Source organism: Heptranchias perlo, chromosome 29 (genome assembly GCF_035084215.1).
Source record: "Heptranchias perlo isolate sHepPer1 chromosome 29, sHepPer1.hap1, whole genome shotgun sequence".
NCBI classification, from domain to species: Eukaryota; Metazoa; Chordata; class Chondrichthyes; order Hexanchiformes; family Hexanchidae; genus Heptranchias; species Heptranchias perlo.
The window spans coordinates 6732251-6804339 of record NC_090353.1 but is presented as its reverse complement, the minus strand read 5'-3'; positions in this window follow the sequence as shown (position 1 = coordinate 6804339).

Here is a 72089-nt window from a genome sequence, read left to right as displayed (position 1 = left end):
AAAGTATTGGGGATTGCATGTCGCTCAGACTGTATATAAATATTGGGGCTTGCACATTCGTCAGACTGTGTGTAAATATTGGGGATTGCACATCAGTCAGACTGTGTATAAATATTGGGGATTGCACATCGGTCAGACTGTATATAAATATTCCGGATTGCAGGTCGGTCAGACTGTGTATAAATATTGGGGATTGCACAGCGGTCAGACTGTATATAAATATTGGGGATTGCAAGTCGGTCAGACTGTGTATAAATATTGGGGCTTGCACAGCAGTCAGACTGGATATAAATATTGGGGATGACACATCGGTCCGACTGTATATAAATATTATGGATTGCACATCGGTCAGACAGTACATAAATTTTGGGGATTGCACATCGGTCAGACTGTGTGTAAATATTGAGGATTGCACGTCGGTCAGATTGTAGATAAATATTGGGAATTGCACATAAGTCATACTGTGTATAAATATTGGGGATTGCACATCAGTCAGAATGTGTATAAATACTGGGGATTGCACATCGGTCAGAATGTATATAAATATTGGGGATTGCACATCAGTCATACTGTGTATAAATATTGGGGATTGCAGATTGGTCAGAGTGTATTTAAATACCTGGGATTGCACATGGGTCAGACTGCAGAAAACATTGGGGATAACACTTCGTTCAGACTTCATATAAATATTGGGAATTGCACATCGGTCAGAATGTATATAAATATTGGGGAATGCACATCAGTCAGAATGTGTATAAATATTGGGGATTGCACATCGGTCAGACAGTACATAAATTTTGGGGATTGCACATCGGTCAGACTGTGTGTACATATTGAGGCTGGAACATCAGTCAGAATGTGTGTTAATATTGGGAATTGCACATCGATCAGACTGTGTGTAAATATTGGGGATTGCACATCGGTCAGACTCGATATAAATATTGGGGATTGCACATCGGTCAGACTGCGTGTAAATATTGGGGATTGCACATCGGTCAGACTGTCTATAAATATTGGGGATTGCACATCAGTCACACTGTGTGTAAATATTGGGAATTGCACATCGGTCAGACTGTATATATATATTGGGGCTTGCACATTGGTCAGACAGTGTATAAATATTGTGCATTGCACATCAGTCAGACTGTGTATAAATATTGCGGATTGCACATCGGTCAGACTGCATATAAATATTGAGGATTGCACATCAGTCAGAATGTGTATAAATATTGGGGATTGCACATAGGTCAGACTGTATATAAATATTGGGGATTGCACATCAGTCAGACTGCATATAAATATTGGGGAATGCACATCGGTCAGACTGTGTGTAAATATTGGGGATTGCACAGCAGTCAGACTGGATATAAATATTGGGGATGACACATCGGTCCGACTGTATATACATATTGGGGATTGCACATTGGTCAGGCTGCACATAAATTTTGGGGATTGCACATCGGTCAGACTGTGTGTAAATATTGGGAATTGCATATCGGTCAGACTGTCTATAAATATTGGGGATTGCACATCAGTCAGATAGTACATAATTATTGGGGATTGCACATCGGTCAGACTGTATATAAATATTGTGGATTGCACATCGGTCAGACGCTGTATAAATATTGGGGATTGCACATCGGTCAGACTGTATATAAATATTGGGGATTGCATATCGGTCAGACTGTAGATAAATATTGGGGTTTGCACATCGGTCAGACTGGATATAAATATTGGGGAATGCACATCAGTCAGACTGTGTGTAAATATTGGGGATTGCACATCAGTCAGACTGTGTATAAATATTGGGGATTGCACATTGGTCAAGCTGTGTGCAAATATTGAGGATTGCACATCAGTCAGACTGTGTATAAATATTGGGGATTGCACATCGGTCAGACTGCGTGGAAATATTGGGGATTGCACGTCGGTCAGATTGTAGATAAATATTGGAAATTGCACATAAGTCATACTGTGTGTAAATATTGGGAATTGCAGATCGGTCAGACTCTTTATAAATATTGGGGGTTGCACATCGGTCAGACTGTATATAAATATTGGGGATTGCACATCAGTCACACTGTGTGTAAATATTGGGAATTGCACATCGGTCAGACTGTTTGTAAATATTGGGGATTGCACATCAGTCAGACGGTGCATAAATATTGGGGATTGCATGTCGGTCAGACTGTATCTTAATATTGCGGATTGCTCGTCGGTCAGACTGTGTGTAAATATTGGGGATTGCACATCGGTCAGACTGCGTATAAATATTGAGGATTGCACATCAGTCAGCATGTGTATAAATATTGGGGATTGCACATAGGTCAGACTGTATATAAATACTGGGGATTGCACATCGGTCAGACTGCATATAAATATTGGGGAATGCACATCGGTCACAATGTGTGTAAATATTGGGGATTGCACATTGGTCAGACTGTAAATAAATATTGGGGATTGCACATCAGTCAGACTATGTATCAATATTGGGGATTGCACATTGGTCAGACTGTAAATAAATATTGGGGATTGCACATCAGTCAGACGCTGTATAAATATTGGGGATTGCTCGTCGGTCAGACTGTGTGTAAATATTGGAGATTGCACATCGGTCAGGCTGTATATAAATATTAGGGATTACACATCGGTCAGACTGTGTATAAATATTGGGGATTGCACTTCGGTCAGATAGTACATAATTATTGGGGATTGCACATCAGTCAGACTGTATATAAATATTGTGGATTGCACATCGGTCAGACTGTGTATAAATATGGGGATTGCACATCGGTCAGACTGTATATAAATATTGTGGATTGCACGTCGGTCACACTGCACATAAATATTGGGGATTGCACATCGGTCAGACTGTATATAAATATTGGGGATTGCACATCGGTCAGACTGTGTACAAATATGGGGATTGCACATCGGTCAGACTGTATATAAATATTGTGGTTTGCACATCGGTCAGACTGTGTCTAAATATGGGGATCGCACATCGGTCAGACTGTGTCTAAATATTGGGGATTGCACGTCGGTCACACTGCACATAAATATTGGGGATTGCACATCGGTCAGACTGTGTATAAATATTGGGGATTGCACATCGGTCAGACTGTGTATAAATATTGGGGATTGCACATCGGTCAGACTGTGTACAAATATTGGGGATTGCACATCGGTCAGACTGTGTGTAAATATTAGGGATTGCACATCGGTCAGACTGTGTATAAATATTGGGGTTTGCACATCGGTCAGACTGTGTGTAATTATTGGGGATTGCACATCAGTCAGACGGTGCATAAATATTGGGGATTGCACGTCGGTCAGACTGTGTGTAAATATTGCGCATTGCACATCAGTCAGAATGAGTATAAATATTGGGGATTGCACATTCGTCAGACTGTGTGTAAATATTGGGGATTGCACATCAGTCAGACTGTGTATAAATATGGGGATTGCACATTCGTCAGACTGTGTGTAAATATTGGGGATTGCACATCAGTCACACTGTGTGTAAATATTGGGGATTGCACATGAGTCAGACGGTGCATAAATATTGGGGATTGCACGTCGGTCAGAATGTATATAAATATTGGGGATTGCACGTCGGTCAGAATGTATATAAATATTGGGGATTGCACATCGGTCAGACTGCATATAAATATTGGGGATTGCACATCAGTCAGACTGTATATAAATATTGGGGCTTGCACAGCAGTCAGACTGGATATAAATATTGGGGATTGCACATCGGTCAGACAGTACATAAATTTTGGGGATTGCACATCGGTCAGACTGTGTGTAAATATTGAGGATTGCACATCGGACAGAATGTATATAAATATTGGGGATTGCACGTCGGTCAGATTGTAGATAAATATTGGGAATTGCACATCAGTCATACTGTGTATAAATATTGGGGATTGCAGATCGGTCAGAGTGTATTTAAATACCTGGGATTGCACATGGGTCAGACTGCATCTCAACATTGGGGATAACACATCGGTCAGACTGTGTATAAATATTGGGGATTGCACATCGGTCAGACTGTGTATAAATATTGGGGATTGCACATCGGTCAGATAGTATATAATTATTGGGGATTGCACATCGGTCAGACTGTGTATAAATAAGGGGCTTGCACATTCATCAGACAGTGTATAAATATTGGGGATTGCACGTCAGTCACACTGTATATAAATATTGGGGATTGCACGTCGGTCAGACTGTATATAATTATTGGGGTTTGCACATCGGTCAGATTGTGTGTAAATATTGTGCATTGCACATCAGTCAGACTGTGTATAAATATTGGGGATTGCACATTGGTCAGACTGCATATAAATATTGAGGATTGCACATCAGTCAGAATGTGTATAAATATTGGGGATTGCACATTGGTCAGACTGTATATAAATATTGGGGATTGCACATCATTCAGACTGCATATAAATATTGGGGATTGCCCATCGGTCAGACTGTGTGCAAATATTGAGGATTGCACATCAGTCAGACTGTGTATAAATATTGGGGATTGCACATTGGTCAGACTGTAAATAAATATTGGGGATTGCACATCGGTCAGACTGTATATAAATATTGGAGATTGCACATTGGTCAGACTGTATATAAATATGGGGATTGCACATCGGTCAGACTGCACATAAATATTGGGGATTGCACATCGGTCAGACTGTGTATAAATATGGGGATTGCACATCGGTCAGACTGTATATAAATATTGGGGATAACACATCGGTCAGACTGCATATAAATATTGGGGATTTTACATCAGTCAGACTGTGTGTAAATATTGAGGATTGCACATCAGTCAGAATGTGTATAAATATTGGGGATTGCACATCGGTCAGACTGTATATAAATATTGGGGAATGCACATCGTTCAGACGGCATATAAGTATTGAGGATTGCACATCAGTCAGAATGTGTATAAATATTGGGAATTGCACATTGGTCAGACTGTATATAAATATTGGGGATTGCACATCGGTCAGATTGTGTGTAAATATTGAGCATTGCACATCAGTCAGACTGTATAAATATTGACGATTGCACATCAGTAAGACTGTGTGTAAATATTGGGGCTTGCACGTCAGTCAGACTGTGTATAAATATTGGGGATTGCACGTCAGTCAGACTCTATATAAATATTGGGGATTGCACGTCGGTCAGACTGTATATAATTATTGGGGTTTGCACATCGGTCAGATTGTGTGTAAATATTGTGCATTGCACATCAGTCAGACTGTGTATAAATATTGGGGATTGCACATTGGTCAGACTGCATATAAATATTGAGGATTGCACATCAGTCAGAATGTGTATAAATATTGGGGATTGCACATTGGTCAGACTGTATATAAATATTGGGGATTGCACATCATTCAGACTGCATATAAATATTGGGGATTGCCCATCGGTCAGACTGTGTGCAAATATTGAGGATTGCACATCAGTCAGACTGTGTATAAATATTGGGGATTGCACATTGGTCAGACTGTAAATAAATATTGGGGATTGCACATCGGTCAGACTGTATATAAATATTGGAGATTGCACATTGGTCAGACTGTATATAAATATGGGGATTGCACATCGGTCAGACTGCACATAAATATTGGGGATTGCACATCGGTCAGACTGTGTATAAATATGGGGATTGCACATCGGTCAGACTGTATATAAATATTGGGGATAACACATCGGTCAGACTGCATATAAATATTGGGGATTTTACATCAGTCAGACTGTGTGTAAATATTGAGGATTGCACATCAGTCAGAATGTGTATAAATATTGGGGATTGCACATCGGTCAGACTGTATATAAATATTGGGGAATGCACATCGTTCAGACGGCATATAAGTATTGAGGATTGCACATCAGTCAGAATGTGTATAAATATTGGGAATTGCACATTGGTCAGACTGTATATAAATATTGGGGATTGCACATCGGTCAGATTGTGTGTAAATATTGAGCATTGCACATCAGTCAGACTGTATAAATATTGACGATTGCACATCAGTAAGACTGTGTGTAAATATTGGGGATTGCACATCGGTCAGACTGCATATAAATATTGGGGATTGCACATCGGTCAGACTGTACCTAAATATTGGGGATTGCTCGTCGGTCAGACTGTGTGTAAATATTGGGGATTGCACACCGGTCCGACTGTATATAAATGTTGGGGATTGCACATCGGTCAGACTGTATATAAATATTGGGGGTTGCACATCATTATGACAATGTATAAATATTGGGAATTGCACATCGGTCAGACTGTACCTAAATATTGGGGATTGCACATCAGTCAGAATTTGTGTGAATTTTGGGGATTGCACATCGGTCAGACTGTACATAAATATAGGGGATTGCACATTGGTCAGATTGTGCATAAATATTCGGGATTGCACATCGGTCAGACTGTGTGTAAATATTGGGGATTGCACATCAGTCAGACTGTATATAAATATTGGGGATTGCATCTCGGTCAGACTGTGTGTAAATACTGGGGATTGCACATCAGTCAGACTTTACATAAATATTGGGGATTGCACGTGGGTCAGACTGTGTTTAAATTTTGGGGATTGCACGTCGGTCAGACTGTGTATAAATATTGGGGATTGCACGTCGGTCAGACTGTGTAAATATTGGGGATTGCACGTCGGTCAGACTGTGTAAATATTGGGGATTGCACGTCGGTCAGACTGTACAGAAATATTGCGGATTGCACATCGGTCAGACTGTGTAAATATTGGGGATTGCACGTCGGTCAGACTGTACAGAAATATTGCGGATTGCACATCGGTCAGACTGTATATAAATATTGGGGATTGCACGTAGGTCACACTGAAAATAAATATTGGGGATTGCACATCGGTCAGAGTGCATTAAATATTGGGGATAACACATCGGTCAGACTGTATATAAATATTGGGGATTGCACATCAGTCAGAATGTGTATAAATATTGGGGAATGCACATCGGTCAGACTGTGTGTAAACATTGAGGATTGCACATCAGTCAGACTTTGTATAAATATTGAGGATTGCACATCGGTCAGACTGTATATAAATATTGAGGATTGCACATCGGTCAGACTGTGCATAAATGTTGCGGATCGCATATCGGTCAGACATTATATAATTATTGGGGATTGCACATCTTTCAGACTGTGTATAAATATTGGGCGTTGCACATCAGTGTGACAATGTATAAATATTGGGGATTGCACATCGGTCAGACTGTATATGAATATTGGGGATTGCACGTCAGTCAGACTGTGTGTAAATATTGGGGATTGCACATCAGTCAGACTGTATATAAAAATTGGGGATTGCACGTCAGTCAGACTGTGTGTAAATACCGGGGATTGCACTTCAGTCAGACTGTGTTCAAATCTTGGGGATTGCACGTCGGTCAGACTGTGTGTAAATATTGGGGATTGCATGTCGGTCAAACTGTGTGTAAATATTGGGGATTGCACATCAGTCATACTGTATATAAATATTGGGGATTGCACATCGATCAGACTGTATATAAATATTGGGGATTGCACGTCAGTCAGACTGTGTGTAAATATGGGGGATTGCACGTCGGTCAGACTGTATGCAAAATATTGGGAATTGCACGTCGTTCAGACTGTGTAGAAATATTGGGGATTGCACATCAGTCAGACTGTGTGTAAATATTGATGATTGCACGTCAGTCAGACTGTGTATAAATATTGGGGATTGCACGTCGGTCAGACTGTGTAAAAATATTGCGGAATGCACGTCGGTCAGACTGTATATAAATATTGGGGATTGCATGTCGGTGAGACTGTGTAAAAATATTTGCGATTGCACGTCAGTCAGAATGTCTAGAAATATTGGGGATTGCACATCGATCAGACTGATATAATTATTTGGGATTGCACATCGGTCAGACTGATATAATTATTTGGGATTGCACATCGGTCAGACTGATATAATTATTTGGGATTGCACATCGGTCAGATTGTGTGTAAATTTTGGGGAGTGCACATCAGTCAGACAATGGATAAATTTTGGGGATTGCACATCGGTCAGACTGTATATAAATATTGGGGATTGCACGTCAGTCAGACTGTGTGTAAATATGGGGGATTGCACGTCGTTCAGACTGTGTGTAAATATTGGGGATTGCACGTCGGTCAGACTGTGTGTAAATATTGGGGATTGCGCATCAGTCAGACTGTATATAAATATTGGGGATTGCACGTCGTTCAGACTGTGTGTAAATATTGGGGATTGCACGTCGGTCAGACTGTATATAAATATTGGGGATTGCACATCGGTCAGACTGTGTGTAAATATTGGCGATTGCACATCAGTTAGACTGTGAGTAAATAATGGGGATTGCATGTCAGTCAGACAGTATATATATATTGGGGATTGCACGTCAGTTAGACTGTGAGTAAATATTGGGGATTGCACGTCAGTTAGACTGTGTGTAAATATTAGGAATTACTCTTCGGTCAGACTGTATTTAAATACTGGGGATTGCACATCGGTCAGACTGTACATAAATATTGGGGATTGGACATCGGTCAGACTGTGTATAAATATTGGGGACTGCATGTCGGTCAGACTGCATATAAATATTGCGGATTGCACGTCATTCAGACTGTGAATTAATATTGGGGGTTGCACGTCGGTCAGACTGCATATAAATATTGGGGATTGCACGTTAATCAGACTGTGTATAAATATTGGGGATTGCACATCGGTCAGACTGTGTTTAAATATTGGGAATTGCACATCGGTCAGACTGTGAGTAAATATTCGGGATTGCACATCGGTCAGACTGTGTATAAATATTGGGGATTGCACGTCGGTAAGGCTGTATATAAATATTGGGGATTGCACGTCAGTTAGACTGTGTATAAATATTGGGGATTGCACGTCAGTCAGACTGTAAAAATATAATTGGGGATTGCACGTCGGTCAGGCTGTAAATAAATATTGGAGATTGCACATCGGTCAGACTGCGTGTAAATATTAGGGATTGCATGTCAGTCAGCATGTATAGAATTATTGGGGATTGCAGATCGGTCAGATTGTGTGTAAATATTGGGGAGTGCACATCAGTAGGACAATGTATAAATTTTGGGGAATGCACATCGGTCAGACTGTATATAAATATTGGGGATTGCACGTCAGTCAGAATATGAATAAATATTGGGGGTTGCACATCAGTCAGACTGTGTAGAAATATTGGGGATTGCACGTCAGTCAGACTGTGTAGAAATATTGCGGAATGCACGTCGGTCAGACTGTGTGTAAATATTGCAGATTGCATGTCAGTCAGACTGTGAATAAATATTGGGGGTTGCACGTCGGTCAGACTGTATATAAATATTGGGGATTGCACATCGGTCAGACTGTGTGTAAATATTGGGGATTGCACGTCAGTAAGACTGTGTGTAAATATTGGGGATTGCACATCAGTCAGACTGTGTGTAAATATTGGGGATTGCACGTCGGTCAGACTGTGTTTCAATATTGGGGATTGCACGTCGTTCAGACTGTGTGTAAATATTGGGGATTGCACGTCGGTCAGACTGTATATAAATATTGGGGATTGCACATCGGTCAGACTGTGTGTAAATATTGGGGATTGCACGTCAGTCAGACTGTATATAAATATTGGGGATTGCACATCGGTCATACTGTGTGTAAATATTGGCGATTGCACGTCGATCAGTCTGTATATAAATATTGGGGATTGCACGTCAGTTAGACTGTGAGTAAATAATGGGGATTGCATGTCAGTCAGACTGTATTTCTATATTGGGGATTGCACGTCAGTTCGACTGTGAGTAAATATTGGGGATTGCACGTCAGTTAGACTGTGTGTAAATATTAGGAATTACTCTTCGGTCAGACTGTATTTAAATACTGGGGATTGCACATCGGTCAGACTGTACATAAATATTGGGGATTGGACATCGGTCAGACTGTGTATAAATATTGGGGACTGCATGTCGGTCAGACTGCATATAAATATTGCGGATTGCACGTCATTCAGACTGTGAATTAATATTGGGGGTTGCACGTCGGTCAGACTGCATATAAATATTGGGGATTGCACGTTAATCAGACTGTGTATAAATATTGGGGATTGCACATCGGTCAGACTGTGTTTAAATGTTGGGGATTGCACATCGGTCAGACTGAGAGTAAATATTCGGGATTGCACATCCGTCAGACTGTATATAAATATTGGGGATTGCACGTCGGTCAGACTGTGTATAAATATTGGGGATTGCACGTCAGTTAGACTGTGTGTAAATATTGGGGATTGCACGTCAGTCAGACTGTAAAAATATAATTGGGGATTGCACGTCAGTCAGACTGTAAAAATATAATTGGGGATTGCACATCGGTCAGACTGCGTGTAAATATTAGGGATTGCATGTCAGTCAGCATGTATAGAATTATTGGGGATTGCAGATCGGTCAGATTGTGTGTAAATATTGGGGAGTGCACATCAGTCGGACAATGTATAAATTTTGGGGAATGCACATCAGTCAGACTGTATATAAATATTGGGGATTGCACGTCAGTCAGAATGTGAATAAATATTGGGGGTTGCACGTCGGTCAGACTGCATATAAATATTGGGGATTGCACGTCAGTCAGACTGTATATATATATATTGGGGATTGCACGTCAGTTCGACTGTGAGTAAATATTGGGGATTGCACGTCAGTTAGACTGTGTGTAAATATTAGGAATTACTCTTCGGTCAGACTGTATTTAAATACTGGGGATTGCACATCGGTCAGACTGTACATAAATATTAGGGATTGGACATCGGTCAGACTGTGTATAAATATTGGGGAATGCATGTCGGTCAGACTGCATATAAATATTGCGGATTGCACGTCATTCAGACTGTGAATTAATATTGGGGGTTGCACGTCGGTCAGTCTGCATATAAATATTGGGGATTGCACGTCAGTTAGACTGTGTGTAAATATTAGGAATTACTCTTCGGTCAGACTGTATTTAAATACTGGGGATTGCACATCGGTCAGACTGTCCATAAATATTGGGGATTGGACATCGGTCAGACTGTGTATAAATATTGAGGACTGCATGTCGGTCAGACTGCATATAAATATTGCGGATTGCACGTCATTCAGACTGTGATTTAATATTGGGGGTTGCACGTCGGTCAGACTGTGTTTAAATATTGGGGATTGCACATCGGTCAGACTGTATATAAATATTGGGGATTGCACGTCGGTCAGACTGTGAGTAAATATTGGGGATTGCACGTCGGTCAGGCTGTATATAAATATTGGGGATTGCACGTCGGTCAGACTGTAAATAAATATTGGGGATTGCACATCGGTCAGACTGTATATAAATATTGGGGATTGCACGTCGGTCAGGCTGTATATAAATATTGGGGATTGCACGTCGGTCAGACTGTAAATAAATATTGGGGATTGCACATTTGTCAGACTGTGTATAAATATTGGGGATTGCACGTCGGTCAGACTGTATACAAAATATTGGGAATTCCACGTCGTTCAGACTGTGTATAAATATTTGGGATTGCACATCAGTCAGACTGTGTGTAAATATTGATGATTGCACGTCAGTCAGACTGTGTATAAATATTGGGGATTGCACGTCGGTCAGACTGTATATAAATATTGGGGATTGCACATCGGTCAGATTGTGTGTAAATATTGGGGATTGCACATCGGTCAGACTGTGTTTCAATATTGGCGATTGCACATCGGTCAGATTGTGTGTAAATATTGGGGATTGCACATCGGTCAGACTGTGTTTAAATATTGGGGATTGCACATCGGTCAGATTGTGTGTAAATATTGGGGATTGCACATCGGTCAGACTGAAAATAAATAATGCGGATTGCACGTTAATCAGACTGTGAATAAATATTGGGGGTTGCACGTCGGTCAGACTGTGTGTAAATATTGGGGATTGCACGTCGGTCAGACTGTATATAAATATTGGGGATTGCACGTCGTTCAGACTGTGTGTAAATATTGGGGATTGCACGTCGGTCAGACTGTGTGTAAATATTGGGGATTGCACGTCGTTCAGACTGTGTGTAAGTATTGGGGATTGCACGTCGGTCAGACTGTATATAAATATTGGGGATTGCACATCGGTCAGACTGTGTGTAAATACTGGGGATTGCACATCGGTCAGACTGTACATAAATATTGGGGATTGGACATCGGTCAGACTGTGTATAAATATTAGGGAATGCATTTCGGTCAGACTGCATATAAATATTGCGGATTGCACGTCATTCAGACTGTGAATTAATATTGGGGGTTGCACGTCGGTCAGTCTGTATATAAATATTGGGGATTGCACGTCAGTTAGACTGTGAGTAAATATTGGGGATTGCACGTCAGTTAGACTGTGTGTAAATATTAGGAATTACTCTTCGGTCAGACTGTATTTAAATACTGGGGATTGCACATCGGTCAGACTGTACATAAATATTGGGGATTGGACATCGGTCAGACTGTGTATAAATATTGGGGACTGCATGTCGGTCAGACTGCATATAAATATTGCGGATTGCGCGTCATTCAGACTGTGAATTAATATTGGGGGTTGCACGTCGGTCAGACTGCATATAAATATTGGGGATTGCACGTCGGTCAGACTGTATACAAAATATTGGGAATTCCACGTCGTTCAGACTGTGTATAAATATTTGGGATTGCACATCAGTCAAACTGTGTGTAAATATTGATGATTGCACGTCAGTCAGACTGTGTATAAATATTGGGGATTGCAGTCAGTCAGACTCTATATAAATATTGGGGATTGCACGTCGGTCAGACTGTGTATAAATATTGGGGATTGCACGTCAGTCAGACTGTGTATAAATATTGGGGATTGCACGTCAGTCAGACTGTGTATAAATATTGGGGATTGCACATCGGTCAGACTGTGTATAAATATTGGGGATTACACGTCGGTCAGACTGCATATACATATTGCGGATTGCACATCAGTCAGACTGTACATAAATATTGGGAATTGTACGTTGGTCAGACTGTGTATAAATATTGGGGATTGCACGTCAGTCAGACTGTGCATAAATGTTGGGGATTGCACGTCGTTCAGACTGTGTAAATATTGGGGATTGCACGTCGTCAGACTGTGTATAAATATTGGGGATTGCACATTGGTCAGATTTTATATAACTATTGGGGATTGCACATCAGTCAGGCTGTGAGTAAATATTGGGGATTGCACGTCAGTCAGACTGTGTATAAATATTGGGGATTGCACATCGGTCAGACTGTGTATAAATATTGGGGATTGCACATCGGTCAGACTGTGTATAAATATTGGGGATTGCACGTCAGTCGGACTGTGTGTAAATATTGAGGATTGCACATCGGTCAGACTGTGTATAAATATTGGGGATTACACGTCGGTAAGACTGTATATAAATATGGCGGCTTGCACGTCAGTCAGACTGTACATAAATATTGGGGATTGCACATCGGTCAGACTTTATATAAATATTGGGGCTTGCACGTCGGTCAGACTGTATATAAATATTGGGGATTGCACATCGGTCAGACTTTATATAAATATTGGGGCTTGCACGTCGGTCAGACTGTATATAAATATTGGGGATTGCACGTCAGTCAGACTCTATATAAATATTGGGGATTGCACGTCGGTCAGACTGTGTGTAAATATTGGGGATTGCATATCAGTGAGACTGTGTATAAATATTGGGGCTTGCACGTCGGTCAGACAGTGTATAAATATTGGGGATTGCACGTCAGTCAGACTCTATATAAATATTGGGGATTGCACATCGGTCAGACTGTGCATAAATACTGGGGCTTGCACGTCGGTCAGACTGTGTATAAATATTGGGGATTGCACGTCGGTCAGACTGTGTATAAATATTGGGGATTATACGTCGATCAGACTGTATGAAAATATTGGGGATTGCGCATCGGTCAGACTGTATATAAATATTGTGGCTTGCACGTCAGTCAGACTGTACATAAATATTGGGGATTGCACATCAGTCAGACTGTGTTTAAATATTGGGGATTGCACATCGGTCAGACTGTGAGTAAATATTCGGGATTGCACATCGGTCAGACTGTATATAAATAGTGGGGATTGCACGTCGGTCAGGCTGTATATAAATATTGGGGATTGCACGTCGGTCAGACTGTATATAAATATTGGGGATTGCACGTCGGTCAGGCTGTGTATAAATATTGGGGATTATACGTCGATCAGACTGTATGAAAATATTGGGGATTGCGCATCGGTCAGACTGTATATAAATATTGAGGATTGCACGTCAGTCAGACTGTGCATATATATTGGGGATTGCACATCGGTCAGACTGTATATAAATATTGGGGATTGCACGTCAGTCAGACTGTGCATAATTGTTGGGGATTGCACGTCGTTCAGACTGTGTGTAAGTATTGGGGATTGCACGTCGGTCAGACTGTATATAAATATTGGGGATTGCACATCGGTCAGACTGTGTGTAAATACTGGGGATTGCACATCGGTCAGACTGTACATAAATATTGGGGATTGGACATCGGTCAGACTGTGTATAAATATTAGGGAATGCATTTCGGTCAGACTGCATATAAATATTGCGGATTGCACGTCATTCAGACTGTGAATTAATATTGGGGGTTGCACGTCGGTCAGTCTGTATATAAATATTGGGGATTGCACGTCAGTTAGACTGTGAGTAAATATTGGGGATTGCACGTCAGTTAGACTGTGTGTAAATATTAGGAATTACTCTTCGGTCAGACTGTATTTAAATACTGGGGATTGCACATCGGTCAGACTGTACATAAATATTGGGGATTGGACATCGGTCAGACTGTGTATAAATATTGGGGACTGCATGTCGGTCAGACTGCATATAAATATTGCGGATTGCGCGTCATTCAGACTGTGAATTAATATTGGGGGTTGCACGTCGGTCAGACTGCATATAAATATTGGGGATTGCACGTCGGTCAGACTGTATACAAAATATTGGGAATTCCACGTCGTTCAGACTGTGTATAAATATTTGGGATTGCACATCAGTCAAACTGTGTGTAAATATTGATGATTGCACGTCAGTCAGACTGTGTATAAATATTGGGGATTGCAGTCAGTCAGACTCTATATAAATATTGGGGATTGCACGTCGGTCAGACTGTGTATAAATATTGGGGATTGCACGTCAGTCAGACTGTGTATAAATATTGGGGATTGCACGTCAGTCAGACTGTGTATAAATATTGGGGATTGCACATCGGTCAGACTGTGTATAAATATTGGGGATTACACGTCGGTCAGACTGCATATACATATTGCGGATTGCACATCAGTCAGACTGTACATAAATATTGGGAATTGTACGTTGGTCAGACTGTGTATAAATATTGGGGATTGCACGTCAGTCAGACTGTGCATAAATGTTGGGGATTGCACGTCGTTCAGACTGTGTAAATATTGGGGATTGCACGTCGTCAGACTGTGTATAAATATTGGGGATTGCACATTGGTCAGATTTTATATAACTATTGGGGATTGCACATCAGTCAGGCTGTGAGTAAATATTGGGGATTGCACGTCAGTCAGACTGTGTATAAATATTGGGGATTGCACATCGGTCAGACTGTGTACAAATATTGGGGATTGCACATCGGTCAGACTGTGTATAAATATTGGGGATTGCACGTCAGTCGGACTGTGTGTAAATATTGAGGATTGCACATCGGTCAGACTGTGTATAAATATTGGGGATTACACGTCGGTAAGACTGTATATAAATATGGCGGCTTGCACGTCAGTCAGACTGTACATAAATATTGGGGATTGCACATCGGTCAGACTTTATATAAATATTGGGGCTTGCACGTCGGTCAGACTGTATATAAATATTGGGGATTGCACATCGGTCAGACTTTATATAAATATTGGGGCTTGCACGTCGGTCAGACTGTATATAAATATTGGGGATTGCACGTCAGTCAGACTCTATATCAATATTGGGGATTGCACGTCGGTCAGACTGTGTGTAAATATTGGGGATTGCATATCAGTGAGACTGTGTATAAATATTGGGGCTTGCACGTCGGTCAGACAGTGTATAAATATTGGGGATTGCACGTCAGTCAGACTCTATATAAATATTGGGGATTGCACATCGGTCAGACTGTGCATAAATACTGGGGCTTGCACGTCGGTCAGACTGTGTATAAATATTGGGGATTGCACGTCGGTCAGACTGTGTATAAATATTGGGGATTATACGTCGATCAGACTGTATGAAAATATTGGGGATTGCGCATCGGTCAGACTGTATATAAATATTGTGGCTTGCACGTCAGTCAGACTGTACATAAATATTGGGGATTGCACATCAGTCAGACTGTGTTTAAATATTGGGGATTGCACATCGGTCAGACTGTGAGTAAATATTCGGGATTGCACATCGGTCAGACTGTATATAAATAGTGGGGATTGCACGTCGGTCAGGCTGTATATAAATATTGGGGATTGCACGTCGGTCAGACTGTATATAAATATTGGGGATTGCACGTCGGTCAGGCTGTGTATAAATATTGGGGATTATACGTCGATCAGACTGTATGAAAATATTGGGGATTGCGCATCGGTCAGACTGTATATAAATATTGAGGATTGCACGTCAGTCAGACTGTGCATATATATTGGGGATTGCACATCGGTCAGACTGTATATAAATATTGGGGATTGCACGTCAGTCAGACTGTGCATAATTGTTGGGGATTGCACGTCGGTCAGACTGTTTAAATATTGGGGATTGCACGTCGGTCAGGCTGCATGTTAATATTGGGGATTGCACATCGGTCAGACTGTGTATAAATATTGGGGATTGCACGTCGGTCAGACTGTGTACAAATCTTGGGGATTGCACATCGGTCAGACTGTACATAAATATTGGGAATTGCACATTGATCAGACTGTGTATAAAAATTGGGGATTATACATCAATCAAACTGTCTGTAAATATTGGGGATTGCGCAACGGTCAGACTGTGTATAAATATTGGGGATGACACATCGGTCAGACTGTACATAAATAGTGAGGATTGCACGTCGGTCAGACTGTATATAAATATTGGGGAGTGCACATCGGTCAGACTTTATATAATTATTGGTGATTGCACGTCGGTCAGACTGTATATGAATATTGTGGATTGCACATCGGTCAGACTTTATATAATTATTGGTGATTGCACGTCGGTCAGACTGTATATGAATATTGGGGATTGCACATCGGTCAGACATTATATAATTATTGGTGATTGCACATCGGTCAGACTGTGTATAAATATTGAGGATTGCACATCGGTCAGACTGTGTATAAATATTGGGGATTGCAGTCAGTCAGACTCTATATAAATATTGGGGATTGCACGTCGGTCAGTCTGTTTAAATATTGGGGATTGCACATCAGTCAGACTGTACATAAATATTGGGAATTGTACATTGCTCAGACTGTGTATAAATATTGGGGATTGCACGTCAGTCAGACTGTGCATAAATGTAGAGGATTGCACGTCGTTCAGACTGTGTAAATATTGGGGATTGCACGTTGCTCAGACTGTATATAAATATGGGGGATTGCACATCTTTCACATTGCATCTAAATATTGGGAATTGCACGTCGTCAGACTGTGTGTAAATATTGGGGATTGCACATTGGTCAGATTTTATATAACTATTGGGGATTGCACATCAGTCATACTGTGTGTAAATATTGGGGATTGCACGTCAGTCAGACTGTATATAAAGATTGGGGATTGCACGTCGGTCAGACTGTGTGTAAATATTGGGGATTGCACATCGGTCAGACTGTGTGTCAATATTGAGGATTGCACATCGGTCAGACTGTGTATAAATATTGGGGCTTGCACGTTGGTCAGACTGTGTATAAATATTGGGGATTGCACGTCAGTCAGACTCTATATAAATATTGGGGATTGCACATCGGTTAGACTGTGCATAAATATTGGGGATTACTCGTCGGTAAGACTGTATATAAATATTGGGGATTGCACGTCAGTCAGACGGTACATAAATATTGGGCACTGCACGTCAGTCAGATTGTTTAAATATTGGGGATTGCACATCAGTCAGACTGAATATAAATATTGGGGATTGCACATTGGTCAGACTGTTTCTAAATATTGAGGATTGCACTTCAGTCAGACTGTGCATAAATATTGGGGATTGCACATCGGTCAGACTGTATATAAATATTGGGGATTGCACGTCAGTCACACTGTGCATAATTGTTGGGGATTGCACGTCGGTCAGACTGTTTAAATATTGGGGATTGCACGTCGGTCAGACTGCGTGTAAATATTGGGGATTGCACATCGGTCAGACTGTGTATAAATATTGGGGATTGCACGTCAGTCAGACTGTGCATAAATACTGGGGCTTGCACGTCGGTCAGACTGTGTATAAATATTGGGGATTGCACGTCGGTCAGACTGTGTATAAATATTGGGGATTATACGTCGATTAGACTGTATGAAAATATTGGGGATTGCGCATCGGTCAGACTGTATATAAATATTGTGGCTTGCACGTCAGTCAGACTGTACATAAATATTGGGGATTGCACATCAGTCAGACTGTGTTTAAATATTGGGGATTGCACATCGGTCAGACTGTGAGTAAATATTCGGGATTGCACATCGGTCAGACTGTGTATAAATAGTGGGGATTGCACGTCGGTCAGGCTGTATATAAATATTGGGGATTGCACGTCGGTCAGACTGTATATAAATATTGGGGATTGCACGTCGGTCAGGCTGTGTATAAATATTGGGGATTATACGTCGATCAGACTGTATGAAAATATTGGGGATTGCGCATCGGTCAGACTGTATATAAATATTGAGGATTGCACGTCAGTCAGACTGTGCATATATATTGGGGATTGCACATCGGTCAGACTGTATATAAATATTGGGGATTGCACGTCAGTCAGACTGTGCATAATTGTTGGGGATTGCACGTCGGTCAGACTGTTTAAATATTGGGGATTGCACGTCGGTCAGGCTGCATGTAAATATTGGGGATTGCACATCGGTCAGACTGTGTATAAATATTGGGGATTGCACGTCGGTCAGACTGTGTACAAATCTTGGGGATTGCACATCGGTCAGACTGTACATAAATATTGGGAATTGCACATTGATCAGACTGTGTATAAAAATTGGGGATTATACATCCATCAAACTGTCTGTAAATATTGGGGATTGCGCAACGGTCAGACTGTGTATAAATATTGGGGATGACACATCGGTCAGACTGTACATAAATAGTGAGGATTGCACGTCGGTCAGACTGTATATAAATATTGGGGAGTGCACATCGGTCAGACTTTATATAATTATTGGTGATTGCACGTCGGTCAGACTGTATATGAATATTGTGGATTGCACATCGGTCAGACATTATATAATTATTGGTGATTGCACGTCGGTCAGACTGTATATGAATATTGGGGATTGCACATCGGTCAGACTTTATATAATTATTGGTGATTGCACATCGGTCAGACTGTGTATAAATATTGAGGATTGCACATCGGTCAGACTGTGTATAAATATTGGGGATTGCAGTCAGTCAGACTCTATATAAATATTGGGGATTGAACGTCGGTCAGTCTGTTTAAATATTGGGGATTGCACATCAGTCAGACTGTACATAAATATTGGGAATTGTACGTTGCTCAGACTGTGTATAAATATTGGGGATTGCACGTCAGTCAGACTGTGCATAAATGTTGGGGATTGCACGTCAGTCAGACTGTGTAAATATTGGGGATTGCACGTTGCTCAGACTGTATATAAATATGGGGGATTGCACATCTTTCAGACTGCATCTAAATATTGGGAATTGCACGTCGTCAGACTGTGTGTAAATATTGGGGATTGCACATTGGTCAGATTTTATATAACTATTGGGGATTGCACATCAGTCATACTGTGTGTAAATATTGGGGATTGCACGTCAGTCAGACTGTATATAAAGATTGGGGATTGCACGTCGGTCAGACTGTGTGTAAATATTGGGGATTGCACATCGGTCAGACTGTGTGTCAATATTGAGGATTGCACATCGGTCAGACTGTGTATAAATATTGGGGCTTGCACGTTGGTCAGACTGTGTATAAATATTGGGGATTGCACGTCAGTCAGACTCTATATAAATATTGGGGATTGCACATCGGTTAGACTGTGCATAAATATTGGGGATTACTCGTCGGTAAGACTGTATATAAATATTGGGGATTGCACGTCAGTCAGACGGTACATAAATATTGGGCACTGCACGTCAGTCAGATTGTTTAAATATTGGGGATTGCACATCAGTCAGACTGAATATAAATATTGGGGATTGCACATTGGTCAGACTGTTTCTAAATATTGAGGATTGCACTTCAGTCAGACTGTGCATAAATATTGGGGATTGCACATCGGTCAGACTGTATATAAATATTGGGGATTGCACGTCAGTCAGACTGTGCATAATTGTTGGGGATTGCACGTCGGTCAGACTGTTGAAATATTGGGGATTGCACGTCGGTCAGACTGTGTGTAAATATTGGGGATTGCACATCGGTCAGACTGTGTATAAATATTGGGGATTGCACGTCAGTCAGACTGTGTGTAATTATTGGGGATTGCATGTCAGTCAGACTGTGCATAAATATTGAGGATTGCACATCGGTCAGACTGTGTATCAATATTGGGGATTGCACGTCAGTCAGACTCGACATAAATATTGGGGATCGCATGTCACTCAGACTGTGTGTAAATATTGGGGATTGCACATCGGTCAAACTGTGTGGAAATATTGGGGATTGCACGTCAGTCAGAATGTTTATAAATATTGGGAATTGCACATCGTTCAGACTGTATATAAATATTGGGGATTGCACGTCAGTCAGACTGTTTATAAATATTGGGGATTGCACATCCTTCAGACTGTATATAAATATTGGGGATTGCACATCGGTCAGACAGTATATAAATATCAGGGATTGCACGTCGGTCAGACTGTGTGTAAATATTGGGGATTGCACATTGGTCAGACTGTACATAAATATTGGGAATTGCACATCGGTCGGGCTGTGTGTAAATATTAGGGATTGCACATCGGTCAGACTTTATAAAATTATTGGTGATTGCACGTCGGTCAGACTGTATATGAATATTGGGGATTGCACATCGGTCAGACACTATATAAATATTGAGGATTGCACATCGGTCAGACTGTGTATAAATATTGGGGATTGCAGTCAGTCAGACTCTAAAAAATATTGGGGATTGCACGTCGGTCAGACTGTGTGTAAATATTGGGGATTGCACGTCAGTCAGACTGTGTATAAATATTGGGGATTGCACATCAGTCAGACTGTGTATAAATATTGGGGATTACACGTCGGTCAGACTCTGCGTAAATATTGGCGATTGCGCATCGGTCAGACTGTGTTTTAATATTGGGGATTACACGTCGGTCAGACTGTATATACATATTACGGATTGCACGTCAGTCAGACTGTTTAAATATTGGGGATTGCACATCAGTCAGACTGTACATAAATATTGGGAATTGTACGTTGGTCAGACTGTGTATAAATATTGGGGATTGCACGTCAGTCAGACTGTGCATAAATGTTGGGGATTGCACGTCGTTCGGACTGTGTAAATATTGGGGATTGCACATCATTCAGACTGTATATAAATATTGGGGATTGCACGTCGTCAGACTGTGTGTAAATATTGGGGATTGCACATTGATCAGATTTTATATAACTATTGGGGATTGCACATCAGTCAAACTGTGTGTAAATATTGGGGATTGTACGTCAGTCAGACTGCATATAAATATTGGGGATTGCACGTCGGTCAGACTGTGTGTAAATATTGGGGCTTGCACGTCAGTCAGACTGTGTGTAAATATTGGGGATTGCACGTCAGTCAGACTGTGTATAAATATTGGGGATTGCACGTCAGTCAGACTGTGTGTAAATATTGAGGATTGCACATCGGTCAGACAGTGTATAAATATTGGGGCTTGCACATTGGTCAGACTGTGTATACATATTGGGGATTGCACGTCAGTCAGACTCTATATAAATATTGGGGATTGCACATCGGTTGGACTGTGTATAAATATTGGGGATTACACGTCGGTCAGACTGTGTACAAATCTTGGGGATTGCACGTCAGTCAGACTCTATATAAATATTGGGGATTGCACATCGGTTGGACTGTGTATAAATATTGGGGATTGCACGTCGGTCAGACTGTGTGTAAATATTGGGGATTGCATGTCAGTCAGACTGTGTGCAAATATTGAGGATTGCACATCGGTCAGACTGTGTATAAATATTGGGGATTGCACATCGGTCAGACTTTATATAAATATTGGGGATTGCACATCGGTCAGACTGTATATAAATATTGGGGATTGCACGTCAGTCAGACTCTATATCAATATTGGGGATTGCACGTCGGTCAGACTGTGTGTAAATATTGGGGATTGCATGTCAGTCAGACTGTGTGCAAATATTGAGGATTGCACATCGGTCAGACTGTGTATAAATATTGGGGCTTGCACGTCAGTCAGACTGTGTATAAATATTGGGGATTGCACGTCAGTCAGACTCTATATAAATATTGGGGATTGCACGTCGGTCAGACTGTGTACAAATATTGGGGATTATATGTCGATCATACTGTATGAAAATATTGGGGATTGCGCATCGGTCAAACTGTGTATAAATATTGGGGATTACACGTCGGTAAGACCGTATATAAATATTGGGGATTGCATGTCAGTCAGACTGTACATAAATATTGGGGATTGCACATCAGTCACGTTGTTTAAATATTGCGGATTGCACATCAGTCAGACTGTACATAAATATTGGGGATTGCACATTGGTCAGACTGCATATAAATATTGAGGATTGCACGTCAGTCAGACTGTGCGTAAATATTGGGGATTGCACATCGTTCAGACTGTCTCCAAATATTGGGGATTGCACATCAGTCAGACTGTGCATAATTGTTGGGGATTGCACGTCGGTCAGACTGTTTAAATATTGGGGATTGCACGTCGGTCAGACTGTATGTAAATATTGGGGATTGCACTTCAGTCAGACTGTGCATGAATATTGGGGATTGCACATCGGTCAGACTGTGTATAAATATTGGGGATTGCACATCGGTCAGACTGTGCATAAATATTGGGGATTGCACATCGGTCAGACTGTATATAAATATTGGGGATTGCTCGTCAGTCAGACTGTGCATAAATATTGGGGATTGCACGTCGGTCAGACTGTATGTAAATATTGGGGATTGCACATCAGTCAGACTGTCTGTAAATATTGGGGATTGCACGTCGGTCAGACTGTGTATAAATATTTGGGATTATACGTCGTTCAGACTGCAGGTAAATATTGGGGATTGCGCATCGGTCAGACTGTGTGTAAATATTGAGGATTGCACATCGGTCAGACAGTGTATAAATATTGGGGCTTGCACGTTGGTCAGACTGTGTGTAAATATTGGGGATTGCACGTCAGTCAGACTGTGTATAAATATTGGGGATTGCACATCGGTCAGACTTTATGTAAATATTGGGGCTTGCACATCAGTCAGACTGTGCATAAATATTGGGGATTGCACATCGGTCAGACTGTATATAAATATTGGGGATTGCACGTCGGTCAGACTGTGTGTAAATATTGGGGATTGCATGTCAGTCAGACTGTGTGTAAATATTGAGGATTGCACATCGGTCAGACTGTGTATAAATATTGGGGCTTGCACGTCGGTCAGACTGTGTATAAATATTGGGGATTGCACGTCAGTCAGACTCTATATAAATATTGGGGAATGCACATCGGTCAGGCTGTGTATAAATATTGGGGCTTGCACGTTGGTCAGACTGTGTATAAATATTGGGGATTGCACGTCAGTCAGACTGTGTATAAATATTGGGGATTGCACATCGGTCAGACTTTATGTAAATATTGGGGCTTGCACATCAGTCAGACTGTGCATAAATATTGGGGATTGCACATCGGTCAGACTGTATATAAATATTGGGGATTGCACGTCGGTCAGACTGTGTGTAAATATTGGGGATTGCATGTCAGTCAGACTGTGTGTAAATATTGAGGATTGCACATCGGTCAGACTGTGTATAAATATTGGGGAATGCACATCGGTCAGGCTGTGTATAAATATTGGGGATTATACGTCGATCAGACTGTATGAAAATATTGGGGATTGCGCATCGGTCAAACTGTGTATAAATATTGGGGATTACACGTCGGTAAGACTGTATATAAATATTGGGGATTGCACGTCAGTCAGACTGCATATAAATATTGCGGCTTGCACGTCAGTCAGACTGTACATAAATATTGGGGATTGCACGTCAGTCAGATTGTTTAAATATTGGGGATTGCACATCAGTCAGACTGTATATAAATATTGGGGATTGCACATTGGTCAGACTGTATATAAATATTGAGGATTGCACGTCAGTCAGACTGTGCATAAATATTGGGGAATGCACATCGGTCAGACTGTATATAAATATTGGGGATTGCACGTCAGTCAGACTGTGCATAATTGTTGGGGATTGCACGTCGGTCAGACTGTTTAAATATTGGGGATTGCACGTCAGTCAGACTGTATGTAAATATTGGGGATTGCACGTCGGTCAGACTGTATGTAAATATTGTGGACTGCACATCAGTCAGACTGTATGTAAATATTGGGGATTGCACGTCAGTCAGACTGTATGTAAATATTGGGGATTGCACATCAGTCAGACTGTATGTAAATATTGGGGATTGCACGTCAGTAAGACTGTATGTAAATATTGGGGATTGCACGTCAGTCAGACTGTATGTAAATATTGGGAATTGCGCATCGGTCAGACTGTGTATAAATATTGGGGATTACACATCAGTCAGACTGTATGTAAATATTGGGGATTGCACGTCAGTAAGACTGTATGTAAATATTGGGGATTGCACGTCAGTCAGACTGTATGTAAATATTGGGAATTGCGCATCGGTCAGACTGTGTATAAATATTGGGGATTACACTTCGGTAAGACTGTATGTAAATATTATGGATTGCACATCTGTCAGACTGTATGTAAATATTGGGGATTGCACGTCGGTCAGACTGTATGTAAATATTGTGGACTGCACATCAGTCAGACTGTGCATAAATATTGGGGATTGCACATCGGTCAGACTGTATATAAATATTGGGGATTGCACGTCGGTCAGACTGTGTGTAAATATTGGGGATTGCATGTCAGTCAGACTGTGTGTAAATATTGAGGATTGCACATCGGTCAGACTGTGTATAAATATTGGGGCTTGCACGTCGGTCAGACTGTGTATAAATATTGGGGATTGCACGTCAGTCAGACTCTATATAAATATTGGGGAATGCACATCGGTCAGGCTGTGTATAAATATTGGGGATTATACGTCGATCAGACTGTATGAAAATATTGGGGATTGCGCATCGGTCAAACTGTGTATAAATATTGGGGATTACACGTCGGTAAGACTGTATATAAATATTGGGGATTGCACGTCAGTCAGACTGCATATAAATATTGCGGCTTGCACGTCAGTCAGACTGTACATAAATATTGGGGATTGCACGTCAGTCAGATTGTTTAAATATTGGGGATTGCACATCAGTCAGACCGTATATAAATATTGGGGATTGCACATTGGTCAGACTGTATATAAATATTGAGGATTGAACGTCAGTCAGACTGTGCATCAATATTGGGGAATGCACATCGGTCAGACTGTATATAAATATTGGGGATTGCACGTCAGTCAGACTGTGCATAATTGTTGGGGATTGCACGTCGGTCAGACTGTTTAAATATTGGGGATTGCACGTCAGTCAGACTGTATGTAAATATTGGGGATTGCACGTCGGTCAGACTGTATGTAAATATTGTGGACTGCACATCAGTCAGACTGTATGTAAATATTGGGGATTGCACGTCAGTCAGACTGTATGTAAATATTGGGGATTGCACATCAGTCAGACTGTATGTAAATATTGGGGATTGCACGTCAGTAAGACTGTATGTAAATATTGGGGATTGCACGTCAGTCAGACTGTATGTAAATATTGGGAATTGCGCATCGGTCAGACTGTGTATAAATATTGGGGATTACACTTCGGTAAGACTGTATGTAAATATTATGGATTGCACATCTGTCAGACTGTATGTCAATATTGGCGATTGCACGTCGGTCAGACTGTATGTAAATATTGTGGACTGCACATCAGTCAGACTGTATGTAAATATTGGGGATTGCACGTCAGTCAGACTGTGCATAATTGTTGGGGATTGCACGTCGGTCAGACTGTTTAAATATTGGGGATTGCACGTCGGTCAGACTGTTTAAATATTGGGGATTGCACATCAGTCAGATTGTTTAAATATTGGGGATTGCTCATCAATCAGACTGTATATAAATATTGGGGATTGCACATTGGTCAGACTGTATATAAATATTGAGGATTGCACGTCAGTCAGACTGTGCATAAATATTGGGGATTGCACATCGGTCAGACTGTATATAAATATTGGGGATTGCACGTCAGTCAGACTGTGCATAATTGTTGGGGATTGCACGTCGGTCAGACTGTTTAAATATTGGGGATTGCGCATCGGTCAGACTGTGTATAAATATTGTGGATTACACGTCGGTAAGACTGTATATAAATATTGGGAATTGCACGTCAGTCAGACTGCATATAAATATTGCGGCTTGCACGTCAGTCAGACTGTACATAAATATTGGGGATTGCACATCAGTCAGATTGTTTAAATATTGGGGATTGCACATCAATCAGACTGTATATAAATATTGGGGATTGCACATTGGTCAGACTGTATATAAATATTGAGGATTGAACGTCAGTCAGACTGTGCATAAATATTGGGGATTGCACATCGGTCAGACTGTATATAAATATTGGGGATTGCACGTCAGTCAGACTGTGCATAATTGTTGGGGATTGCACGTCGGTCAGACTGTTTAAATATTGGGGATTGCACGTCAGTCAGACTGTATGAAAATATTGGGGATTGCACGTCAGTCAGACTGTATGTAAGTATTGGGGATTGCACGTCAGTCAGACTGTATGTAAATATTGGGGATTGCACATCAGTCAGATTGTATATAAATATTGGGGATTGCACATTGGTCAGACTGTATATAAATATTGAGGATTGCACATTGGTCAGACTGTATATAAATATTGAGGATTGCACGTCAGTCAGACTGTGCATAAATATTGGGGATTGAACATCGGTCAGACTGTAAATAAATATTGGGGATTGCACGTCAGTCAGACTGTGCATAATTGTTGGGGATTGCACGTCGGTCAGACTGTTTAAATATTGGGGATTGCACGTCAGTCATGACTGTATGTAAATATTGGGGATTGCACGTCAGTCAGACTGTATGTAAATATTCTGGATTGCACGTCGGTCAGACTGTATGTAAATATTGGGGATTGCACGTCAGTCAGAATCTATATAAATATTGGGGATTGCACATCGGTCAGGCTGTGTATAAATATTGGGGATTATACGTCGATCAGACTGTATGAAAATATTGGGGATTGCGCATCGGTCAGACTGTGTATAAATATTGTGGATTACACGTCGGTAAGACTGTATATAAATATTGGGAATTGCACGTCAGTCAGACTGCATATAAATATTGCGGCTTGCACGTCAGTCAGACTGTACATAAATATTGGGGATTGCACATCAGTCAGATTGTTTAAATATTGGGGATTGCACATCAATCAGACTGTATATAAATATTGGGGATTGCACATTGGTCAGACTGTATATAAATATTGAGGATTGCACGTCAGTCAGACTGTGCATAAATAATGGGGATTGCACATCGGTCAGACTGTATATAAATATTGGGGATTGCACGTCAGTCAGACTGTATGTAAGTATTGGGGATTGCACGTCAGTCAGACTGTATGTAAATATTGGGGATTGCACATCAGTGAGATTGTTTAAATATTGGGGATTGCACATCAGTCAGACTGTATATAAATATTGGGGATTGCACATTGGTCAGACTGTATATAAATATTGAGGATTGCACGTCAGTCAGACTGTGCATAAATATTGGGGATTGCACATCGGTCAGACTGTAAATAAATATTGGGGATTGCACGTCAGTCAGACTGTGCATAATTGTTGGGGATTGCACGTCGGTCAGACTGTTTAAATATTGGGGATTGCACGTCATTCAGACTGTATGTAAATATTGGGGATTGCACGTCAGTCAGACTGTATGTAAATATTGGGGATTGCACGTCAGTCAGACTGTATGTAAATATTGGGGATTGCGCATCGGTCAGACTGTGTATAAATATTGTGGATTACACGTCGGTAAGACTGTATATAAATATTGGGAATTGCACGTCAGTCAGACTGCATATAAATATTGCGGCTTGCACGTCAGTCAGACTGTACATAAATATTGGGGATTGCACATCAGTCAGATTGTTTAAATATTGGGGATTGCACATCAATCAGACTGTATATAAATATTGGGGATTGCACATTGGTCAGACTGTATATAAATATTGAGGATTGCACGTCAGTCAGACTGTGCATAAATATTGGGGATTGCACATCGGTCAGACTGTATATAAATATTGGGGATTGCACGTCAGTCAGACTGTGCATAATTGTTGGGGATTGCACGTCGGTCAGACTGTTTAAATATTGGGGATTGCACGTCAGTCAGACTGTATGTAAATATTGGGGATTGCACGTCAGTCAGACTGTATGTAAGTATTGGGGATTGCACGTCAGTCAGACTGTATGTAAATATTGGGGATTGCACATCAGTCAGATTGTTTAAATATTGGGGATTGCACATCAGTCAGACTGTATATAAATATTGGGGATTGCACATTGGTCAGACTGTATATAAATATTGAGGATTGCACGTCAGTCAGAATGTGCATAAATATTGGGGATTGCACATCGGTCAGACTGTAAATAAATATTGGGGATTGCACGTCAGTCAGACTGTGCATAATTGTTGGGGATTGCACGTCGGTCAGACTGTTTAAATATTGGGGATTGCACGTCGGTCAGACTGTATGTAAATATTGGGGATTGCACTTCAGTCAGACTGTGCATGAATATTGGGGATTGCACATCGGTCAGACTGTGTATAAATATTGGGGATTGCACATCGGTCAGACTGTGCATAAATATTGGGGATTGCACATCGGTCAGACTGTATATAAATATTGGGGATTGCTCGTCAGTCAGACTGTGCATAAATATTGGGGATTGCACGTCGGTCAGACTGTATGTAAATATTGGGGATTGCACATCAGTCAGACTGTCTGTAAATATTGGGGATTGCACGTCGGTCAGACTGTGTATAAATATTTGGGATTATACGTCGTTCAGACTGCAGGTAAATATTGGGGATTGCGCATCGGTCAGACTGTGTGTAAATATTGAGGATTGCACATCGGTCAGACAGTGTATAAATATTGGGGCTTGCACGTTGGTCAGACTGTGTGTAAATATTGGGGATTGCACGTCAGTCAGACTGTGTATAAATATTGGGGATTGCACATCGGTCAGACTTTATGTAAATATTGGGGCTTGCACATCAGTCAGACTGTGCATAAATATTGGGGATTGCACATCGGTCAGACTGTATATAAATATTGGGGATTGCACGTCGGTCAGACTGTGTGTAAATATTGGGGATTGCATGTCAGTCAGACTGTGTGTAAATATTGAGGATTGCACATCGGTCAGACTGTGTATAAATATTGGGGCTTGCACGTCGGTCAGACTGTGTATAAATATTGGGGATTGCACGTCAGTCAGACTCTATATAAATATTGGGGAATGCACATCGGTCAGGCTGTGTATAAATATTGGGGCTTGCACGTTGGTCAGACTGTGTATAAATATTGGGGATTGCACGTCAGTCAGACTGTGTATAAATATTGGGGATTGCACATCGGTCAGACTTTATGTAAATATTGGGGCTTGCACATCAGTCAGACTGTGCATAAATATTGGGGATTGCACATCGGTCAGACTGTATATAAATATTGGGGATTGCACGTCGGTCAGACTGTGTGTAAATATTGGGGATTGCATGTCAGTCAGACTGTGTGTAAATATTGAGGATTGCACATCGGTCAGACTGTGTATAAATATTGGGGCTTGCACGTCGGTCAGACTGTGCATAAATATTGGGGATTGCACGTCAGTCAGACTCTATATAAATATTGGGGAATGCACATCGGTCAGGCTGTGTATAAATATTGGGGATTATACGTCGATCAGACTGTATGAAAATATTGGGGATTGCGCATCGGTCAAACTGTGTATAAATATTGGGGATTACACGTCGGTAAGACTGTATATAAATATTGGGGATTGCACGTCAGTCAGACTGCATATAAATATTGCGGCTTGCACGTCAGTCAGACTGTACATAAATATTGGGGATTGCACGTCAGTCAGATTGTTTAAATATTGGGGATTGCACATCAGTCAGACTGTATATAAATATTGGGGATTGCACATTGGTCAGACTGTATATAAATATTGAGGATTGCACGTCAGTCAGACTGTGCATAAATATTGGGGAATGCACATCGGTCAGACTGTATATAAATATTGGGGATTGCACGTCAGTCAGACTGTGCATAATTGTTGGGGATTGCACGTCGGTCAGACTGTTTAAATATTGGGGATTGCACGTCAGTCAGACTGTATGTAAATATTGGGGATTGCACGTCGGTCAGACTGTATGTAAATATTGTGGACTGCACATCAGTCAGACTGTATGTAAATATTGGGGATTGCACGTCAGTCAGACTGTATGTAAATATTGGGGATTGCACATCAGTCAGACTGTATGTAAATATTGGGGATTGCACGTCAGTAAGACTGTATGTAAATATTGGGGATTGCACGTCAGTCAGACTGTATGTAAATATTGGGAATTGCGCATCGGTCAGACTGTGTATAAATATTGGGGATTACACATCAGTCAGACTGTATGTAAATATTGGGGATTGCACGTCAGTAAGACTGTATGTAAATATTGGGGATTGCACGTCAGTCAGACTGTATGTAAATATTGGGAATTGCGCATCGGTCAGACTGTGTATAAATATTGGGGATTACACTTCGGTAAGACTGTATGTAAATATTATGGATTGCACATCTGTCAGACTGTATGTAAATATTGGGGATTGCACGTCGGTCAGACTGTATGTAAATATTGTGGACTGCACATCAGTCAGACTGTGCATAAATATTGGGGATTGCACATCGGTCAGACTGTATATAAATATTGGGGATTGCACGTCGGTCAGACTGTGTGTAAATATTGGGGATTGCATGTCAGTCAGACTGTGTGTAAATATTGAGGATTGCACATCGGTCAGACTGTGTATAAATATTGGGGCTTGCACGTCGGTCAGACTGTGTATAAATATTGGGGATTGCACGTCAGTCAGACTCTATATAAATATTGGGGAATGCACATCGGTCAGGCTGTGTATAAATATTGGGGATTATACGTCGATCAGACTGTATGAAAATATTGGGGATTGCGCATCGGTCAAACTGTGTATAAATATTGGGGATTACACGTCGGTAAGACTGTATATAAATATTGGGGATTGCACGTCAGTCAGACTGCATATAAATATTGCGGCTTGCACGTCAGTCAGACTGTACATAAATATTGGGGATTGCACGTCAGTCAGATTGTTTAAATATTGGGGATTGCACATCAGTCAGACCGTATATAAATATTGGGGATTGCACATTGGTCAGACTGTATATAAATATTGAGGATTGAACGTCAGTCAGACTGTGCATCAATATTGGGGAATGCACATCGGTCAGACTGTATATAAATATTGGGGATTGCACGTCAGTCAGACTGTGCATAATTGTTGGGGATTGCACGTCGGTCAGACTGTTTAAATATTGGGGATTGCACGTCAGTCAGACTGTATGTAAATATTGGGGATTGCACGTCGGTCAGACTGTATGTAAATATTGTGGACTGCACATCAGTCAGACTGTATGTAAATATTGGGGATTGCACGTCAGTCAGACTGTATGTAAATATTGGGGATTGCACATCAGTCAGACTGTATGTAAATATTGGGGATTGCACGTCAGTAAGACTGTATGTAAATATTGGGGATTGCACGTCAGTCAGACTGTATGTAAATATTGGGAATTGCGCATCGGTCAGACTGTGTATAAATATTGGGGATTACACTTCGGTAAGACTGTATGTAAATATTATGGATTGCACATCTGTCAGACTGTATGTCAATATTGGCGATTGCACGTCGGTCAGACTGTATGTAAATATTGTGGACTGCACATCAGTCAGACTGTATGTAAATATTGGGGATTGCACGTCAGTCAGACTGTGCATAATTGTTGGGGATTGCACGTCGGTCAGACTGTTTAAATATTGGGGATTGCACGTCGGTCAGACTGTTTAAATATTGGGGATTGCACATCAGTCAGATTGTTTAAATATTGGGGATTGCTCATCAATCAGACTGTATATAAATATTGGGGATTGCACATTGGTCAGACTGTATATAAATATTGAGGATTGCACGTCAGTCAGACTGTGCATAAATATTGGGGATTGCACATCGGTCAGACTGTATATAAATATTGGGGATTGCACGTCAGTCAGACTGTGCATAATTGTTGGGGATTGCACGTCGGTCAGACTGTTTAAATATTGGGGATTGCGCATCGGTCAGACTGTGTATAAATATTGTGGATTACACGTCGGTAAGACTGTATATAAATATTGGGAATTGCACGTCAGTCAGACTGCATATAAATATTGCGGCTTGCACGTCAGTCAGACTGTACATAAATATTGGGGATTGCACATCAGTCAGATTGTTTAAATATTGGGGATTGCACATCAATCAGACTGTATATAAATATTGGGGATTGCACATTGGTCAGACTGTATATAAATATTGAGGATTGAACGTCAGTCAGACTGTGCATAAATATTGGGGATTGCACATCGGTCAGACTGTATATAAATATTGGGGATTGCACGTCAGTCAGACTGTGCATAATTGTTGGGGATTGCACGTCGGTCAGACTGTTTAAATATTGGGGATTGCACGTCAGTCAGACTGTATGAAAATATTGGGGATTGCACGTCAGTCAGACTGTATGTAAGTATTGGGGATTGCACGTCAGTCAGACTGTATGTAAATATTGGGGATTGCACATCAGTCAGATTGTATATAAATATTGGGGATTGCACATTGGTCAGACTGTATATAAATATTGAGGATTGCACATTGGTCAGACTGTATATAAATATTGAGGATTGCACGTCAGTCAGACTGTGCATAAATATTGGGGATTGAACATCGGTCAGACTGTAAATAAATATTGGGGATTGCACGTCAGTCAGACTGTGCATAATTGTTGGGGATTGCACGTCGGTCAGACTGTTTAAATATTGGGGATTGCACGTCAGTCATGACTGTATGTAAATATTGGGGATTGCACGTCAGTCAGACTGTATGTAAATATTCTGGATTGCACGTCGGTCAGACTGTATGTAAATATTGGGGATTGCACGTCAGTCAGAATCTATATAAATATTGGGGATTGCACATCGGTCAGGCTGTGTATAAATATTGGGGATTATACGTCGATCAGACTGTATGAAAATATTGGGGATTGCGCATCGGTCAGACTGTGTATAAATATTGTGGATTACACGTCGGTAAGACTGTATATAAATATTGGGAATTGCACGTCAGTCAGACTGCATATAAATATTGCGGCTTGCACGTCAGTCAGACTGTACATAAATATTGGGGATTGCACATCAGTCAGATTGTTTAAATATTGGGGATTGCACATCAATCAGACTGTATATAAATATTGGGGATTGCACATTGGTCAGACTGTATATAAATATTGAGGATTGCACGTCAGTCAGACTGTGCATAAATAATGGGGATTGCACATCGGTCAGACTGTATATAAATATTGGGGATTGCACGTCAGTCAGACTGTATGTAAGTATTGGGGATTGCACGTCAGTCAGACTGTATGTAAATATTGGGGATTGCACATCAGTGAGATTGTTTAAATATTGGGGATTGCACATCAGTCAGACTGTATATAAATATTGGGGATTGCACATTGGTCAGACTGTATATAAATATTGAGGATTGCACGTCAGTCAGACTGTGCATAAATATTGGGGATTGCACATCGGTCAGACTGTAAATAAATATTGGGGATTGCACGTCAGTCAGACTGTGCATAATTGTTGGGGATTGCACGTCGGTCAGACTGTTTAAATATTGGGGATTGCACGTCATTCAGACTGTATGTAAATATTGGGGATTGCACGTCAGTCAGACTGTATGTAAATATTGGGGATTGCACGTCAGTCAGACTGTATGTAAATATTGGGGATTGCGCATCGGTCAGACTGTGTATAAATATTGTGGATTACACGTCGGTAAGACTGTATATAAATATTGGGAATTGCACGTCAGTCAGACTGCATATAAATATTGCGGCTTGCACGTCAGTCAGACTGTACATAAATATTGGGGATTGCACATCAGTCAGATTGTTTAAATATTGGGGATTGCACATCAATCAGACTGTATATAAATATTGGGGATTGCACATTGGTCAGACTGTATATAAATATTGAGGATTGCACGTCAGTCAGACTGTGCATAAATATTGGGGATTGCACATCGGTCAGACTGTATATAAATATTGGGGATTGCACGTCAGTCAGACTGTGCATAATTGTTGGGGATTGCACGTCGGTCAGACTGTTTAAATATTGGGGATTGCACGTCAGTCAGACTGTATGTAAATATTGGGGATTGCACGTCAGTCAGACTGTATGTAAGTATTGGGGATTGCACGTCAGTCAGACTGTATGTAAATATTGGGGATTGCACATCAGTCAGATTGTTTAAATATTGGGGATTGCACATCAGTCAGACTGTATATAAATATTGGGGATTGCACATTGGTCAGACTGTATATAAATATTGAGGATTGCACGTCAGTCAGAATGTGCATAAATATTGGGGATTGCACATCGGTCAGACTGTAAATAAATATTGGGGATTGCACGTCAGTCAGACTGTGCATAATTGTTGGGGATTGCACGTCGGTCAGACTGTTTAAATATTGGGGATTGCACGTCAGTCAGACTGTGTGTAAATATTGGGGATTGCACATCGGTCAGGCTGTGTGTAAATATTGAGGATTGCACATCGGTCAGACTGTGTATAAATATTGGGGCTTGCACGTCGGTCAGACTGTGTATAAATATTGGGGATTGCACGTCAGTCAGACTGTGCATAATTGTTGGGGATTGCACGTCGGTCAGACTGTTTAAATATTGGGGATTGCACGTCAGTCAGACTGTATGTAAATATTGGGGATTGCACGTCAGTCAGACTGTATGTAAATATTGGGGATTGGACGTCAGTCAGACTGTATGTAAATATTGGGGATTGCACGTCAGTCAGACTGTATGTAAATATTGGGGATTGCGCATCGGTCAGACTGTGCATAAATATTGGGGATTGCACATCAGTCAGACTCTATATAAGTATTGTGGATTGCACATCGGTCAGACTGTATATAAATATTGGGGACTGCACATCAGTCAGACTGTGTGTAAATATTGGGGATTGCACATCGGTCAGACTGTGTATAAATATTGGGGCTTGCACGTCGGTCAGACTGTGTGTAAATATTGGGGATTGCACGTCAGTCAGACTGTGTATAAATATTGGGGATTGCACATCGGTCAGGCTGTGTGTAAATATTGAGGATTGCACATCGGTCAGACTGTGTATAAATATTGGGGCTTGCACGTCGGTCAGACTGTGTATAAATATTGGGGATTGCACGTCAGTCAGACTGTGCATAATTGTTGGGGATTGCACGTCGTTCAGACTGTTTAAATATTGGGGATTGCACGTCAGTCAGACTGTATGTAAATATTGGGGATTGCACGTCAGTCAGACTGTATGTAAATATTGGGGATTGCACGTCAGTCAGACTGTATGTAAATATTGGGGATTGCACGTCAGTCAGACTGTATGTAAATATTGGGGATTGCACATCAGTCAGATTGTTTAAATATTGGGGATTGCACATCAGTCAGACTGTATATAAATATTGGGGATTGCACATTGGTCAGACTGTATATAAATATTGAGGATTGCACGTCAGTCAGACTGTGCATAAATATTGGGGATTGCACATCGGTCAGACTGTATATAAATATTGGGGATTGCACGTCAGTCAGACTGTGCATAATTGTTGGGGATTGCATGTCGGTCAGACTGTTTAAATATTGGGGATTGCACGTCAGTCAGACTGTATGTAAATATTGGGGATTGCACGTCAGTCAGACTGTATGTAAATATTGGGGATTGCACGTCAGTCAGACTGTATGTAAATATTGGGGATTGCACGTCAGTCAGACTGTATGTAAATATTGGGGATTGCGCATCGGTCAGACTGTGTATAAATATTGGGGATTACACGTCGGTAAGACTGTATATAAATATTGCGGCTTGCACGTCAGTCAGACTGTACATAAATATTGGGGATTGCACGTCAGTCAGATTGCTTAAATATTGGGGATTGCACATCAGTCAGACTGAATATAAATATTGGGGATTGCACATCGGTCAGACTTTATATAAATATTGGGGCTTGCACGTCGGTCAGACTGTGCATAAATATTGGGGATTGCTCATCAGTCAGACTCTATATAAATATTGTGGATTGCACATCGGTCAGACTGTATATAAATATTGGGGATTGCACATCAGTCAGACTGTGTGTAAATATTGGGGATTGCACATCGGTCAGACTGTGTATAAATATTGGGGCTTGCACGTCGGTCAGACTGTGTGTAAATATTGGGGATTGCACGTCAGTCAGACTGTGTGTAAATATTGGGGATTGCACATCAGTCAGACTGTATATAAATATTGGGGATTGCACATTGGTCAGACTGTATATAAATATTGAGGATTGCACGTCAGTCAGACTGTGCATAAATATTGGGGATTGCACATCGGTCAGACTGTATATAAATATTGGGGATTGCACGTCAGTCAGACTGTGCATAATTGTTGGGGATTGCATGTCGGTCAGACTGTTTAAATATTGGGGATTGCACGTCAGTCAGACTGTATGTAAATATTGGGGATTGCACGTCAGTCAGACTGTATGTAAATATTGGGGATTGCACGTCAGTCAGACTGTATGTAAATATTGGGGATTGCACGTCAGTCAGACTGTATGTAAATATTGGGGATTGTGCATCGGTCAGACTGTGTATAAATATTGGGGATTGCACGTCAGTCAGATTGTTTAAATATTGGGGATTGCACATCAGTCAGACTGAATATAAATATTGGGGATTGCACATCGGTCAGACTTTATATAAATATTGGGGCTTGCACATCGGTCAGACTGTGCATAAATATTGGGGATTGCTCATCAGTCAGACTCTATATAAATATTGTGGATTGCACATCGGTCAGACTGTATATAAATATTGGGGATTGCACATCAGTCAGACTGTGTGTAAATATTGGGGATTGCACATCGGTCAGACTGTGTATAAATATTGGGGCTTGCACGTCGGTCAGACTGTGTGTAAATATTGGGGATTGCACGTCAGTCAGACTGTGTGTAAATATTGGGGATTGCACATCGGTCAGGCTGTGTATAAATATTGGGGATTGCACATCAGTCAGACTCTATAAATATTGGGGATTGCACGTCGGTCAGACTGTGTATAAATATTGGGGATTACACGTCGGTAAGACTGTATCTAAATATTGGGGATTGCACGTCAGTCAGACTGTATATAAATATTGCGGCTTGCACGTCAGTCAGACTGTACATAAATATTGGGGATTGCACATCAGTCAGATTGTTTAAATATTGGCGATTGCACATCAGTCAGACTGTATATAAATATTGGGGATTGCACATCGGTCAGACTGTGTATAAATATTGGGGCTTGCACGTCGGTCAGACTGTGTATAAATATTGGGGATTGCACGTCAGTCAGACTGTGTGTAAATATTGGGGATTGCACATCGGTCAGGCTGTGTGTAAATATTGAGGATTGCACATCGGTCAGACTGTGTATAAATATTGGGGCTTGCACGTCGGTCAGACTGTGTGTAAATATTGGGGATTGCACGTCAGTCAGACTGTGTGTAAATATTGGGGATTGCACATCAGTCAGACTGTATATAAATATTCGGGATTGCACATTGGTCAGACTGTATATAAATATTGGGGATTGCACATTGGTCAGACTGTATATAAATATTGAGGATTGCACGTCAGTCAGACTGTGCATAAATATTGGGGATTGCACATCGGTCAGACTGTATATAAATATTGGGGATTGCACGTCAGTCAGACTGTGCATAATTGTTGGGGATTGCATGTCGGTCAGACTGTTTAAATATTGGGGATTGCACGTCAGTCAGACTGTATGTAAATATTGGGGATTGCACGTCAGTCAGACTGTATGTAAATATTGGGGATTGCACGTCAGTCAGACTGTATGTAAATATTGGGGATTGCACGTCAGTCAGACTGTATGTAAATATTGGGGATTGCGCATCGGTCAGACTGTGTATAAATATTGGGGATTGCACGTCAGTCAGATTGTTTAAATATTGGGGATTGCACATCAGTCAGACTGAATATAAATATTGGGGATTGCACATCGGTCAGACTTTATATAAATATTGGGGCTTGCACATCGGTCAGACTGTGCATAAATATTGGGGATTGCTCATCAGTCAGACTCTATATAAATATTGTGGATTGCACATCGGTCAGACTGTATATAAATATTGGGGATTGCACATCAGTCAGACTGTGTGTAAATATTGGGGATTGCACATCGGTCAGACTGTGTATAAATATTGGGGCTTGCACGTCGGTCAGACTGTGTGTAAATATTGGGGATTGCACGTCAGTCAGACTGTGTGTAAATATTGGGGATTGCACATCGGTCAGGCTGTGTATAAATATTGGGGATTGCACATCAGTCAGACTCTATAAATATTGGGGATTGCACGTCGGTCAGACTGTGTATAAATATTGGGGATTACACGTCGGTAAGACTGTATCTAAATATTGGGGATTGCACGTCAGTCAGACTGTATATAAATATTGCGGCTTGCACGTCAGTCAGACTGTACATAAATATTGGGGATTGCACATCAGTCAGATTGTTTAAATATTGGCGATTGCACATCAGTCAGACTGTATATAAATATTGGGGATTGCACATCGGTCAGACTGTGTATAAATATTGGGGCTTGCACGTCGGTCAGACTGTGTATAAATATTGGGGATTGCACGTCAGTCAGACTGTGTGTAAATATTGGGGATTGCACATCGGTCAGGCTGTGTGTAAATATTGAGGATTGCACATCGGTCAGACTGTGTATAAATATTGGGGCTTGCACGTCGGTCAGACTGTGTGTAAATATTGGGGATTGCACGTCAGTCAGACTGTGTGTAAATATTGGGGATTGCACATCAGTCAGACTGTATATAAATATTGGGGATTGCACAATGGTCAGACTGTATATAAATATTGGGGATTGCACATTGGTCAGACTGTATATAAATATTGAGGATTGCACGTCAGTCAGACTGTGCATAAATATTGGGGATTGCACATCGGTCAGACTGTATATAAATATTGGGGATTGCACGTCAGTCAGACTGTGCATAATTGTTGGGGATTGCATGTCGGTCAGACTGTTTAAATATTGGGGATTGCACGTCAGTCAGACTGTATGTAAATATTGGGGATTGCACGTCAGTCAGACTGTATGTAAATATTGGGGATTGCACGTCAGTCAGACTGTATGTAAATATTGGGGATTGCACGTCAGTCAGACTGTATGTAAATATTGGGGATTGCGCATCGGTCAGACTGTGTATAAATATTGGGGATTGCACGTCAGTCAGATTGTTTAAATATTGGGGATTGCACATCAGTCAGACTGAATATAAATATTGGGGATTGCACATCGGTCAGACTTTATATAAATATTGGGGCTTGCACATCGGTCAGACTGTGCATAAATATTGGGGATTGCACATCAGTCAGACTCTATATAAATATTGTGGATTGCACATCGGTCAGACTGTATATAAATATTGGGGATTGCACATCAGTCAGACTGTGTGTAAATATTGGGGATTGCACGTCAGTCAGACTGTATATAAATATTGCGGCTTGCACGTCAGTCAGACTGTACATAAATATTGGGGATTGCACATCAGTCAGATTGTTTAAATATTGGCGATTGCACATCAGTCAGACTGTATATAAATATTGGGGATTGCACATCGGTCAGACTGTGTATAAATATTGGGGCTTGCACGTCGGTCAGACTGTGTATAAATATTGGGGATTGCACGTCAGTCAGACTGTGTGTAAATATTGGGGATTGCACATCGGTCAGGCTGTGTGTAAATATTGAGGATTGCACATCGGTCAGACTGTGTATAAATATTGGGGCTTGCACGTCGGTCAGACTGTGTGTAAATATTGGGGATTGCACGTCAGTCAGACTGTGTGTAAATATTGGGGATTGCACATCAGTCAGACTGTATATAAATATTCGGGATTGCACATTGGTCAGACTGTATATAAATATTGGGGATTGCACATTGGTCAGACTGTATATAAATATTGAGGATTGCACGTCAGTCAGACTGTGCATAAATATTGGGGATTGCACATCGGTCAGACTCTATATAAATATTGTGGATTGCACATCGGTCAGACTGTATATAAATATTGGGGATTGCACATCAGTCAGACTGTGTGTAAATATTGGGGATTGCACGTCAGTCAGACTGTATGTAAATATTGGGGACTGCACGTCAGTCAGACTGTATGTAAATATTGGGGATTGCGCATCGGTCAGACTGTGTATAAATATTGGGGATTGCACGTCAGTCAGATTGTTTAAATATTGGGGATTGCACATCAGTCAGACTGAATATAAATATTGGGGATTGCACATCGGTCAGACTTTATATAAATATTGGGGCTTGCACATCGGTCAGACTGTGCATAAATATTGGGGATTGCTCATCAGTCAGACTCTATATAAATATTGTGGATTGCACATCGGTCAGACTGTATATAAATATTGGGGATTGCACATCGGTCAGACTGTGTATAAATATTGGGGCTTGCACGTCGGTCAGACTGTGTGTAAATATTGGGGATTGCACGTCAGTCAGACTGTGTGTAAATATTGGGGATTGCACATCGGTCAGGCTGTGTATAAATATTGGGGATTGCACATCAGTCAGACTCTATAAATATTGGGGATTGCACGTCGGTCAGACTGTGTATAAATATTGGGGATTACACGTCGGTAAGACTGTATCTAAATATTGGGGATTGCACGTCAGTCAGACTGTATATAAATATTGCGGCTTGCACGTCAGTCAGACTGTACATAAATATTGGGGATTGCACATCAGTCAGATTGTTTAAATATTGGCGATTGCACATCAGTCAGACTGTATATAAATATTGGGGATTGCACATCGGTCAGACTGTGTATAAATATTGGGGCTTGCACGTCGGTCAGACTGTGTATAAATATTGGGGATTGCACGTCAGTCAGACTGTGTGTAAATATTGGGGATTGCACATCGGTCAGGCTGTGTGTAAATATTGAGGATTGCACATCGGTCAGACTGTGTATAAATATTGGGGCTTGCACGTCGGTCAGATTGTGTGTAAATATTGGGGATTGCACGTCAGTCAGACTGTGTGTAAATATTGGGGATTGCACATCAGTCAGACTGTATATAAATATTGGGGATTGCACATTGGTCAGACTGTATATAAATATTGGGGATTGCACATTGGTCAGACTGTATATAAATATTGAGGATTGCACGTCAGTCAGACTGTGCATAAATATTGGGGATTGCACATCGGTCAGACTGTATATAAATATTGGGGATTGCACGTCAGTCAGACTGTGCATAATTGTTGGGGATTGCATGTCGGTCAGACTGTTTAAATATTGGGGATTGCACGTCAGTCAGACTGTATGTAAATATTGGGGATTGCACGTCAGTCAGACTGTATGTAAATATTGGGGATTGCACGTCAGTCAGACTGTATGTAAATATTGGGGATTGCACGTCAGTCAGACTGTATGTAAATATTGGGGATTGCGAATCGATCAGACTGTGTATAAATATTGGGGATTGCACGTCAGTCAGATTGTTTAAATATTGGGGATTGCACATCAGTCAGACTGAATATAAATATTGGGGATTGCACATCGGTCAGACTTTATATAAATATTGGGGCTTGCACATCGGTCAGACTGTGCATAAATATTGGGGATTGCTCATCAGTCAGACTCTATATAAATATTGTGGATTGCACATCGGTCAGACTGTATATAAATATTGGGGATTGCACATCAGTCAGACTGTGTGTAAATATTGGGGATTGCACGTCAGTCAGACTGTATATAAATATTGCGGCTTGCACGTCAGTCAGACTGTACATAAATATTGGGGATTGCACATCAGTCAGATTGTTTAAATATTGGCGATTGCACATCAGTCAGACTGTATATAAATATTGGGGATTGCACATCGGTCAGACTGTGTATAAATATTGGGGCTTGCACGTCGGTCAGACTGTGTATAAATATTGGGGATTGCACGTCAGTCAGACTGTGTGTAAATATTGGGGATTGCACATCGGTCAGGCTGTGTGTAAATATTGAGGATTGCACATCGGTCAGACTGTGTATAAATATTGGGGCTTGCACGTCGGTCAGACTGTGTGTAAATATTGGGGATTGCACGTCAGTCAGACTGTGTGTAAATATTGGGGATTGCACATCAGTCAGACTGTATATAAATATTCGGGATTGCACATTGGTCAGACTGTATATAAATATTGGGGATTGCACATTGGTCAGACTGTATATAAATATTGAGGATTGCACGTCAGTCAGACTGTGCATAAATATTGGGGATTGCACATCGGTCAGACTGTATATAAATATTGGGGATTGCACGTCAGTCAGACTGTGCATAATTGTTGGGGATTGCATGTCGGTCAGACTGTTTAAATATTGGGGATTGCACGTCAGTCAGACTGTATGTAAATATTGGGGATTGCACGTCAGTCAGACTGTATGTAAATATTGGGGATTGCACGTCAGTCAGACTGTATGTAAATATTGGGGATTGCACGTCAGTCAGACTGTATGTAAATATTGGGGATTGCGCATCGGTCAGACTGTGTATAAATATTGGGGATTGCACGTCAGTCAGATTGTTTAAATATTGGGGATTGCACATCAGTCAGACTGAATATAAATATTGGGGATTGCACATCGGTCAGACTTTATATAAATATTGGGGCTTGCACATCGGTCAGACTGTGCATAAATATTGGGGATTGCTCATCAGTCAGACTCTATATAAATATTGTGGATTGCACATCGGTCAGACTGTATATAAATATTGGGGATTGCACATCAGTCAGACTGTGTGTAAATATTGGGGATTGCACATCGGTCAGACTGTGTATAAATATTGGGGCTTGCACGTCGGTCAGACTGTGTGTAAATATTGGGGATTGCACGTCAGTCAGACTGTGTGTAAATATTGGGGATTGCACATCGGTCAGGCTGTGTATAAATATTGGGGATTGCACATCAGTCAGACTCTATAAATATTGGGGATTGCACGTCGGTCAGACTGTGTATAAATATTGGGGATTACACGTCGGTAAGACTGTATCTAAATATTGGGGATTGCACGTCAGTCAGACTGTATATAAATATTGCGGCTTGCACGTCAGTCAGACTGTACATAAATATTGGGGATTGCACATCAGTCAGATTGTTTAAATATTGGCGATTGCACATCAGTCAGACTGTAAATAAATATTGGGGATTGCACATCGGTCAGACTGTGTATAAATATTGGGGCTTGCACGTCGGTCAGACTGTGTATAAATATTGGGGATTGCACGTCAGTCAGACTGTGTGTAAATATTGGGGATTGCACATCGGTCAGGCTGTGTGTAAATATTGAGGATTGCACATCGGTCAGACTGTGTATAAATATTGGGGCTTGCACGTCGGTCAGACTGTGTATAAATATTGGGGATTGCACATCAGTCAGACTCTATATAAATATTGGGGATTGCACGTCGGTCAGACTGTGTATAAATATTGGGGATTACACGTCGGTAAGACTGTATATAAATATTGGGGATTGCACGTCAGTCAGACTGTATATAAATATTGCGGCTTGCACGTCAGTCAGACTGTACATAAATATTGTGGATTGCACATCAGTCAGATTGTTTAAATATTGGCGATTGCACATCAGTCAGACTGTATATAAATATTGGGGCTTGCACATCGGTCAGACTGTGTATAAATATTGGGGATTGCACGTCAGTCAGACTGTGTGTAAATATTGGGGATTGCACATCGGTCAGGCTGTGTGTAAATATTGAGGATTGCACATCGGTCAGACTGTGTATAAATATTGGGGCTTGCACGTCGGTCAGACTGTGTATAAATATTGGGGATTGCACATCAGTCAGACTCTATATAAATATTGGGGATTGCACGTCGGTCAGACTGTGTATAAATATTGGGGATTACACGTCGGTAAGACTGTATATAAATATTGGGGATTGCACGTCAGTCAGACTGTATATAAATATTACGGCTTGCACGTCAGTCAGACTGTACATAAATATTGGGGATTGCACATCAGTCAGATTGTTTAAATATTGGGGATTGCACATCAGTCAGACTGTATATAAATATTGGGGATTGCACATTGGTCAGACTGTATATAAATATTGAGAATTGCACGTCAGTCAGACTGTGCATAAATATTGGGGATTGCACATCGGTCAGACTGTATATAAATATTGGGGATTGCACATCAGTCAGACTGTGCATCATTGTTGGGGATTGCACGTCGGTCAGACTGTATGTAAATATTGTGGATTGCACATCAGTCAGACTGTATGTAAATATTGTGGACTGCACATCAGTTAGACTGTATGTTAATATTGGGGATTGCACGTCGGTCAGACTGTATGTAAATATTGTGGATTGCACATCAGTCAGACTGTATGTAAATATTGGGGATTGCACATCAGTCAGACTCTATGTAAATATTGGGGATTGCACGTCAGTCAGACTGTGTGTAAATTTTATTTTGTTCTTGGGATGCGGGTGACTTTGGTCAGGCCGGCAGTTATTGGCCATCCCTAGTTCCCCCGAGTGGGTGGTGGGCCCTCTCCCTGAACCACTGTCGTCCTTGTGATGGTGTTAGGTGGGGAATTCCAGGATATTGACCCAGCGACGATGAAGGGGTTCGAACGTCTGTCCATGTCAGGATGATGTGTGACTTGCACGGGAAATTTCGGGAAGTGAATTACATTCTTTTATTCTAAACACAGCATATTCACTCTAGGCTCGGTGTTTCAATCCTGCCCAGGCTGATGGGAAAAGGCCTTTCTCTCCTGTAATTGTCCTAAATAAGTTGGGGCCAACCTCAATTCAGTTCAGTGAAGTGCGACAGCTGTAAACATTGATTCTGGAATATGTCAAGGTAGGAGAGCCTGGGTCTGTATATTCCAGAGTGATGCTTGCAGCAAGTCCGTCCTCTCCGCTGTCTGACCAGTGCGCCTCCCTCCATTCTTCCTCATTCTTCGTTTCTTCCTCCAGGGGAAGAGGGGAATTCCCACAAGAAAATCCGTAGTCCTTTCTGTTGAATGGATCAGGGGGCAACGTTGGAAACCCCATGGAAGGCAGGAAGACAAACATTGAAGCAGGAGTGAGTAGGACAAAAAAACTCGGAAAAACAGTCGGGAACAAAAAGCTTTCAGCTCATTTTTACCAGTATCCGTGATGTCCCCAACACTGAATGGCCGTTTTGTACAAGTGCTCTCAGCAATGGATGGAAATAAGGTGCAGAACATGAGTAATTTGAGGCCTGACATGTGGTGAGTGTAACAGGCTTGGGAGGAACAGGTGACTTTGGACCTATGGTTCCCAAAGCTCTCCACCACCGGGGTTTTCCTCGTGTCATGTCTGGGTCTGTCGTAGACTCATTGATAGAGATTGATTGCTATGATCAGTCAACGACTCCTTCGTTGTGTCATGCGATTATCAGGATGGTAGAAGGCGATCTGGATGGACTGTGGTCTTTTGTCGTCCAGCAATTCCCATGTTCCTATGCAACTTGAAAGGCTTGAGGCCTGCATCACAATGTCATTTCCATGGAGTTTCGATTCACCCGCCTGTATTTGGTGTTGCCATTGTCATCTCTGGTGAATGATCACAAATGGTGCTTTAGTGGGCAGGGCCTGAGGCTGAATGCAACACCGCCCAATCTTCCATTACTGCCCATCCCGAGATGGCTCCAAATTAGGCAAAAAAGTTGAAAATTCTAGGCCCCAGTAACCAGAGGAAACCTCCCAACATTAAATTTATTCACTCAGTCTCACTGCTAGGGGAGTCTAAGCAACATTAACAGTCAGAACGCATTAATATGAAGCTATTCTTTTGAGGACGAGAGAGAGATTATGACATCATCACGTTAGACGCAACTAAAGGACCATTCATGAAATAAACTTGAGCTCATCCTAAACTCGGCTGCCCCTATCCCAACTGGCACCAAGTCCTGTTCACCCATCACCCCTGTGCTCACTGCATTGGCTCCCGGTCCAGGAACGACTCGAATTTAAAATTCTCATCCTTGTGGTTCAAATCCTTCCATGGCCTCGCCCCTCCCCATCTCTGAAACCTCCTCCAGCCCTATAGCCCTCCAAGATAGAAACATGGAAACATAGAAAATAGGAGCAGGAATAGGCCATTCGGCCCTTCGAGCCTGCTCTGCCATTCAATATGATCATGGCTGATCCTCTATCTCAATACCATATTCCTGCTCTCTCCCCATACCCCTTGATGACTTTTGTGTCTCGAAATCTATCTAGCTCTTCTTAAATATATTCAGTGACTTGGCCTCCACAGCCTCCTGTGGTAGAGAATTCCACAGGTTCACCACCCTCTGAGTGAAGAAACTTCTCCTCATCTCAGTCCTAAATGTCCTACCCCGTATCCTGAGACTGTGACCCCTCGTTCTGGACCCCCCAGCCAGGGGAAACATTCTCCCTGCATCCAGTCTGTCTAGCCCTGTCAGAATTTTATATGTTTCAATAAGATCCCCTCTCATTCTTCTAAACTCGAGTGAATACAGGCCGAGTTGATCCAATCTCTCCTCATACGACAGTCCTGCCATCCCAGGAAACAGTCTGGTGAACCTTCGCTGCACTCCCTCTATGGCAAGTATATCCTTTCTTAGGTAAGGAGACCAAAGCTGCACTCAATACTCCAGGTGTGGTCTCACCAAGGCCCCATATAACTGCAGTAAGACATCCTTGCTCCTGTACTCAAATCCTCTTGCAATGAAGGCCAACATTCCATTTGCCTTCCTAACTGCTTGCTGTACCTGCATGTTTGCTTTCAGTGACTGGTGTACAAGGACACCCAGGTCCCTTTGTACATCAACATTTCCCAATCTATCACCATTTAAATAATACTCTGCCTTTCTGTTTTCCTCCCGAAGTGGATAACTTCACATTTACCCACATTATACTGCATCTGCCATGTATTTGCCCACTCACTCAATTTGTCTAAATCGCCTTGAAGCCTCTTTGCATCCTCCTCACAGCTCACGATCCCACCTAGTTTTGTGTCGTCAGTAAATTTGGAAATATTACATTTGGTTCCCTCATCCAAATCATTGATATATATTGTGAATAGCTGGGGCCCAAGCACTGATCCCTGCGATACCCCACCAGTCACCGCCTGCCACCCCGAAAAAGACCCATTTATTCCTACTCTCTGTTTCCTGTCTGTTAACCAATCTTCAATCCATGCCAGTATATTACCACCAATCCCATGTGCTTTAATATTGCACACTAACCTCTTATGTGGGACTTTATCAAAGGCCTTCTGAAAATCCAAATAAACCACATCCACTGGTTCTCCCTTATCTATTCTACCAGTTACATCCTCAAAAAACTCCAGTTGGTTTGTCAAACACAATTTCCCTTTCATAAATCCATGTTGACTTTGTCTAATCCCGCTGATATTTTCTAAGTGTCCTGTTATCACATCCTTTATAATAGACTCTAGCATTTTCCCTATAACTGATGTTAAGCTAACCGGTCTGTAGTTCCCTGTTTTCTCTCTCCCTCCTTTTTTAAATAGTGGGGTTACATTTGCCACCCTCCAATCTGCAGGAACTGTTCCATAATCTATAGAATTTTGGAAGATGACAACTAATGCATCCACTATTTCCATGGCTACCTCTTTTAGTACTCTGGGATGCAGATTATCAGGCCCTGGGAATTTATTGGCTTTCAGTCCCATTAATTTCTCCAGCTCTATTTTTTTACTAATGCTAATTTTCTTTAATTCCTCCTTCTCACTAGTCCCTTGGTTCCCTTGCATTTCTGGGAAGTTATTTGTGTCCTCTTCCGTGAAGACAGAACAAAGTATTTGTTTAATTGCTCTGCCATTTCCTTGTTCCCCATTATAAATTCTCCTATTTCTTACTATAAGGGACCTACATTTGTCTTCACTAATCTTTTTCTTTTTACATACTTGTTGAAGCTTTTACAGTCCACTTTTATATTTCTTGCAAGTTTACTCTCATACTCTATTTTCCCCTCTTAATCGATCTCTTGGTCCTTTTTTGCTGAATTCTAAACTGTTCCCAATCCTCAGGTTAGCTACTTTTTCTGGCAACTTTATATGACTCCTCTTTGGATCTAATACTATCCTTAATTTCTTTTGTTAGCCATGGTTGGGCCACTTTTCCTTTTGTGTTTTTGCGCCAGAAAGGAATGTATAATTGTTGCAATTCATGCATTCGTTCCTTAAATGTTAGCCATTGCGTATCCACCGTCATGCCTTTTAATGAAGCTTCCCAATCTATCATAGCCAACTCTCTCCTCATACCTTTGTAGTTTCCTTTGTTTAGATTTAGGACTCTAGTTTCGGATTGGACTACTTCACTTTCCATGTTGAAGAAGAATTCTATCATGTTATGGTCACTCTTCCCTAAAGGACCCTGCACAAAAAGATTATTAATTAACCCCTTCTCATTGCACAATACCCAATCCAGGATAGCCTGTTCCCTGGTTGGCTCCTCAACGTACTGGTCTAAAAAAAATCTCGTACGCACTCCAGAAATTCATCCCCCACAGTATTATTGCTAATTTGGTTTGGCCAGTCTATATGCAGATTAAAGTCACCCATGATTATTGTAGTACCCTTGTTAAATGCATCTCTAATTTCCTGTTTGATCCCATCACCTACATTACCACTACTGTTTGGAGGCCTATAGACAACTCCCACCAGTGTTTTCTGCCCCTTGGCGCTTCTTAACTCCACCCAGACTGATTCTCTGCGTTCCTCCAATTCTGGCCTCTTGGGCATCCCCGATTTCCTTTGCCCCATCATTGGCGGCTGTGCCTTCACGTGTCTAGGCTCCTAAGCTCTGGAATACCCTCCCTTAACCTCTCAATCTCTCCACCTCTCTCCTCAAAAGCCACCCCTTTGACCAAGCTTTTGGTCACCTACCCTAATACCTCCTTAAGTGGCTCGTGTCAAATTTTGTCCGATAACACTCTTGTGAAGCGCCTTGGAACTTTTTCCTATGTTATAGGCGCTATATAAATGCAAATTGTTGTTGTTAGCAAATTAATTAGCATGGTGGCACAGCGCCTCTTCCTGCCCAGTTGACTTGCTCTCTCTCGGCCTAAAACCTCTTCTGTTTGCTCATTTTGGGCTTGTGATTTTCTCAGGCACACTCTGACAAGACGTTAATCTTCACACCTTGTAATCCTGACACTGTTACTGTGGTTGTCAGTTTTAATGGATTGACTGATTTACCTGACATCTGAAGACCAGTTTCAGTATCGAGTGTCTATTGACATCACTGTGTCAGCCAATGAGTTGGAGGCAGGATGGGACTTATGGCAGGACTCACAGCAAACAGTCTATTTACTCAGAAAACAGTCTATTTAAACAGCACACTATAGCAAACAGTCTACAGAGTCTATTTAAAAAGAGTCTCTACGAACTACAGCAAACAGAACTAATGACCAAAGCTGCAGCAACATCTCCCGATAAAAGCAGGGGATTTCTCCAGCAAAATGCAGTGAGTGGAGGATAGTTACAAACAAATTATGAGCATAAAATCAATCCCAGTCACTGATAGCAGCGAGGTCTCCAGGCGTGATTGACAGAGGAATTTCCCTATCATCTCCATTCTGGCGGGGAGTTGTGGTGTCACTATATGCAGCTGTTTAAGTATTAGCTGAGTGGAGTCAGGCCCAGGGTTTGTTCACCATTACTCTGCAACATCAACAAGGCCACAGTCGTCCATTCTTATCCTTTTTTTCTTTTTTTTGTCAACACCACCCATTTTTACATTTTTTTTCTGGATTTGAGGCTGCCCCAGGTGACAAGGTGCAAATCCAGTATAATGCAAGAGAAAGAAAGGAGGAATTTGCATTTATATAGTGCCTTACACAACCTCAGGGCGTCCCAAAGCACTTTACAGCCACTGAAGTACTCTTGGTATAGTCACTGCTGTAATGTAGGAAACATGGCAGCCAATTTGCGCACAGCAAGATCCCACAAACAGCAATGTGATAATAATTAGATTATCTGTTTTTAGTGATGGTGGTTGAGGGAATAATATTGGCCAGGACACCAGGGAGAATTCCCCTGCTCTTTTTCAAAATAGTGCCATGGGATCTTTTACATCCACCTGAGAGGGAAGATGGGGCCTCAGTTTAACATCTCATTGAAAGACGGAACCTCCGACAGTGTAGCACCCCCCTCAGTACTGCACTGAAGTCTCAACCTGGATTATTTGCTCAAGTCCCTGGAGTGGGGTTTGAACCCACGACCAACTGATCCACAGCTGTCACCTTGGCCTGCACACAGGTGAATCCAGCACTCAGGGTCCAACAAGAGGCCAAGAGAAACCTGAGAGATTCTGCAATGCCTTCACATGGTTTAAATACACACAGGGGATATCAGATATACACAGTGGGTATCAGATACACAGAGGGTAGATACACACACGAGGGTATCAGATCATCAAATCAGACTCATTCAATCTGCGGCAGGGAAGAAGGCCTTTTGGCCCATCAGATCTGTGCCTGTGCTAGCTCTTAAACTGCAGCTGCCCACTCCAGTCCCATTTCTCTGCCTTTTCCTGTAGCTTTTTATTTTCTTCCTTGTCAAGCATTATCCAACTCCCCTTGAAATTATGTTATAGTCTCTGCCTCAATTGCCACTTCTAATATTATCAATATTCTAATAACCCTCTGCATGAAATAAAAACAATTTCTTCTGACTTGCTCTTCATTCTTCTTGTCATTATCCTGGGTCCATGCCCCTTGTTACCGACCTCACCAACCAGGGGAAACAATCTTTCACTCTTTACCCTGTTATAATTTATAAAATCTACATTAGAACGCCCATTGACCTTCTTTATTTCTGTGAAAAAGTTCCAATTTCTCAAGCCTTTCTTCATCATGATAACCTTTCCTTCCTGATCTCATTCTAATGAACCTTCACTGTCCACTCTCCATGGCTCTAAAACCCTCCCTTTAATGCGGTGTCCAGAACTGTGTCCTCCATCTGTGGCCTAATAAGTTGTTTAATTTCAACATAGGAACATTAAGGAACAGGAGGAGGCCATTCAGCCCCTCGAGCCTGTTCCGCCATTCAATTAGATCATGGCTGATTTGTATCTTAACTCCATTTACCCACTTCAGCTCTATATCCCTTGATGCCGTTACCTAACAAAAAATCTATATATCCCAGTCTTGTAAGCTCCAATCGATCCCCAGCAACCACAGGGAAAAAGGGAGGGAGTTCTGGATGTCCACTACCCTTTGTGTGAAAAAGTGCTTCCTGATTTCACTCCTGAACGGCCTGGCTCTAATTTTAAGATGATGTCCCTTTATTCTGGATTCCTCCGGCAGAGGAAATAGTTTCTCTGTATCTATCAAATCCTTTTACCATTTTAAAGACCTCGATCAAATCACCCCTCAATCTTCAAAACTCAAGGGAATACAAGCCAAGTTTATGCAACCCGTCCTCGTAATTTAAATCCACTAATTCCTTGCTTTTATATTCAATGCCCCATGTATAAAATCCAGAATCCAATTAGCCTTTTTATGTCCTTTTCTACCTGCAATATCTGCACCTCCTGATCTCTCAGTTCCTCCACTCTGTTAAGAGTCCCACTATTTAAGATATACTTTGCTTCACTGTTCTTTATCCCAAAATTTATTACATCATATTTCTCTGCATTCAACAGCGTTTACCTGCCCATTCTGCTAACCTGCCTTATGAGGGATACAATGGGTAGTGAGAGCTGGGGTAAAGGATCGTCATCTTATACAGAGTTCAGATCCCACTGGAGTCAGACCAAGGATTAGTTTGATCTCTTGTTTCAAATTCTGCGAAAGCTCAACTGTCATCCAATGAAAGGGAGAGAGGGAGGCAAATGAGTCAGTGAATGGAGTGAGAGAGAGAGTGAGATTAAAGATAGAACGTGCATTTATATAGCGCCTTTCACAACCTCAGGGAGTCCCAAAGCGCTTTACAGCCAATTAAGTACTTTTGAAGTAGTCACTGTTGTAATGTAGGAAACGTGGCAGCCAATTTACGCACAGCAAGATCCCACAAACAGCAATGTGATAATGACCAGATAATCTGCTTTTGTAGTGATGTAGAGTGAGGGATAAATATTGGCCAGGAGAACTCCCCTGCTCTTCTTTGAATAGTATCGTGGGATCTTTTACGTCCACCTGAGAGGGCAGTCGGGGCCTCAGTTTAACGTCTCACCTGAAAAACAGCACCTCCGACTGTGCAGCACTCCCACAGTGCTGCACAGAAGTGTCAGCCCGGATCATGTGCTCAAGTCTCTGGAGTGGGACTTGAACACAACCTTGTGCCTCAGGCGAGGGAGCGACCCACTGAGCCAAGACTGACACCCAAACAGGGCAGAAAGGCCAGGGTTAGATTCGTCAATCAGTGCAGAGAGAATTTAAACTTGGACTTTCACAATTTGAATCGTTTTGTTTGACCCTTGCCAACCTCCACCTGCCCTCCCCCAAACCAAGTATGTACAAATTAGAGCTGCACACCTCTTTCTAGAATGTGCTCAAATACTATGAAAACAGCCAAAGCAGAAATCAGAGCTATAAAATCCTTCAAGTGCAGTTGAAAGAAGCTGTGTCTTGGACTAGCTGACAATATTTTGACAGCTGGCCTTGTTTAGACAGGCCTGTGTATGTATGTGCACTGTGCAGCTAGTTGGAGCTTGATGGAGGACATTTTGACTGGTGCCTACCAGAGAGGCTCTGTCCAATGTCTAAATGCGAACGCCTGTAATTCTGATTTGAATTTGAACAGGAGATAAATGCACTTGGCACTCAACACGATAATTTGGGGGACCTTTCGGGGACATTATGAGAAGGTTCCCAACCTTGCAATCACACTGTCCCTACAGTTCTTCGATCCAGTAATTCGGGGTTTACAGCTTAAGTTTGTCTAAAGGTTTCTTCACGGTGGTCAGGTGGATCATTCTGTCCAGCCTCTCGTGCTAATTATACCGCGGAATCTCTTTAATAATACTGCAAACTTTCCGACAACGATTGGGAAATTTTCCATCCCTTCAGTAGGTTTCTCGGGTTTTTTTTCCTTTCCTCTTCTTTTTGTCAACTTTGACACGTTGCCAGTGTTACTCTCCAGGGCCGCGCTGCCTCAGGCTGGTGCGATTCTCAGAGATTCTTTGAGCCACTGTTACGTGTGAGCAGGAAACAGGCTCGAGTCAGCTTCCTGAGCCGAAAAAAAAAAGAGGAAACGCGCTAATGAGCAGGGAGCCCTCGGTTAAAAATAACCCAGGTATATAAGGGCTGTAGAGAATCCCCTTTTCACACACACTCGCGCTCCGCTTAATGCTGAGTGAACACAGGAGCCTCTGGCTGCAGTGTTGTTCCACACATGCTTGCTGCTGGCCATATTTAACTGGGCTCAATCAGGGCCCTGCCGATCCCTCCGAGAACTGACATTTCCTCTTCCCTCTTGACCACGTCAATGTTTTCTTAATCGTCTCAGCTCCGTGACGACGCCGTTGCTCCGACTGCGGGTCAGCACGGAGAGGACTGCTTGTGTAAAAAAGGCTTTGCTAAGCGTTAAAAAAAAGATAAAGAGCCTTGCATTTCTATGGCACCTTTCACCGCCTCAAACCCAACACGCTTTACAGCCACTGAAGCACTTTTGAAGTGTAGTCACCGTTGTAATGTAGGGAAACACGGCAGACCGTTTATGCACAGCAAGATCCCACAAACAGCAATGTGATAATGACCAGATAATCTGTTTTAGTGATGTTGGTTGAGGGATAAATATATCAGCCAGGACACCGGGGGGGATCTCCCCCTGCTCTTCTTCGAATAGTGCCATGGGATCTTTTACATCCACCTGAAAGGGCCTCAGTTTAACATCTCATCTGAAAGGCAGCACCTCCGACAGTGCAGCACTCCCTCAGTACTGCACTGGAGTGTCAGCTTAGATTATGTGCTCAAGTCACTGGAGTGGGACTAGAACCCGCGACCTTCTGACTCAGAGGCGAGAGTGTTACCCCAAGCCACCCATGCTCCATCACAGCCCACGCTGAGTTATCAGATCACAGTCAAAGCAGTGGTGTTTGGAACATAGGAACAGGAGGAGTTCCTATGAGCCTATGTTCCTAATGCCACAGTTTTGACTGTGATCTGATAACTCAGCGAGGGCTGTGGATGGAGCATGGGTGGCTCGGGCTAACACTCTCGCCTCTGAGGTTATAGCAGGGCACTTAGAAAATCTCGATGCAATCAGGCAGAGTCAACACGGCTTTGTGAAAGGGACATCGTGCTTGATTAATTTATTAGAGTTCTTTGAGGAAGTAACAAGCAACATAAAGGGGATCTTGTGGATGTGGTGTACTTGGATTTCCAGAAGGCATTTGACAATGTGCCACATCAAAGGCTGCTACACAAAATAAGAGCTCATGGTGTAGGGGGTAACATATTAGCATGGATAAAGGATTGGTTAGCTATCAGGAAACAGAGAGTAGGCATAAATGGGTCATTTTCAGGTTGGCAAGATGTAACGAGTGGAGTGCCACAGGGATCAGTGCTGGGTCCTCAACTATTTACAATCTTTATCAATGACTTGGATGAAGGGACTGAATGTATGGTTGCTAAATTTGCTGATGACACAAAGGTAGGTAGGAAAGTAAGTTGTGAAGAGGACATAAGGAGTCTGCAAAGGGATATAGATAGGTTAAGTGAGTGGGCAAAAATTTGGCAGATGGAGTATAATGTGGGAAAATGTGAACTTGTCCACTTTGGCAGGAGGAATAGAAAAGCAGTATATTATTTAAATAGAGAGAGATTGCAGAACTCTGAGGTACAGAGGGATCTGGTTGTCCTGGTACATGAATCCCAAAAAGTTAGTATGCAGGTACAGAAAGTGATTAGGAAGGCAAATGGAATGTTGTCATTTATTACAAGGGGAATGGAATATAAAAGTAGAGATGTTTTGCTACAGTTGTACAGGGCATTGGTGAGACCACATCTAAAATACTGTGTGCAGTTTTGGTCTCCTTATTTAAGAAAGGGCATAATTGCTTTAGAGGCGGTTCAGAGAAGGTTCACTCGACTGATTCCTGGGATGAGGGGGTTATCTTATGAGGAAAGGTTGGACAAGTTGGGCCTGTATACATTGGAGTTTAGAAGAATGAGAGGTGATCTTATTGAAACATATAAGATCCTGAGGGGACTAGAAGGGGTAGATGCCGAGGGGATGTTTCCCCTTGTGGGAGAGACTAGAACTAGGGGACACATTTTAAAAATAAAGGGTCTCCCATTTAAGACTGAGATGAGGAGAAATTCTTTCTCTCTGAGGGTCGTGAGTCTGTGGAACTCCCTTCCCCAGAGAGCGGTGGAGGCAGGGTCATTGAATATTTTTAAGGCTGAGTTAGATAGATTCCTGATTAACAAGGGAGTCAAAGGTCATAGTAGGTAGATGGGAAAGTAGCGTTGAGGTCACAATCAGATCAGCCATGATCTCATCAAATGGCAGAGCAGGGTTGAGGGGCCGAATGGCCTACTCCTGCTCTTAATTCATATGTTCATATGTACATATGCAGGAGGCCATTCAGCCCCTCGAGCCTGCTCCGCCTTTCAATTAAATCAATGCTGATCTCAACTCCATTTACCCGCCTTGGTTCCATATCCCTTAATACCCTTACCCAACAAAAATCTATCAATCTCAGTTTTGGAATTTTCAATTGACCCCCAGCAGCCACAATCTTTTTTCGGCGGGGGGAGAATGGCGGTGGGGGGGGAGGAGAAGAGACCCCGATTTCCTCCACCCTTTCTGACGTCATCCCTGAACGGCCTAGCTCTAAATTTAAGGTTATGTCCCTTTGTTCTGGATTCCCGCAAAAGGAAATAGTTTCTCTCTCTCTACCCTAGCGAATCCCTTTGTCATTTTAAAGACCTCAATAAGATCAAGAGAATACAAGCCAAATTTCTGCACTATGTCCACTTAATTTAACCCTTTAAGCCCTGGTATAATTCTGGTCCCTTCTAAATTTACATTTAATGTAAATTAATGTAAATGTAAAATTACATTTCTACATTTAATCTTCTTCCTATGGCCCCTCAAACTCTGGAAACAGTTTGCTTCTACCTACCCTGTCCCATTAATTTTAAATACACAGGATCTGCTCAGACGAGGAGGAACGCGATGGACACCTACAGACGCTGAAAGACGCCCTCGTAAGAACGGGATATGACGCTCGACTTGTCGATCGACAGTTCCGACGGGCCACAGCGAAGAATCGCATAGACCTCCTCAGAAGACAAACATGGGACGCAACCAACAGAGTACCCTTCGTCGTCCAGTACTTCCCTGGAGCGGAGAAACTACACCATGTTCTCCGCAGCCTTCAACATGTCATCGATGACGACGAACACCTCGCTAAGGCCATCCCCACGCCTCCACTACTCGCCTTTAAACAGCCACCTAACCTCAAACAGACCATCGTTCGCAGCAAGTTACCCAGTTTTCAGGAGAACAGCGTCCACGACACCACACAACCCTGCCACGGCAACCTCTGCAAGACATGCCAGATCATCGACACGGATACCACCATCACACGAGAGGACACCACCCACCAGGTACACGGTTCATACTCCTGTGACTCGGCCAACGTTGTCTACCTCATACGTTGCAGGAAAGGATGCCCCGGAGCATGGTACATTGGCGAGACCATGCAGACGCTGCGACAACGGATGAACGGACACCGCGCAACAATCGCCAGACAGGAGGGTTCCCTCCCAGTCGGGGAACACTTTAGCAGTCAAGGACATTCAGCCACCGATCTTCGGGTAAGCGTTCTCCAAGGCGGCCTTCGAGACACACGACAACGCAAAATCGTCGAGCAGAAGTTGATAGCCAAGTTCCGCACCCATGAGGACGGCCTCAACCGGGATCTTGGGTTCATGTCACGCTACACGTAACCCCACCAGCAAAAAGGGGGGAAAAAATTATATGTTTTTTAAAATTCTCTCTCTCTCTCTCTCTCTCTCTGCCATTTTGAGTTTCTTTCTGTCTGCCTGTGTAATAGACACAATGTATATCCAGTGTACTGGGACGTGCTGTTCTCCGTGACTGGCCTGTTTGAATAACAACGACACCTTTTGATTGGTGTGATGCTGTCCCAACATAGTATAAGATATGCGATTTGAGAACCTTTTCATTCATTCATCTGACGAAGGAGATAATCTCCGAAAGCTTGTGATTTTAAAATAAATTTGTTGGACTATAACCTGGTGTTGTAAGATTCCTTCCATTAATTTTAAACACATCTATCCCATCCCCCATAATCTGTGTTGTTCGAATGGACTGATATATGGTTTGATATTACAGCCAGGCAGCAGCCCTCGGGTGAGTTCAACTCATCAAGAGCCTGTTTTTGAGGTCTTTCCTCACGCTACCACATTTATTGAAATCAATCTGTGACTGTGTGTGTGTTGGTGTATATTTGTGTGTTTATGTGAGTGTGTGTGTCTGTGTGTGTGTGACAGAGTGTGTGTGTGTGTGGATGTGAGTGTGTGTGGCTGTGTGTGTCCGTCTGTGTTTGTGTCTGTGTGTATGAGTGTGTGAGTGTATGTGTATGTGGGTATGTGTGAGTAGGTATGTCTGTGCTTGTTGTGTGTCTGTTTGTGTGTCTGTGTATCTCTGTGTGTCTGTGTCTGTGTGTCTGTGTCTGTGTGTCTGTATGTGTGCGGATGAGTGTGTGAGTGTTTGTGTCTGTGTTTGTGTGTCTCTGTGTGTCTGTGTGCGTGTCTGTGAGAGTGTGTGTGTCTGTGTGTGTGTATGAGTGTGTGAGTGCATGTGTGTCTGCGTCTATGTCTGTGTCTGTGTGTATGTGCTTGTGTGTGTGTGTGTGTGCATGTCTGTGCGTGTGGTTCTGTGTGTAAGTGTGCATCTGTGTGTGAGTGTGTGAGCGCGTGTGTGTATGTGAGTGTGTGTGTATGTGAGTGTGTGTGGGTGTGAGTGTGTGTGTGGGTGTGAGTGTGTGTCTGTGCATGTGTGGGTGTGAGTGTGTGTGTGTGTGTGTGTGTGTGCATGTCTGTGTGTGTGTGAGTGTGTGTCTGTGAGTTTGTGTGTGTGTGTATCTGTGTGTCTATGTGTGAGTGGGTCTATGTGTGAGTGTGTCCATGTGTGAGTGTGTGTGTGTGTGAGTGTGTGTCTGTGAGTTTGTGTGTGAGTGTGTCTATGTGTGAGTGTGTCTATGTGTGAGTGTGTGTGTGTGTGAGTGTGTCTATGTGTGAGTGTGTGTGTGTGTGAGTGTGTCTATGTGTGAGTGTGTGTCTGTGAGTGTGTCTATGTGTGAGTGGGTCTATGTGTGAGTGTGTCTATGTGTGAGTGTGTGTGTGTGAGTGTGTCTATGTGTGAGTGGGTCTATGTGTGAGTGGGTCTATGTGTGAGTGTGTGTGTGCGTGATGGTAAGACCCAGATTGGCCTTTGCAGTGATGCCCTCCACAGTTGGATATCTTGTCAGCATTCATTGTCTAGGCTCACCTTTGAAGCTGAACGTGTGTGGGTTATCAGCGGGCTCTGGCGCCTATGGAAACATGTCCCAGCTGGGAGTCAGAGCATTGAGGACAGGACACTGATTGGGAATAAATACACTGCGAGGCTTCACAGCTCACTCCCAGTGATGTGAGGGAAGTATCTGCACTCCTGCCTCACTCTGCTTGGTCACTCACCATCCGTCCAGCGAATGTACTAATCCCCTCATTCTTTTGGGAGCGGTAGGTTTCTCAACTTTTATCACTACATTTCAGAATCAAGCACTCCCAGATTTGGATATAAAACGGATTGGATAAATCATACAGTAAAACTTCCTCTGCTCTACCCGCCCACCTGGGGGTTGCCAACTCTGGTTGGGGGTATTCCTGGAGCTTTCATCACATGATCTCCCCCCTCGAATCATTGGTCCATCCTCCAGACGCACGGCCTTCCCACAGCCAATTGGAAAGGGAACAGACTTTTTGTTACCAGGTGGATAAATTTTGACTGTAAGTGAAACAGCCTTTCTTTCCCCATATCCAATATTTTTATAAAGTTTTTAAAGAAAATGAAAAAAAATCATTTTTTTAAAGCCCCAGTCACATTTATACAGTGTCCGTCATGACCTCAGGACGTCCCAAAGTGTTTTACAGCCAATGAAGTACTTTTTCGAAGTGTAGTCACTGTTGTAATGCAGTGTCCTGAAGATTAATCTTCAATTCCTGGAGACTCCAGGCCAATCCTGGAGGGTTGGCGACCCCCTACCCCCACCTGCCTCAATCTCCAGCAGGTGTGGAGACTCCCCCCACCCAGCCACCCATCGACCCTCCCCGAGCCAGGTTTCAGTTTTGTTCCCTTTATGGGCACGATGTGATTTCCTGCCCACGGATAACTGGCTTGAAGTTGCTCACACCGCACATTTTTGAGCTAGAATCATACAGCACAGAAGGAGGACATTCGGCCCATCCTGCCTCTGGCGGCTCTTTGAGAGGGCTATACAATTAGTCCCCCTCCTCCCCCACTCTGCTCCTTCCCCCATGGCCCTGCCATTTCATTTCCTTTCAGGTGTATATCCAGCTCCGAGGAATGGCTGTGCTTTTCCGTTTTCCCTCTCTGAGCCTCAGTATACCAGCCTGCTATCAAACTAAAGCTGCCACTTCAAGCTCCAACACATTGAGTGTCCCGAGGAATGAATTACAGTTGGGGACAAAGTGGTTTCATCCGACTGAGACTTTGCTATCTTTTCCTGAACATGGTCTGATGACTCATGGAGCAATATTCAAACACAGTCACTCAGTCATCAGCTCCAAGCCCAGCTTCCTCAGCACAAACTGCGATTTGTTTAAACCTCCCACTGTACTGTACAAAGGATCCGACTTATGTTTTTTTAAATTTTAACCCTTTCCCCCCCTGCTGGTTCCTATGGCAACTGCGGAGCAAGCAGGTCCCAGGTAGTGACCCCCGCGATCAGTGCTGGGTTAAGTGATCCTCAGAGTGCAGGGGTACAATTGACCTCTGTGCCCAGCGAGGGTCCCCCGCCCCGCCCCCCCCCCACTTCACCCCAGGCTTAACTGTGACGCTTCCCCTGGTGGAATAGGCTGCCCGAAGTTCCCTACCTAATGAAAGACAGAACTTGCACTTATACAGTGTCCGTCACAACCTCAGGACGTCCCAAAGCGTTTTACAGCCAATGAAGTACTTTTGAAGTGTAGTCACTGTTGTAACGTAGGAAACGCAGCAGCCAATTTGCGCACAGCAAGATCCCACAAACAGCAATGTGATAATGACTAGATAATCGCTTTTAGTGGTGTTGGTTGAGTGATAAATATTGGCCCCAGGACACCAGGGAGAACTCCCCTGCTCTTCTTCAAAATAGTGCCATGGGATCTTTGACATCCACCTGAGAGGGCAGACAGACCCTTGGTTTAACGTCTCATCCGAAAGACGCCACCTCCGACAGTGCAGCACTCCCTCAGTACTACAGTGGAGTGTCAGCCTGGATTATGTGGTCAAGTCTGTGGAGTGGGAACTTTGAACCCACGACCTCCAGACTCAAAGGTGAGAGTGCGACCCACTGGGCCAAGGCTGACACCTGACATCTAGGCTCACCCATGGAGATCGCCTGCTTGGTGACGTATTACAGGGCTGTTGGGGCTGAGGGATCTGTACCCCAGCATGCGCCTGTTTCTCCAGGAGAACAGAGAAACTTGAAACGGTGGTGGGGGGGGGGGGGAAAGACTTCTATCTCCTCACACACCATCGCTGGCCAAGAGCTTGGAGACCTGTTCTCAGCAGCCCGGCCCCCTTCCCATTCCCCCATACGAATGTCTGACTCTGTAACCAACTACCAGGGGATCTGCGAGAGCACTTTGAGAGAGGTTGGGAGAGTTCGGGAGGGTCAATGCCCCTCCGCCGTCCCAGCCCCATCCATTTTAACTCCCTCCTTCTGGCCTCACCTCCACTTGGCATGGTTGGGAAGTCTCGGAGCCTAATCCTCGTCCGCTCCAACAAAAACTTCTCTAAAACAGTCTCTCTCCCCCCTCCCCCTCCCACACTCCACCCCTCCCTCTCCAAGTTTGTCTGGTGATGTTTGAAGTTCTGGCAGTGGCTCAGAATATTCATTGCATCAGCCAACCAAATCTCATTGAAAAGTGAGACAGTGTGTAATACAGGCTGTTGACTTGGTAAAACATCCCATTTGGGACAAAAACGTGTACAGCATGAGCATGCAAACAGGAATATTTCCACAAGCAGCCTGCCAAAAATCCCTTTTTTTTCACCCGGAGGTGGATCATGTTTCAGTTGGAGCTCGTGTTGGTCAGAAAACATGTGATATTTGTGCCTCGACTGATCTGAAAGTTCCTCTTCCTCCAACTTAACTGAGACAGACACCGAACCGCGTCCTCGGCCTTCAACAGGTGTCCAAGTGCAAAAGGTCAAATGTCAACGCAGGCCAGCAGTCCTTATGGGGTCAGCCGGTCAGCAACAACAACAACAACAACATCTTGCATTTATATAGCACCTTTAACGTAGTAAAACGTCCCAAGGCGCTTCACAGGAGAGTTACCAAACAAAATTCGACAGCAATGGCAATCGTTCATGGGAGGAGGGGCCCAAGAACAGGTCTCCAGCCTGTGCCCTTGGCCAGAGACAGTGTGTGAGGACATCTTGAGGACGGAGATGGTGAGACTTTGGTCTCCTTCCATCTGACTCCCCATTTTTGCCCGAGTCAAATCTAGTAGATCACTGATTACATGCACCGTAAGGCGTGGATCACTGATTACATGCACCGTAAGGCGTGGATCACTGATTACATGCACCGTAAGGCGTGGATCAGCAATTACACGCACCGTAAGGCGTGGATCAGCGATTACATGCACCGTAAGGTGTAGATCACACACCATAAGGCATGGATCACTGATTACATGCACCGTAAGGTGTAGATCACGCACCGTAAGGCGTGGGTCACTGATTACACGCACCGTAAGGCGTGGATCACTGATTACACGCACCGTAAGGCGTGGGTCACTGATTACATGCACCGTAAGGTGTAGATCACGCACCGTAAGGCGTGGATCACTGATTACACGCACTGTAAGGCGTGGGTCACTGATTACATGCACCGTAAGGTGTAGATCACGCACCGTAAGGCGTGGGTCACTGATTACACGCACCGTAAGGCGTGGGTCACTGATTACACGCACCGTAAGGCGTGGATCACTGATTACATGCACCGTAAGGCGTGGGTCACTGATTACATGCACCGTAAGGCGTGGATCACTGATTACATGCACCGTAAGGCGTGGATCACTGATTACACGCACCGTAAGGTGTGGATCACTGATTACATGCACCGTAAGGCGTGGATCAGTGATTATATGCACCATAAGGCGTGGATCACTGATTATATGCACCGTAAGGCGTGGATCAGCGATTACATGCACCGTAAGGCGTGGATCAGCGATTACATGCACCGTAAGGCGTGGATCAGCGGTTACATGCACCGTAAGGCGTGGATCACTGATTACATGCACCGTAAGGCGTGGATCACTGATTACACGCACCGTAAGGTGTGGATCACTGATTACACGCACCGTAAGGCGTGGATCACTGATTACACGCACCGTAAGGCGTGGATCACTGATTACACGCACCGTAAGGCGTGGGTCACTGATTACACGCACCGTAAGGCGTGGATCAGCGGTTACATGCACCGTAAGGCGTGGAACACTGATTACATGCACCGTAAGGCGTGGATCAGCGATTACACGCACCGTAAGGCGTGGATCAGCGGTTACATGCACCGTAAGGCGTGGATCACTGATTACATGAACCGTAAGGCGTGGATCAGCGATTACATGCACCGTAAGGCATGGATCAGCGATTACACGCACCGTAAGGCGTGGATCAGCGGTTACATGCACCGTAAGGCGTGGATCACTGATTACATGCACCGTAAGGCGTGGATCAGCGATTACATGCACCGTAAGGCGTGGATCAGCGATTACATGCACCGTAAGGCATGGATCAGCGATTACATGCACCGTAAGGCGTGGATCAGCGATTACACGCACCGTAAGGCGTGGATCAAGCACTGTAAGGCGTGGATCAGAGATTACACGCGCCGTAAGGCGTAGATCAGCCATTACACGCACTGTAAGGCGTGGGTCAGCGATTACATGCACCGTAAGGCGTGGATCACTGATTACATGCACCGTAAGGCGTGGATCAGCGATTACATGCACCGTAAGGTGTGGATCACTGATTACATGCACCATAAGGCGTGGATCAGTGATTATATGCACCGTAAGGCGTGGATCACTGATTACATGCACCGTAAGGCGTGGATCAGCGATTACATGCACCGTAAGGCATGGATCAGCGATTACACGTACCGTAAGGCGTGGATCAGCGGTTACATGCACCGTAAGGCGTGGGTCACTGATTACATGCACCGTAAGGTGTAGATCACGCACCGTAAGGCGTGGATCACTGATTACACGCACCGTAACGCGTGGGTCACTGATTACACGCACCGTAAGGCGTGGGTCACTGATTACACGCACCGTAAGGCGTGGATCACTGATTACACGCACCGTAAGGCGTGGGTCACTGATTACACGCACCGTAAGGCGTGGATCAGTGATTACATGCACCGTAAGGCGTGGATCACTGATTACACGCACCGTAAGGCGTGGGTCACTGATTACACACACCGTAAGGCGTGGGTCACTGATTACACGCACCGTAACTCGTGGATCAGCGATTACATGCACCGTAAGGCGTGGATCACTGATTACATGCACCGTAAGGCGTGGATCAGCAATTACACGCACCGTAAGGCGTGGATCAGCGATTACATGCACCGTAAGGTGTAGATCACGCACCATAAGGCGTGGATCACTGATTACATGCACCGTAAGGCGTGGGTCACTGATTACATGCACCGTAAGGTGTAGATCACGCACCGTAAGGCGTGGGTCACTGATTACACGCACCGTAAGGCGTGGATCACTGATTACACGCACCGTAAGGCGTGGGTCACTGATTACATGCACCGTAAGGTGTAGATCACGCACCGTAAGGCGTGGATCACTGATTACACGCACCGTAAGGCGTGGGTCACTGATTACACGCACCGTAAGGCGTGGGTCACTGATTACACGCACCGTAAGGCGTGGATCACTGATTACACGCACCGTAAGGCGTGGGTCACTGATTACACGCACCGTAAGGCGTGGATCAGGGATTACATGCACCGTAAGGCGTGGATCAGCGATTACATGCACCGTAAGGCGTGGATCACTGATTACATGCACCGTAAGGCGTGGATCAGCGGTTACATGCACCGTAAGGCGTGGATCACTGATTACATGCACCGTAAGGCGTGGATCACTGATTACATGCACCGTAAGGCGTGGATCACTGATTACACGCACCGTAAGGCGTGGATCACTGATTACACGCACCGTAAGGCGTGGATCACTGATTACACGCACCGTAAGGCGTGGGTCACTGATTACACGCACCGTAAGGCGTGGATCAGCGATTACATGCACCGTAAGGCGTGGATCAGCGATTACACGCACCGTAAGGCGTGGATCAGCGGTTACATGCACCGTAAGGCGTGGATCACTGATTACATGCACCGTAAGGCGTGGATCAGCGATTACACGCACCATAAGGCGTGGATCAGCGGTTACATGCACCGTAAGGCGTGGATCACTGATTACATGCACCGTAAGGCGTGGATCAGCGATTACATGCACCGTAAGGCATGGATCAGCGATTACACGCACCGTATGGCGTGGATCAGCGGTTACATGCACCTTAAGGCGTGGATCACTGATTACATGCACCGTAAGGCGTGGATCAGCGGTTACATGCACCGTAAGGCATGGATCACTGATTACATGCACCGTAAGGCGTGGATCAGCGATTACATGCACCGTAAGGCGTGGATCAGCGATTACACGCACCGTAAGGCGTGGATCACGCACTGTAAGGCGTGGATCAGAGATTACATGCACCGTAAGGCGTGGATCACTGATTACATGCACCATAAGGCATGGATCACTGATTACATGCACCGTAAGGCGTGGATCACGCACTGTAAGGCGTGGATCAGAGATTACACGCGCCGTAAGGCGTAGATCAGCCATTACACGCACTGTAAGGCGTGGATCAGCGATTATATGCACCGTAAGGCGTGGATCACTGATTACATGCACCGTAAGGCGTGGATCACTGATTAGATGCACCGTAAGGCGTGGATCACTGATTACATGCACCGTAAGGCGTGAATCACTGATTACATGCACCGTAAGGCATGGATCAGCGATTCCATGCACCGTAAGGCGTGGATCAGCGGTTACATGCACCGTAAGGCGTGGATCACTGATTACATGCACCGTAAGGCGTGGATCACTGATTACACGCACCGTAAGGCGTGGGTCACTGATTACACGCACCGTAAGGCGTGGATCAGTGATTACATGCACCGTAAGGCGTGGATCAGCGATTACATGCACCGTAAGGCATGGATCAGCGATTACACGCACCGTAAGGCGTGGATCAGCGGTTACATGCACCGTAAGGCGTGGATCACGCACTGTAAGGCGTGAATCAGAGATTACACGCGCCGTAAGGCGTAGATCAGCCATTACACGCACTGTAAGGCGTGGATCAGCGATTACATGTACCGTAAGGCGTGGATCACTGATTACATGCACCGTAAGGCGTGGATCAGCGATTACATGCACCGTAAGGTGTGGATCACTGATTACATGCACCATAAGGCGTGGATCAGTGATTATATGCACCATAAGGCGTGGATCACTGATTATATGCACCGTAAGGCGTGGATCACTGATTACATGCACCGTAAGGCGTGGATCACTGATTACATGCACCGTAAGGCATGGATCAGCGATTACACGCACCGTAAGGCGTGGATCAGCGGTTACATGCACCGTAAGGCGTGGATCACTGATTACATGCACCGTAAGGCGTGGATCAGCGGTTACATGCACCGTAAGGCATGGATCACTGATTACATGCACCGTAAGGCGTGGATCAGCGATTACATGCACCGTAAGGCGTGGATCAGCGATTACACGCACCGTAAGGCGTGGATCACGCACTGTAAGGCGTGGATCAGAGATTACATGCACCGTAAGGCGTGGATCACTGATTACATGCACCATAAGGCATGGATCACTGATTACATGCACCGTAAGGCGTGGATCACGCACTGTAAGGCGTGGATCAGAGATTACACGCGCCGTAAGGCGTAGATCAGCCATTACACGCACTGTAAGGCGTGGATCAGCGATTACATGCACCGTAAGGCGTGGATCACTGATTACATGCACCGTAAGGCGTGGATCAGCGATTACATGCACCGTAAGGTGTGGATCACTGATTACATGCACCATAAGGCATGGATCAGCGATTACACGCACCGTAAGGCGTGGATCAGCGATTACATGCACCATAAGGCGTGGATCAGCGATTACATGCACCGTAAGGCGTGGATCACTGATTACATGCACCGTAAGGCGTGGATCACTGATTACATGCACCGTAAGGTGTTGGTCACTGATTACATGCACCGTAAGGTGTGGACGTAAGCCATTCAGTCATTAGACTGCAGTGGTGGTGTGGCCCTTATCACCAAACCACACCTTAGTGTATCCCCTACTCCTCTGGCGCCTTCTCCTCCTTTGACCATCTCACCTTGTTGCACCCCTCTCGCCTCTCCTTTAAAATCCTCATTCTCTGCCGCCACCCAAGTACCACGCCAAGTTTCTCACCGAGATATCTTCACTGCTTTCCTCCCTCAGCCTTTGCACCAAGTGACTTCTCACCCTCAGTGATTTCAACCTCTATCTCAACTCATCATACCCTCTCTCCTCTGAGTTCACTGCCCTCCTATCCTCCCTTAATCTCTCCCTCCATATAAACTCCCCGACCCATATTCACGGACACCCCCTTGACCTTGCCATCTCACATGGTCCCTACTCCCATCGTGTCAATCATGGATAAGGTTATCTCTGATCACTTCCTTGTACCCTCTGCACCCACATCCCTCTTCCCCCTCCCAATCCCACTTACTTCTGTGTCCCCCCTAGAATAAACTCTCCCCCAAGTCACTTACAGCGGCACTTTCAAATTCCCAACTGTCTAACCTTTGGCCCTCCATTCACCACAACATTTCTGCAGCTACCGATCTGCTCAATCACACCCTCAACTCCACCTTTGATGTCCTTGTCCCCATTAAAGCCATTATTCTCTCTCACCCTGGTCGATCCCCCCCGTACGGCCCTCATCTCCATTCCCTTAAGTCCAAGGGACGCAGACTTGAACGTTTATGGCAGACATCCGGTTTAGCCATTCATCGCCAGATCTGGCTGGACCACATAAAGCACTATCGGGTCCTGCTCTCCTCTGACAAAACTGCTCACTATTCCAGGATCATCCTAGAATGCAGATAACCCCTGGCTTCTCTTCTCCACTACAAACTGTCTTCTTAAACCCCTCTCCCCTGCTCCCTTCACCCTCACCTCCAACAACAAGTGCGAGGAGCTCATGGACTACTTTGTCACTAAGATTGAGATCATCCATTCAGCTGCCTCTGCCGCTTCCCCCCATTCCCCTAGCCCTCCGAGCCAAACTTCCCCAACGGTTCTCCCCTGCCCTAGCCCTGAACTCACATCTTTTTCTAGTTTCTTGCCTATCTCCCCTCGTGCCCTCTCCGAGCTCATCTTGTCCATGAGACCCACCTTCTGCTCCCTCGACTCTATTCCCACACAACTGCTGACCACCCAACTTTCCTTCCTGGCCCCCATGTTAGCTGATATTGTTAACGGTTCCCTCTCCTCAGGTTCTGTCCCCTTCCCTGCAAATCTGCCGTCATCACCCCCCTCCTCAAAAAAACCACCCTTGACCCTTCTGTCCTTGCAAACTACCGCCTCATCTCCAACCTCCCTTTCCTCTCCAAAGCCCTTGAACATCTTGCCAACTCTCAAATCTGTGTCCATCTTTCCCACAACTCCATGTTTGAATCTCTCCAATCAGGTTTCCGCTCCTGCCACAGTACGGAAATGGCCCTTATCAAAGTCACAAATGACATCCTATGTGACTGTGACCGTGGTAAACTATCCCTCCTCATCCTTCTCGACCTGTCTGCAGCCTTTGACACGGTCGCAATGGCTTCTCTTCCCTCTCCCGCACCGTTACCTCTGGAGTCCCCCAAGAATCTAACCCTGGCCCCCTCCTATCGACATGCTACATCTACATTTACATGCTGCCTCTCGGCGACATCATCCAAAAACACATCAGATTCCACATGTAAGCTGACGACACCCAGCTCTACCTCACCACCACCTCCCTCGACCCCTCCACTCTCTCTGATTTGTCACACTGCTTGTCCAACATCTGATTGGATGAGCAAAAATTTCCTCCAATTAAATATTGGGAAGACCGAAGCCATTGTCTTTGGTCCCCGCCACAAACTCCGTTCCCTCGACACCGACTCCGTCCCTCTCCCTGGCCACTGTCTGAGGCTGAACCAGACCGTTCGCAACCTTGGCGTCCTATTTGACCCTGAGATGAGCTTCCGACCACATATCCGCTCCATCACCAAGACCGCCTACTTCCACCTCCGTAACATCGCCCGTCTCCGCCCCTGCCTCAGCTTATCTGCTGCTGAAACCCTCATCCATGCCTTTGATGCCTCCAGACTCGACTATTCCAATGCTCTCCTGGCCAGCCTCCCATTTACCACCCTCAATAAACTTGAGCTCATCCAAAACTCTGCTGCCCGTATCCTAAGTCGCACCAAGTTCCATTCTTCCATCACCCCTGTGCCTGCTGACCTACATTGGCTCCCGGTCCGGGAACGCCTTAATTTTAAAATTCTCATCCTTGTTTTCAAATCCCTCCACGACCTCCCCTCTCCCTATTTCTGTAACCTTCACCAGCCCTACAACCCTCCAAGATCTCTGCGCTCCTCCAATTCTGGCCTCTTGCGCATTCCTGATTTTAATCGCTCCACCATTGACGGCTGTGCCTTCAGCTGCCTAGGCCCTAAGCTCTGGAATTCCCTCCTAAACCTTTCCGCCTCTCTACTTCTCTCTCCTCCTTTAAGATGCTCCTTAAAACCTACCTCATTGACCAAGCTTTTGGTCACATGTCCTAATAGCTCATTATGTGGCTCGGTGTCAAATTTTGTTTGAAAATCGCTCCTGTGAAGCACCTTGGGATGTTTTACCATGTTAAAGGCGCTATATAAATGCAAGTTGTTGTTGTTGGTGTTAGTCTGTGATTAGTTAGCTGTTTTCAGCCAATGCGAGCACAACAACTGAGCTTGGAGTCTCGGGAAGGGTCAATTCAGCCAGGGTGGGCACACCTGATCACTCCAGGAAGTGAGCTCTTTACTTGTTTTTGAGGTGTGGGCAATGTTTGACAGCGAACCTTTTACACACAGACATGAGCTGAAGGCAGGATTTCCAAACCTCAGAGTGTCGTGTTGAGGTGAAGACATTTACCACCGAGAGACCTGAGGTTTTGGTTTAAAACCTTGTGTGTATAAAGGTCTCAGTATTAATTCTATTATATCAGCCACTCGTAGTTTTGCTAACACCATTGTGAGGACGAGTATCAGAGAGCAGTGACTAAAGGAAATGTCCTTCTCATTGTCGAACATTTGCAAAGAATCCCGCTGCGCCATTTCAACATGCCCACTGACCCTTTATTGGTGACACCACCAATTTTAAGCCCAGATACAGGCCCTGTATCCACACTGCACCATCTCAGTTTATACCCTGATACAGGCCCTGTATCCACACTGCACCATCTCAGTTTATACCCTGATACAGGCCCTGTATTCAGCTCCTCACTGTGACTGCAGCTGTGAAAGGTTTCCCAGGACCAGTCAGGTGGAGGGGATACCCCACCATTAGTTTGGTTTGACACCTACAGGGCTCCCTGTGAGTGAGCTCAGCCGCTTTTTTACTGGTTCTGTTCTAATGTAAATCCCAGGAGCCCGGTGTCTCTGGACCAGCTCCCAGCTTCAGACGGCTAAATCTCTCCAATAGATTTGTGGGCGTGGGGTCTGACACTGGAACAAAGGAGTCAGCTCACAGACTCCAGGCTTCAAGGATCCGAATTAAACCCAGGCCAACGTCACAAGGGAATCATTGCTCTGGGCTGACCCAGAGTGAGGGGTTCACTCTACCCCTTAACTCAGAAACAGTCAGAAATCTGTTGGGTCTTTTTTCTTATAAAATGGGGAGTACTTCAGAAAAAAAGACTGAGTGCTCCGTCAACTTTCTGACACCAACAACGACGACAACTAGTCACTTTTAACTTAAAATATCCCAAGGTTCTTCACAGGAGCGATTATCAAACAAAATTTGACACCGAGCCACATAAGGAGCTATTAGGACAGGTGACCAAAAGCTTGGTCAAAGAGGTAGATTTTAAGGAACGTCTTAAAAGAGGAGAGAGAGGTAGAGAGGTTTATGGAGGGAATTCCAGAGCTTAGGGCCGAGGCAGCTGAAGGCACGGCCGCCAATGGTGCAGCGATTAAAATTGGGGATGCACAAGAGGCCAGAATTGGAGGAGCGCAGAGATCTCAGAGGGTTGTAGGGCTGGAGGAGATTACAGAGATAGGGAGGGGCGAGGCCATAGAATGATTTGAAAACAAGGATGAGAATTTTAAAATCGAGGCATTCCTGGACTAGGAGCCAATGTGAGCACAGGGGGTGATGGGTGAACGGGACTTGGTGTGAGTTAGGATACGGACAGCAGAGTTTTGGATGAGCTCAAGTTTATTGAGGGTGGAAGATGGGAGGCCGGCCAGGAGAGCATTGGAATAGTTCAGTCTGGAGGTAACAAAGGCGTGGATGAGGGTTTCAGCAGCAGATGAGCTGAGGCGGGGCCGGAGACGG